The 69,904-nt window shown below is 51.1% G+C and overlaps 3 protein-coding genes across 3 annotated transcripts in view; all 3 read right to left on the bottom strand.

Annotated features, from left to right (window-relative positions):
• Positions 1 to 3,445, bottom strand: part of KRT19 (keratin 19) — a 3,795-nt gene extending 350 nt beyond the window's left edge. The window contains exons 1-6 of the mRNA XM_040245326.1: positions 2,984 to 3,445; positions 1,252 to 1,334; positions 872 to 1,028; positions 404 to 565; positions 167 to 292; positions 1 to 35 (exon numbers count right to left, since the gene is read on the bottom strand). The exon at positions 1 to 35 is cut by the window's left edge and continues 350 nt beyond it. Of these exons, the coding sequence (XP_040101260.1) occupies positions 1 to 35; positions 167 to 292; positions 404 to 565; positions 872 to 1,028; positions 1,252 to 1,334; positions 2,984 to 3,400 (980 nt within the window). The 5' untranslated portion in view covers positions 3,401 to 3,445. The remainder of the gene's footprint in view (positions 36 to 166; positions 293 to 403; positions 566 to 871; positions 1,029 to 1,251; positions 1,335 to 2,983) is intronic.
• A 39,824-nt stretch (positions 3,446 to 43,269) lies between these two features.
• On the bottom strand, positions 43,270 to 49,725 carry LOC120867093 (keratin, type I cytoskeletal 9-like). The gene is made up of 8 exons (XM_040245299.1): positions 49,216 to 49,725; positions 47,498 to 47,580; positions 47,224 to 47,380; positions 46,718 to 46,879; positions 45,898 to 46,023; positions 45,549 to 45,772; positions 44,933 to 45,169; positions 43,270 to 43,571 (listed from the first exon to the last, which is right to left on the bottom strand). The coding sequence occupies exons 1-8, from the start codon at positions 49,723 to 49,725 to the stop codon at positions 43,550 to 43,552; spliced, it is 1,521 nt and encodes a 506-aa protein (XP_040101233.1). The 3' UTR covers positions 43,270 to 43,549.
• A 9,482-nt stretch (positions 49,726 to 59,207) lies between these two features.
• Positions 59,208 to 63,461, bottom strand: LOC120867089 (keratin, type I cytoskeletal 14). Its single transcript, XM_040245296.1, has 8 exons — positions 62,861 to 63,461; positions 61,557 to 61,639; positions 60,880 to 61,036; positions 60,568 to 60,729; positions 60,360 to 60,485; positions 60,041 to 60,261; positions 59,903 to 59,949; positions 59,208 to 59,474 (listed from the first exon to the last, which is right to left on the bottom strand). Exons 1-8 carry the CDS (start codon positions 63,389 to 63,391, stop codon positions 59,380 to 59,382), a joined length of 1,422 nt encoding a protein of 473 aa, XP_040101230.1. The 5' UTR covers positions 63,392 to 63,461; the 3' UTR covers positions 59,208 to 59,379.
• Positions 63,462 to 69,904: the final 6,443 nt, after the last annotated feature.

The raw sequence follows: 69,904 nt of genomic DNA, 5'->3' as shown, positions 1-69,904 counted from the left end.
TCTGTTTCCGCCAGTGTGCCTTCCAGGGCAGCTTTCTGAACACAGAGAGAGGGAAGAAGGCTCAGCAGAGCCTGGTGCCCAGAAAGAGTCCAGGCAGAGCCACCGCCCAGGCTGCCCAAGGCTACAAGGATATAAGTATGAATCCCACAGGGCAGAGGGCACCTACCATGCTGAGCTGAGACTGCAGCTCAATCTCCAGACCCTGGAGGGTGCGCCGCAGGTCAGTGACCTCCGTCTTGCTGATCTGCAGCTGCTCCGTGTGGCCAGCGACCTCCCTGTTCAGCTCCTCGGTCTGCAATGAAAGGAGGCAGAGGGAATAGCACTAAATCAGACTCTCGCCCAGGAGCCTAAAGCCTCCTCTCCTTGCCACCTCTCCAGGGAGCACCTGCCTCCCCCTCCATACCTGGCTGGTGAACCAGGCCTCAGCATCCTTCCGGTTCTTCTCAGCCATGACCTCATATTGGCTTCTCATGTCACTCAGGATCTTGGCTAGGTCGATGCCCGGAGCAGAATCCACCTCCACACTGACCTGGCCCCCCACCTGGCCCTTCAGCACACTGATTTCCTGGAAAGATACAGCAGAGATGGGCATGTCAGGGCCCAGAGCCTGCTGGGCCTGAGCCAGGTCACTCCCCGATACCCCAGGCCATGGGGGGAGAGGCCGGTTTTCAGGTGCAGACCTAGGACCCAGCACTGGGGGACAGACGGAGTCACCACCATCTGCTGTTAGAACTCTTGAGAGCCACAATCCACACTCAGGGTCAGGTCAAGAGGCCCGCAAATGTGGCCACAGTCAGAGGATACATGCTAAAAAATCTCCTTATCTGGGGAACTGGGCTAGGGTGGATGGGATGTCCAGCATGAAACCCACCTCCTCGTGGTTCTTCTTCAGGTAGGCCAGCTCCTCCTTCAGGCCTTCAATCTGCATCTCCAGGTCAGTCCTGGCCAGGGTCAGCTCATCTAGCACCCGGCGCAGGCCATTGATGTCAGCCTCCACGCTCAAGCGCAAAGCTTGCTCCGTCTCAAACCTTTCAAAGGAAATAGTCGTAGTCAGGCCAGCATTTCCTCTGCACCTCTGAAGATTTCCCCACCTCCCCTGGGCTCAAGGCCCCATGGGGGATGGAAAGTGCTTTAGACCAGCTAGGGTAGGTGAGGGAAGCATCCATTTCCCCCCATGGCTCTGAGCCCCTGAAGGGACTGCCTCCCCTCCCCTACTCTGGCTTCTGCAGCCCCCAAAGTAGAGACACTCACTTGGTACGGAAGTCATCTGCAGCCAGACGGGCATTGTCGATCTGCAGGACTATCTTGGAGTTCTCAATGGTGGCACCGAGAATCTGGAGGCAGAATGCAAGAGGTTGGCACCAGTTCAGCATATGGGCAATGCCCACCCACTTTCTTCCCAGAAAAGCAAAGGAGTGCATGTGCCCCCGGGTCCCTGGAGACCAAAGCTCCAGCCACCCCAGGCTGCCTGCTCTCTGGGCGGCCTTGAAATCAGTCCAGGCCTGAGAGCTGGAACAGGACAAAATTACTACCAAGGAGGCTGACCCAGGGGTTAGGAGATGGGCAGGGGCAGGGGAGAGTGGTAAGCCTCAGAGGGAAAAGTCTCCAAGACCTGTACCCAGGGAAACTCTTAATGGTCTTAGGGAGGCAGCCTCTAGTGATCTGCAGACCAGATGCAGCAAAAATAGGGGTTACCCCATTGTCCCACCCCTACTCAAAGCACATTCTGCCTTCAGGGAAGGGAATTTCTCGAGTATCTGTTAAGAGCACTTCGCATCTCCTCTTTCGGGTAAACTGTATTTCCTAGTGTAGGTCACTGTTTTACAAGTGTGAAAGCACTACCCTAGTTGTTTACATCTCTAACTCTCATCTGGGGGACTGGTCAAGGCACCTGGCACCCATCACCAGGCCAGGCACAAGGTGAATCCTGGGCTATGTTGTAGGGGCTGTGTGTTTGGAGATCCAACATGTCTGCCTGCCAATGCAAGAGACACAAGAGACTTGGGTTCCATCCCTGGGTGGGGAAGATCCCCTGCAGAAGGAAATGGCAACCGACTCCAGTAATCTTATCTGGAAAATTCTATTGACAGAGGAGCCTGGGGCTACAGTCCATGAGGTCGCAACGAGTGGGACACGACTGAGCACACTCGCAAGCATGCATGGCATATGAGACTGTTAAATGTCCCACTGGCTCCTGAAACATTTCTTCTGGACGAGCTCCCAGCTCCTGCTCTTTCCCGCAGGGTGGGCGGAGATCAAGCCCCACCCTGAAGGACCCTGAGCACCGCCCAGGAAGAGGCTGGAGCTGGGACCTGTCTCCACCCACAGAGCTTTGGGCCTCCACACACGGGTTGCGTTCTTCACTCTCAATCGGTCGACGGGCCACAGTGAATGTCCCTCCTTGACCAGGGCCCTGAGTCGGCCTCTCCCATTCTTCCCAGAGCTCCTCAGAGTCCCAAGTGGCCCCCTGGGCAGACGAGGCCTTCAGCCTGAGCGTGAGGGAAACCAGAACCCCCCGGCCCCGCCCGGAATAAAGGAATGCAGAGGGCCCCAACCGGGGACTGCAGGAGACGGGGCTGGCCTGGTGTGGACCGAATTTCTCCCTGGCCCAACTCTTGCATATTCCTGTGGTCACGGCGACTCGGGCCTAGACCTCAGGGCAGCCCACACTGTGCCCCAACTCCTTCCGCTACATCCGACCCCCTTTCCCAGGCCTAGCGGAGCGGAGCGCCTTCCTCCTCCAGCCCTGCCTCACTAAGCCGCCCCGCCCTCCAGGCTTCACTTCCTGGCCCACTATCCTGCCCCTCCTCACCTGCCGGCTCCGCTCAGCCCCACCCTGTGGGCCTCCCACATCCTAACGGGCTCGCTCCCGCCCCGCCGGGAGGTGGCTCGGGCACCCGCCGCCCCCGCCTAGGGCCTCGCCCGCCCCGCGGGGCTGGGTTTCCACGGCAGGTGCACTTCCCCCAGCCGGGCCACCGCCCACCTGGTCCCGCAGGTCCTCGATGGTCTTGAAGTAGTGGCTGTAGTCGCGGGCGGGCCCGGGCCCCTGCTTCTGGTACCAGTCGCGGATCTTCATCTCCAGGTCGCCGTTGGCCTCCTCCAGGGCGCGCACCTTCTCCAGGTAGGAGGCCAGGCGGTCGTTGAGGTTCTGCATGGTGAGCTTCTCGTTGCCCGCCAGCAGCCCGTCGGACGTGGCCAGGGCGCCCGCATAGCCGCCGCCGTAGCCCCCAGAGGACGAGGACACGAAGCGGGCGGAGGACACGGACACGCCGCGGCCACCTGAGCCCCCATGGATGCTGGGCGCGCGGAAGGCGCCTCCAGCTCCAAAGCGCACGGAGCCGCCGCCCATACCCCCGAAGGACGAGGTGGACGACGACTGGCGATAGCTGTAGGAAGTCATGGCGAAGGAGGACGAGGAGGCACTGGTCGGAGTGGCTGCGGTCGGCAGGAGTGGCGAGAGGCCCTCACCTGGCGCCTTTTATGCCCGGGGCGGGCGGGGGAGGGGGAGGGGGGACGGTGTCAGGCGGCTATCTGAGCGCCCTGGAATTTGCAGGCTCCTGATTGCAAATAAGGGCGCTCTCCCCATTGGTCAGTTCCTGGCGGCTCAGCTTCCTCCTCTCCCCTCCCAGGGGCCAGAGGCTCCTGCCCTCCCAAGAGCTGCCCCACCCCAGCCCACTCCGAGTCCCAGCTCCACACCCCGCTAGCACACTCACACTTGGACATCCCCGCAGTTCACACGCTGCCCCCCCATTAAGATCACCCTGAGTTTGACACCCCCAGGAATTACAGTCCTTCTGAGAGTACAGATCACTCACTCAGAGTACCCCTCCCCATCATACTCCGAGCCCCTTACTTATGAGCAAAATTAAGCCCCCCAAAAGTACATTCTCCTGATTCCTACATCCCCCTGGGAATTACCACCTCTCTGAAGCTGTCCCTTGGGGCTCACCCACATCCTGGCCCCCCTCAAACACCCCAGATGGAGGTACTCTAAGCTGCAACCTCCCAGGCCTCCTGAGACAAAGCCACCCCACCCTGTTATGGCTGCACAGGGCCCCAGGGTGACAATAGGCTCCGGGAACAGCTGTTGGGAGCGTATCTGCAACTGGACTGTAAAAAGCACAATTACCCTGACCCCCGACCTGAGGGCTGGTGCCCCATTCAGCGCCTCTCACCTCCTACCCACCCCTCTACCAGGACAACCCTCCACCTCCAACTCCAAAGGCATACATTCTGAGCCTAAGCGAGTCAAGTAACACTCATGGGTCTTTTAGCACCTGCTGCCCGGAGACAGGATAGAATCCCTCTGTCCTTGTGAGCATCTCCAAGCAGGGTGTCAAAGGCTGAATCCTCCCAGGTCTATTTGTCCTGTCCTAGTACCCGGATGAATAGATGGATTGCCAGGAAGGGCACTCATGCTCACCGTGGAGAGTTTGGGTAATAGAGGAAGGTGCCCCTCCACTCCACACACTGACCCGAGCCCGCTCTTCACCCAGTTCAGTTGTTCCACCCACCTTTTCGATTGCCTTGGAGGCCCCTGTGCCAGGCATTGCAAGGTCCTGAAGCAACCTCACCCCAATTCCTGTCCCCAGGGACCTCAGTCCTCCTCACAGTTGTCCCCACAGTTCTTTCCCATCCTTATGTCAGAGCAGCCACCCAATCTCAAGACAGAGGCCCCATGCCCTTTTGAAAAGGTGGTAGGGACATGAGCCAGTTACTCTCGTTTTCCAGTGAAATCTTAGCCCTCCTCTCTGCATATGATCTCCTGGGTCACTTGTGAGTAAATGAAGACTTGTCCCCTGCCTCTGAAACCTGTCCCCGATAAACTATCTTCTGGCCACAATTTATTCAAAAGCAGGGGTAGCAACAACACACACATACACATGCACACGCACGTACGTACACACCCTCGCCCACCAGGAGCAGCCCCAGGAAAACCAGTCTGAGGCTGTTTAAACCAGTGAATCAGACCTGCAAAGTGGGTCCTGGGGCTCCCAGGGGGAAAAAAGACTCAAGGCTAGCCCTGAAAGCAGGGTGTGGCTGGGCCTTCACAAAGGTTGTAGCCGCCAGAGCTGGTCTGATGTGAGTCACTATTTGGCCCTGAGGAGGAGGCCTGCTCCTGGTGGGGGAGGGGGAAATTGGCCAGATAGTTGCTAGCATACCAAGCCCTGGCTGAAGTCTCTGTTTCTGAGCCTGATAGGAGGGTTTAGGACCAGCCTTTGCATCAGGAAACAAAGAATGGGACCAAGATTTCTCCAGATATTAAGTTCACTATACTTCAGACGAACTTAGAGTCCCAGCCCCCTACGCTAGGGCCATAAGAACAATTGACTGCAGGGCAGTACCTTTTATAAAGCCTTTTCAGATCTCATTGGATCCCCACAGCCACCCAGTGGAAAAGGTATTCTGATCCCCATTTTACAGATGAGGAAACAGAAGCTTCGAGAGGGACCATGACTTGCAGGAGGTCCGCAGCCAAGAGTGTCAGATTCTGGCTTCTGGCCTCTTAACCCTCCTCTGCCCCACGGCCTGAGTTTCCGGGTACAACTGAGGCTGTGCTCTCCCTTCCAAGGAAGTCCCACCTCCAAAACAACTCCCTCGGATCTCTTTCCCCCAAAATCCTAGGTTAACTCCAAGGATAGTCAGACCCAGTCTGAGCTGAACAGTGGAGTCTGGGAGAATCTCCTGCTCCCACTTTCTAGCCAGAACAGTGCCTAGCACCTTCCACTGTGAGCTGTGTGACTTTTAAACACTTCTCTGGCACATCCAGAACTCAAGAGAACAATCTGTTAAGGCTGTCCTCCCAAGAGATGGAACTGAGGAATCAAGCTGCAGTTCCCACTGGGTAAACAGACTGCCCACGAGCAGAGTCCATGATCTGCCTCTGGCTGTGGGAGGGCAAGAACCTGCAGAACCTGACTGGACGAACTCCCTTCCCAAGCCCTGGTCTAGGGCCCTGGTCTAAGAAAAGACGATCTAGTCCCAGGAAGCTCAGAGAAGTAAAGTGATTCACCTGAGGTCACATGGCTAACTTGTGTCCAAGTCCTGAGGCCAACGGTTCTCTACCTGGACCTACCCTAGACGCTTCTCGCATGCTAAGTTGCTTTCAGTTCAGTTCAATCACTCAGTTGTGTCCAACTCTTTGTGACCCCCACTGGACTGCAGCACTCCAGGCTTCCGTGTCCATCACCAACTCCCGGAGCTTGCTCAAACTCATGTCCAGAAAGTCGGTGATGCCATCCAACCATTTAATTCTCTGTCCACCCCTTCCCCTCCTGCCTTCAATCTTGCCCAGCATCAGGGTCTTTTCCAATGAGTCAGCTCTTTGCATCAGGTGGCCAAAGTATTGGAGTTTCAGCTTCAGCATCAGTCCTTCCAAGGAATATTTGGGACTGATTTCCTTTAGGATTGACTGGTCTGATCTCCTTGCAGTCCAAGGGACTCTCAAGAGTCTTCTCCAACACCACAGTTCAAAAGCATCAATTCTTCGGCACTCAGCTTTCTTTATATAGGTTGCTTTAATCATGTCCAACTCTGTAAGTCCATGGACTGTAGTCTGCCAGGCTCCTCTGTCCATGTCATTCTCCAGGCAAGGAAACTGGAGTGGGTAGCCATTCCCTACTCCATGGGATCTTCCTGACCCAGGAATCAAACCCAGGTCTCCTGCATTCCAGGCAGATTCTTTACCATCTGAGCCACCAGGGAAGCTTCCCAGGTGGCACTAGTGGTAAAGAACCCACCTGCCAATGCAGGAGACAGAAGAGACAAAGGTTCAACCCCTGGGTCGGAAAGATCCCCTGGAGAAGGGAATGGCAACCCACTCCAGCATTCGTACCTGGAGAATTCCATGGACAGAGGAGCCTGGTCGGTTACAGTCCATGGGGTCGCAAAGAGTCGAACACAACTGAGCAACTAACACAGAAGCTTCTAACACTGGAGCAAATGCAGATTTCAGTTCCCAGACGGGAGTAATTATAGGTAGGGGAGTTTTCATCATCCCCGAAGAAATCAACTAGTGTTTAGGACCACTGGAGAGAAGTGAGAGTCTTAGTCCTTGGGTAAAATGAAATGGTGTGACAACAATGACCGTAATGCCAACAGGAATAATGATGATGAAAGTGATAACAATGACAGCTAGTGTCTACTGTGCCAGCCACTAGGTTAAACCCTTTGTATACATTATTTCAACTAGTCCTGTGAATTAAAGTGCTATCATCCCCATTTTACAGACCAAGAAAACTGAGGCTCAAAAAATGTTAGTAACTTGACCAGTCACACGAGTAATGGCCCTAATCTTGGTGAGGCAGCAGTGAGTGGTGGCATAAAACGAGATCTTAATTCCCTGCCCAGGAATTGACCCTGGGTAGCCTGGATAACAATCAGTAATCCTAGCCACCAGACCAGCAAGGGCTAGAGGCTAGAAGTTATTTTTCCCCAGGTCTTTCCCCCCAGTGAAAAATAGATTTATCATGGAGGCAGAAACTGTAAATGCAGGTATTAAGATTTATTATTAGAGATGTAGCATAACAACAAGTGGGAGAGCATATAGAGAAACAGTTTGTTTAGTTAAAACAGAAGCAAGGCAGAGATGCACACCCAGAGAGAAAGGGTGTGAGCCTTGCCCCTGTGAGGAGGAGCACAGTAAAAAGGTAGCTAAGTCATTTATATAGGCAGTTCTTCCGGGTCTTTATCTTCCTTCAGGCCAGTTATCTGTTTTCTTTTCCAGGCCTGACCTACCCTCGGACTTTCCCCTGGGTGCACCTCAGCCTAGATGGATCTGGAAGTAAAGGCTTCTGAGGAGTCACATTATAGCCTGGGGTTATCCCTTAACTTTTGACTCACAAGGAGCCTTTCTTGGCATGTGTAGTTTCTCCCTTGTTCCCAAAGATGGAAGAGTGAGACCCCTTAATCCTTTACTCAAAGAGGGTTTTGCCCCTCTATCCTTGCCATGACTGTTACCTTGACTATTGCTGTGACTATTGCCTTAAAAGTGTTTACTGGCTATTTACCGTTCCTGTTGTTACTTCCATTTCAGAGGGCAAACAGGGAGCTGATTGTAAATGCCTTAACTGGAGCCCACCTATCTATTGTCTCAAGAAATGCTGACAGTTTTAAGTATCCAGCCTGAAGCCCACTTCTTCATACCTCATGAAATGCAAACAGGAGGCCAGTTGTCAATGTCTAACCTGGAGCCCATCTGTCTCTTACATCAGACCCAGGATTTAAGCCCAAGTCTTTAACTCTCTAAAGCTATAGTCCCAACTGCAAACGCTGTACCCCCTCTCATGGGTTGGGGGTCAAGGTGCTTTCTTCCACTTGTCTGGAGAAAGGGTCATCAAGTTGGGAAAGGCAGTCTGTCGGGGGATTATAGAGATATTCGTTCTGATGAAATATGGTAGACTGAATACCCACATTAATTTTTGCTCCTTCTTAAAACCCTGTTAAGCTAACCATAAAGAAATAATTTTAAAAAATAGAAGAGATGGAGAAGGAAATGGCAACCCACTCTGTCCTGGGAAATCCCATGGACAGAGGAGGCTAGCAGGCTACAGTCCATGGGGTTGCAAAGAGTCGGACATGACTGAGTGACTAACACTTTCCATTAAAAAAAAAAAAAAAATCCGCTGCAAGCCTCAGTTCCACTCTTCCATGTATATTCCCAAAGAACCCCTTGTTCATATATTCAGGAAGGTATATAGAAAGATACGTTCTGAAGCATTGCTTATAATAAAGGAAAGCCACTCTGAAGCATTGCTTATAATAAAGGAAAGCCAAAAAAAGAAAAAGGTAGGGGGACATTGAGTAAACTATGTACCATTCACATTGTGTGAGAAGAAATTAAACAAACGAGTCATGTCAATATTTAGTGATATGGAGAATCTCAAAGAACCAGCTGTTGGGTAAAATAAAAGCAGCGGGAGAGCAATGAATATAACATAATTAACGCTGACATACACTTAAAAGAGGACATCTCTACAGGTACATATGTGTATGCACCTAAGCACATAAACAGTTCAGTTCAGTCTCTCAGTCGTATCTGACTCTTTGCAACTCCATGAACCGCAGCACACCAGGCCTCCCTGTCCATCACCAACTCCCGAAGTCCACCGAAACCCACGTCCATTGAATCGGTGATGCCATCCAACCATCTCATCCTCTGTCATCCCCTTCTCCTCCTGCCCTCAATCTTTCCCAGCATCAGGGTCTTTTCCAATGAGTCAGCTCTTTGCATCAGGTGGCCAAAGTATTGGAGTTTCAGCTTCAACATCAGTCCTTCCAATGAACACCCAGCACTGATCTCCTTTAGGATGGACTGGTTGGATCTCCTTGCAGTCCAAGATACTCTCCAGAGTCTTCTCCACACCACAGTTCAAAAGCATCAATTCTTCGGTGCTCAGCTTTCTTTATAGTCCAACTCTCAGGAAACAAACCAGACTGACATCAAGGATTTCCCTGGAGAGAAGCTGATTGAAGGATAGTATTCAGGGGAACACAAGTTTGTGTCTGCTGTTCTAATTTTTACAACAAGAATGCATCTACGTATTATTTGTTAATTTAAAATGATTAATGGCTAATTAAAAATAATTTCTTAGGAAACACTACATGATGGACTTTTACAACTGGGTATTTGTAAGATGGGGTTCCCCAGTGGCTCAGCAGTGAAAAATCCACCTGCAAGGCAGGGGCCACAGGATGCATGGGTTCATCCCTGGCATGGGAAGATCCCCTAGAGGAGGGCATGGCAACCCACTCCAGTATTCTTTCCTGGGAAATCCCATGGACAGAGGAGCCCAGCAGGCTACAGTCCATGGGGTCACAAAGAGTTGGACATGACTGAAGCAACTTAACATATATGTATTATAGTAAATCCCTCTTCCCCTCCCGTACACACACCACCGACCTCTGTGTCCCCACTCATGCATGTTGACACTCTAATCTTGACTTAGGAAAGGAGAGTGAAGTTTTGGAAAGGGTAACAGCATATGTGGGGAAAAGAGATCCCCCCACAGAAGGTTTCTAGGCTCCTGCCCTTACCCCAGCTCCTTGGCTTTGATTTTCCTTCTTTATGAGGCAAGGGGGTGAAAAGGGAAGAGAAGGCATCAGAACTTTTCCTTCTTTCTTTTTTTGGCTACAATGGGAGGCATGTGGGATCTTAGTTCCCTGAGCAGGAATCGAACCCCTGCCCCCTGCAGTGAAAACTGGGTGTCTTATCCACTGGACCATCAGGGAAGTCCTAAGACAGAACTTTTTAAGCGGGATTTGGAAAGAGTGTGGGTGCAGGAAGGCTGCTCCAGTTGGTATGACTTGGACCTGGAAGGAGCTCCTTCTGTTCTGGGTACCCGAGGATGGGAAGCCTTAGGGACACGCTGGTGTCATCCTCTGACAGGGATCTAGAGATTCTCACGATGAGCAGGCAGCCTCCCTGAGTATTGCATGTGATGTGGAAAGTGGGGCTGGACCTGGAGTGACTGCCCTCACCTGAGCCTGCAACCAGCAGCCACCTTGAGAGCACATGGGAGGCATTTTGGGGTGACTTTCTGAAACAACTGGGGGGTTTCTAGGGGTGCTGGAGCGAGCAGACACTATGTGGGCCACCATTCTAGAACTGTTGAGCCAGTAGGCATGTGGATCTCAAACAAATCAGTATAATCGAGTATGTGGGTGCTTAGAATTGTTCTGGAGAAGGGGCAGGTGGGGGCAACGGGAGGGAGCCGTCATGTCTGCCTGGGAGTGAGATGCTTCACAGAGGGCACTGCCCTTGAGCAAGAGGCTGAAACACCTGTTGGTGTTTGTCGGGCATGAGGCCCTGGGAGAGTGGGGTCACTGCTACCGGGCCAGTGGTCGTTTGGTTTGGCTGGGGACATGCGGGGGAGGGGAAGGCCAGGGAAGAGGCCCCAGGTGCTGTAAGTTCAGCCAGGGAGTTGATTTATCCCGAAGACAGTGGAAAGTCATTTTAACCAGGGGTGTGATGTGGTCAAATTCATATTTTAGAAATTGCCAAGGGTTCCACGTGTTGAATGGGTCGGTGGGATGAGCGAGGCATGGCCAAGTGTAGGGAGACCAGGTTAGGGTCTGTTGCAATAGTCCCCGTTAGAGACAAAGAAGATCCATCAATCCTGGAATGATGATGGAGAGTAACGCAGAGACAAGAAATGACTGGCCATACTATGAGCAACTCAAGGCCTTCCTCAGGCCAGGTAGCTGATGTCATGGGGACTGAGGCCAACAGTGGGGGCGGGAGCTCCCCCCCCAGTCCAGGTCCAGCTCCATCTGCAGCAGCTCATCGCTGTCACTTCCCCCAAGTGGGAACCCAGGGAAGGTGGGTCATGGCTGTCTGGGCCAGCATGACCCCCGGTGTTCCTCTTGAAGTCCCCAGGGGAGGAAAAACCAGCCTGACGGGAACCAGGGCCAAGCATAGAGAAAGGCAAGGAGCACTGAGTGTTAGGGAACTGCCTGAGGTCCAGGCCAGTGGGGGAGGGAGAGGGTCAGCCTCGCCCCACGTGCCACATTCCACACTCAGAAAAACAGGAGTGGCCTCTCCCTGCCCTGTCATCCCCCACAGGGCTGAGTGTACGTGACCAGGTTCAGCTCCTCTCCACACAGGGAGGGCCCTGGCTGGTCACTTAGCCAGTGGTGCTTCTCTCTGCCTCTTCCCTGGCCCTGGGCTACCTGGGCCCTATTTGGAGCCCTGTGCCAAACCTCAGCCCGTACCACATAGACTGGGACCTGGGGAGAGCCAGACACAGAGCAGAGAGAAAGAAAAATGTCCCACATCTCCTCTGATTTCCCAGAGCCCACAGTGGTCTCCTGGGTGGGCCATCTGCCCTGGCACCAACATCCTCAAGGGAATCAGCGCTGCCTCCTTAGGGGCAGAAACTCTGGGATGTGGGTTTCTTTCATTTCAGAATCCCTAGGTGAACCCTACAGAGCCCTAGCTGAGCTCCGCATGGCAAGACTCCTGTGCAGGAACTGAAACTGTCTTCCTCAAAATCAGCTGTGGTTCTGGACACCAGCTATCTCGGCATTTTCAGCAAACAGCTGCCGTGCACCAGAGGCTAACACGTGGGGGCCACATCCCTGCCCTCCAGGAGGGGAGCAGGCCCTTCCTCAAGCCTGGAGCATCCTCCTTTCTCACCAGCCTCCTCACTGGCCTCCTCATTTCACCTGGATGCCAGTAACTCTGGTTCCTCTTTCAGCACTCAGCCTGGGCATTATCTCCTCTGGGACATCCACCTGATGCACTCAGGCCAGACCAGTTTTTCTCAGCCACCCCTACCCCTGGCCTCCAGACTCGTCCCCTGGACTCACCCCTGGACTCAACCCCATTACATGTCCCAGCTCTGTCTCCGCAGCTAGACAGAGCCTGCTGGCTGCATCTGGCCCCAGGCTGACGCCAGCACAAGTAAATGCTTAATGATTGTTTGCTGGAAAAGATGAAGAAAAGGGAGACCACTTTTTTTCATTCAACCAATAATTATGGACTACCCTGTAGACTCTGTGCTTCTAGAAGAAAGCAGTCAAAAGCTCCCTGCCCTCCTGAACTTTCATTCTGGGTGAGGCAGACAGTGTGATTCTAGGAGTGAGGGGCTCATGGGAAGAAGCAAAGAAGGGAAGGGGTGAAGGGTGATGGGGGGAGCCGTGGAAGGTGGGGAGAGAAGGTCCCTGAGGAGATGGCATGTGGATAGAGACCTGAGGGAGACAGAGAAGCCTCCAGATCCCTGGGGACCAGGCAGAATGTACAGCAAGGCCAGACCCCCTGAGGAAGAATGCCCAGGGTGGAGAGGTATATGCTGTGTGCCAGGGGCTGGCATGCAGGAGGCAAGGCCTACAAGAGGCCAGGAGGCAAGGCCCGCAAGAGGCCAGCAGACAGGCCTGCAGTCTTATCAGGGAGAGGGCTTAATTCTGAACCTGCAGAAAAAAATGGCAACCCACTGCAATATTCTTGCCTGGAGAATCCCATGGACAGAGGAGGCTGGTGGGCTACAGTCCATGGGGTCTCAAAGATTTGCACACGACTAACACTTTCACTGTTTTCTTTTTTTGTTTGCTAATTAGAATATTGCGGTGGGTTATGCCATACATTCACATGAATCAGCCGTGGGTGTACATGTGTTCCCCATCCTGACCCTTCCTCCCACCTCCCTCCCCATCCCTTCCCTCAGGGTCATCCCAGTGCACCAGCCCTGAGCATCCTGCCTCATGCATGTTTTCTCTTATTCCGACAGTAAAGGGGTTCTGTTGAGAGGAAACCTGGGATCCCTCTGGCTCTCCAGACCAGGAGTCAAGGAAGGGAGCTGGAGATCTGATAAGAGATTCTTAAAAGGCCAGGCAGAGAAGCTGGGGGCTGGTTCCAAGGAGATGTGCAAGGTTGGTGAGAAGAGGTCTGACCTGGGTTGTATCCTGAGGACAGAGGCCAGAGGTGGGGCTAATGGAGTCACACGGAGCTCGAGACAGGGAAGGGAAACCCGGAGGGCGCCTAGCTTAGGGCCTGAGCCTGGGATTTCACCACAGTCGGCAGACTGGTCTGGAGCCTGACTTATCTGATCCCCTCTCCAGAAGGTCAGTAGTCACTCACCACCCCCAGGGTCATCCCTGGAACTGCTTTGGAAGAAGTCCTGGTGGAATTAGTTTCTGATTGGGTTCTACTCACCAACCACCCACTGTGCTCACATCTACCAGCGCTGATGCCCACTATCGGAAGGGGAAAGACAGGCTGTGTCCACACTGGTCCTGGCCCCATAAAGCGCACAGTCAGGGCTGGGAGAAGGGAGGTTCTGGGAAAACCAGAATATGCATTTCCCAAAATTTCAACAGAGCAACAAAGATTGTGTATCAGCTCTATAATTGGGGGTGGAGGTGTTTCTATTTTTTCAATTCTGACTTGCCCCAGGTTCCACCAGTCCTAAGTTGGCAAGTGGGACCCAATAGATTGAGGGAGGGTTGGCCAGGTTAGCCTAGTTCCTGGAAAAATTGCTTCTTCCCTGGAGGAGGGGTGGTGGAAGGGTTTGTGTTGGGGGTGGGGGGTACATTCTTGTGAGCGGCTGAATTGAGAGCCACTCTAGAGACAGAACGTTGATCCTTGACCCCTTCTGCCTCCTCTGGACTCTTCCTGGCTCTTCCTGGCTCCAGCCGGCTACAGGATAAACATTCATTAAACAGAAACCACAAAGAATCCCATAACGAGCTGGACTGCCAGACAGAAGCTGGGAACGAAGGAGTGCTGGGTTAGCTGGGGGAGAGGCCCTTTGCCCAGAGAGAAAACAGCTGAGGCCCCATCCTCTGTCAAGAGCCTAGTATCCAAGGGGCATTTTGATCAACCGACAGTCATTTGGGATGGAAAAGACACCCACACCCACACCCACCACCCCCCCACCCAACACACACACACACATACACAGGCCAGTAACAGAGGACAAAACCTCACTGGCTCCTCTGGGCGCCTCACTGCCATTCTAGGCAGCACTATGGGGTGCCAGCCTCAGACCTCACCAGGGCACCAGAACACCAGCCTGAGGCCTCCCAACCGCCACCAGAAAAGGCTGGGGACCAGCCGTGGAGCCACAGCCTGATCCCCAGCCCCCTCCAGTGGAATGTGCTGGGGTTGGGAAGGGGATGGGGGCTTCCTCGGCAGGCTTGGTCCAGGATTAGGGCAGGGGCCTACAGAGACCAGAACACCCAGGGAAGATATGAGTCCCAGCTCAGTGAACACACAGAGAGGCCCCCCAGCACACAGAAACCAACACCTTCAGGCACACAGATCTGTGCTTGGGGTTTCAGAAGGATCCGAGTCAGGGAGGGGGAAGAGTCAGGAGGCTCCGGAATCCGGAACTTGCCATTCCTGCAAGGCCTGCCTGCCGTTACCTGCTCTTTCCCATAATCTTGACCTCTAAGAAATACAGTCAATCTCTGCTACAGGCCTGGCGAGATCAGTCAGATGAAATCCCTACACCAGTGGTACAGGAGGGCAGAAATCTTCTCGTTTCCAAGTGTGACATGAGAGGTGCCAGCTGAGCAGACCTGCTGCTAACCATACACACTCACACGCTCACAATCACACACATATATACACCATCATTCACTTACTGTCACACAGGTGTGTACACACTGGCTCACTCACACACCCATACATAGGCACACATGTACACACCCAAACATGCTCTCACACACTCTCCACACTCAATCACATGTTCACACATACACTCATATACTCACACTCACACACTCACTATCACACTCATTCACTCACTCACCCACATATGCACACACCTTCACACATGCACACATGTGCATATACTCTCCAACTCATATAATCACATACTCACGTGCTCACACATACAGACACACTTACACACACGCTCCTCCACCCAAAGCAGCTCTGCTTTCACTGGTTTTGCACACTCAGTTTCCCATAAAGTTTGGCTTGAGCCGAGGGTTCACCCTCTTCTAAAGCTCGACGACTGGCGCTTTCCCCCAACTCTGTTTGCAGATCTGGAGACAAGACAGGAGATGGACTCAGCCTGCCTGAGGTCACATAGCTGGTTTCCCGCCAAACTGAGACCAGCAGGCAGTTACCCTGGATCCAGGCTGTCTGCCCCCAGGGAAGAGCTGAGCTCATGGAAAAGACAGGGGTAAACATTGCAGGCTCCTGACAAGAGCAGGTGGCAGGCTGGGGACAGAGGAGGGACGTGTGTGAAGGGCTGATGGAACTCGGGGAAGGAGAGCAGCCTGAGTGAGACCTGGGATGAGCAGACCCCTGGGTAAATAGAGTGAGGACACCAAGGTAGCAGATGGGTGGAAAGTTCCAGAAAGGTGAGCCTACATTTTTTAAAATTTTATTTATTTATTCATCTATCTGGCTGCATCAGGTCTTCATTGTGGCACACAAGATCTTCGCTGCAGGATCTTTCTTTGCAGCACATAGACCGTCAAGTTGTAGCGTGAGAGCTCAGTTGTTGTGGCCAGCAGATTCAGTTGCTCGGGAATGTGGGATCTTAGTTCCCCAGTCAGGGACTGAACCCATGTCCTCCGCATTGCAAGGCAGGTTCTTAACCACTGGACCACCTGGAAAGTCCATACATTTTTTAATAAGTCTCCTTTTTCAGTATGCTCCTCCAGGTAATTCTAAGTCTTGCTGAAGTTTGAGAACCACTAGCCCAAGAATGCAGAGAAGGCAATGGCATCTCATTCCAGTATTCTTGCCTGGAAAATCCCATGGATGGAGGAGCCTGGTAGGCTGCAGTCCATGGGATTGTGAAGAGTAAGAGTCAGACATGACTAAGCGACTTCACTTTCACTTTTCACTTTCATGCTTGGAGAGGGAAATGGCAACCCACTCCAGTGTTCTTGCCTGGAGAATCCCAGGGATGAGGGAGCCTGGTGGGCTGCCTTCTCTGGGGTCACACAGAGTCGGACACGACTGAAGCGACTTAGCAACAGCAGCAGCAGCAGCCCAAGAATGAGATCCCTCAAATTCCTGTTTTGAAACCACCTGGGAGATGCAAGAAACACAAAGATAAATCGGCCCGGAGAAGCCTAGCCATAGGCAACTTATCTGCCAGCAGGGGAAGGCTCTGCTAACATGACCGCAGCTTGGGGTGTGGAGTAAGAGGCCCAGTTCCAGGCCCAGTTTTGCTGCTGTCTAACTGGATGACCTTGGGAGGCTCTGATGATCAAAGCCTCATTTTGCCCAGCTGTCAAACTGTCAAGAACTATAAGAGTCTGAGATTTACTCTTTTTTGCAATCTAACAAGGTAGCCTGCCACAGTTTTGTGAACTCTGGCAGAAGACATGAGATTCCCAGGTCAGAGACAAAGGACCTCATAACTCACAGTACAACAAGCCACTCAAGCTTCATATTTGCATTGATTCCTCTCGCCCCGCCCCCAGTCTCAAGTACCACAGGGACAACACAAAGCTTAATCCAACCAGCTGCTACGTATACAATGGGTTTGCATCACAGCTGAGAAACCCGAAGCTTTGGGAAACCAAGCTTCTCACAACGAACTACAAGCAAACCTATTTGATCTTTCCTCCAGCGGAACTAGAATAATTTATACAGACCAGTTAAATTTTAAAAAAACAAAAAGCAAAAACTTGCCTCTGCTCAAGACGGAAATGCTATCTCTATCTTCCAAGAAAGTTTACTGCTTTTTTAAAAAATTGAAGTAGAGTAGATTTACAATATTGAGTTAGTTTCAGAGGCACAGCAAAAGTGATTCAGTTATACATATTTTGTCAGTTTTTTTCCACTATAAGTTATCACAAGATATTGAATATAGTCCCCTCTATGTGTGTGTGTGGGCGGGGGTGGGGGGGGTGTTGTTCAGTCTATCAGTCATGTCTGATTCTTTGCAACCCCATGGACTGTAGTCCGCCAGCCTCCTCTATCTGTGGATATTCCCGGCAAGAATACTGGAGTGGGTTGCAATTTCCCCCTCCAGAGGATCTTCCAGGCCCAGGGGTTGAACCCACATCTCCTGCGTTGGCAGGCAGATTCTTTGATCACTGAGCCACCTGGGAAACCCAATAGTTCCCTGTGCTATTTAGTAAATCCTTACTATTGATCTATTTTATATATAGTGGTATGTATCTGTTAATCCCACCCTCCTAATTTATCTCTCCCTACTCCTGCCCTTTGATAAACATGTTTGTTTTCTGTGTGTCTGTTTCTGCTTTGTAAAGGAATTCGTTTATGTTTTTCACTTTTGATATATAAGTGATATCATATAATATTCATCTTTGTATGACTTATTTCACTCAGTATGGTATTTTCTAGGTCCATCCATGTTGCCACAAATGGCAATATTTCACTCTTTTTTCTACCAATATATATTCATATATATTATCTACTCATCTTCTTTATCCATTCATCCATTGATAGATACTTAGGTTGCTTCCATGTTTTGACTATGATAAACAGTGCTGCTATGAACATTGGGGTGCGTGTATCTTTTCAAATTAGAGTTTTTGTCTTTCCAGATATATACCCAAGAGTGGAATTGCAGGATCATATGGCAATTTTAATTTTAGTTTTCTAGGGAACCTCCATACTGTTTTCCACAGTGACTGCATCAATTTACATTCCCACCAATGGTGTAGGAGGGTTCCCTTTTCTCTACACCCTCTCCAGCATTTATTGTTTATAGACTTTTTGATGACGGCCATTCTAACAGATGTGAGATGTAGTTTTGATTTGCATTTTTCTAGTAACTAGCAATATTGAGCATCTTCTCATTAAAAGAAGCTTGGTTTCCCAAAGCTTGGGGTTTCACAGCTGTGTGCCTGTTGGCCACCTGTCTGTCTTCTTTGGAGAAATGTCTATATAGGCCTTCTGCCCATTTTTTGATTGGGCTGTTGGTTTCTTTGATATTGAGTTGTATGAGCTTAATTTGGAAATTAAGCCTTTGTTGGCCACAGGGCAAATATTTTCTCCCAGTCCATAAGCTGTCTCTCTGTTCTGTTTATGGCTTCCTTTGCTGTGCAAAAGCCTTTAAGTTTGATTAGGTCCCATTTGTTTCTTTTTGTTTTCATCTCTTTTGCCTTGGGAGCCTGACCTAAGAAAGCATTGCTACAATTTATGTCAGAGAACATTTTGCCCATGTCTTCTTCTAAAGGTTTTATGTATTTTGTCTTATATTTAGGCCTTTAAACCATCCTGAGTTTATTTTTGTTTGTGGTGTGAGGGGGTGTTCTAACTTCATTGATTCAAATGTGGCTATCCAGCTATGGTTTTTCCAGTGGTCAGGTATGGATGTGAGAGTTGGACTGTGAAGAAAGCTGAGCGCTGAAGAATTGATGCTTTTGAACTGTGGTATTGGGGAAGACTCTTGAGAGTCCCTTGGACTGCAAGGAGATCCAACCAGTCCATTCTAAAGGAGATCAGTCCTGGGTGTTTCTTTGGAAGGACTGATGCTAAAGCTGAAACTCCAGTACTTTGGCCACCTCATGCGAAGAGTTGACTCATTGGAAAAGACTCTGATGCTGGGAGGGATTGGGGGCAGGAGAGAAGGGGATGACAGAGAATGAGATGGCTGGATGGCATCACCAACGCGATGGACCTGAGTGTGAGTGAACTCCAGGAGTTGGTGATGGACAGGGAGGCCTGGTGTGCTATGATTCATGGGGTCACAAAGAGTCGGACACGACTGAGCGACTGAACTGAACTGATCCAGCTTTCCAAGCACCACTGGCTGAAGAGAGTGTCTTTTCTGTACAGTATATTCTTGCTTCCTTTGTCAAAGATTAATTGACCATAAGTGTGTGGATGAAAGTTCATGACTAAAATACCCTTGAAAAAACAGACCAGAACAAAAACTGTCAGTGCCTCCCCGTTGCAGATGAGCGTAAATACAAGAGATCCGTGGAGAACTGTCTCTCAATACTAATGAGAAAATCAAACTTCATTTTGCATGGAAATTATAAACTTTAAATCTGGTTATATGAGTGAAAGTTTCTTGGAAGATGAGGAATAATTATGGAGGAGATAAAATAAGGAGGCTATAACTGGAGCCAAAGGTATAAACTGATAAGCAGGAAGCCTTTCACTACAGAACTTGTGGGAACAACCAAGGGGAAGTATTTGCGAGCTGTAGCGTGAACCCATGCCAACAGCCTGAAGACATTGAAAGAGTTCATACAAATAAGCAGCTAAGAGATCAGCAATCCAGGAAGAAAAATGGAGCCAAGTAAGTGAGCAAACAGTTCCCAGAAAAGGATACACAAATTGCATTTAGACATATGAAAATATTCAACCTCACTCCAATAAGACAAATACAAATTTAGACTACCATGATTTCTCATTTTTTACATGTCAGATTGGTAAAGATGAAAAGGATGGATAACTTCCTGTCTGTTAGGCATATGTGTCTCTGTGTGTGTGTGTGTGTTTTCACGCACACGTGCTAGTCGCTCAGGTCCTACTCTTTGCAACGCCATGGACTGTAGCCCACCAGGCTCCTCTGTCTACAGGATTCTTCAGGCGAGAATACTAGAGTGAGTTGGCAGTTCTTTCTTCAGGAGATCTTCCCAACCCAGGAACTGAACCCGAGTCTCCCACATTGCAGGCAGATTCTTTACTGTCTGAGCCACCGGGGAAGCCCTGTTAGGCATATGGGGAACTGAAAAATCCACCCATTGTTAGTAGGAGGAAAATCAGTATAAACTCTCTAAACAGTGATTTCCAACTTCCATCAAAATTTTAAATATAATCCTTTGACCTGTCAACTTCTCTTATAGGTACTTACCTTTTGAGTATATTTTTGCACACATGCAAAACGACATGACATCCTAGCATATTCATTGCAGTGTTATTTATAATAGTAAAAGGTGGAAACATCTAAATACCCATTATATGATACCTTGATACAATAGAAACCTGTGCAACCATCAGTAAGAGTGAGGTAGCTCTATATGGTACTGATAGAAAGATCTTCCAAATACTTTGTTAGATCAAGAATTAAGATAGCAGAGCAAAGAAAATTATTTGCTACCCTTGATATATGTGCTCCAGGGAAGAACTTGGACACACGTATATCTGTGTATGCACAGGACAGTTCCAGAAAAATACCCATGAAAGTGACAGCAAGGGAAGCTTCCTGGGAGGGGATCTGGGAGGCTGAAGTCAAAGAATGCAGGAAGACTAACATTTTTGTTGTCTATCCTTCATACTTTTAAGTTTTGTACTGCAAGGGATTTCCCTGGATAAGACTCTCTGCTCCCAATGCAGGAGGCCCAGATTCTATCCCTGGTTAGGAAACTAGATCCCACATGCTGCAACTAAGACCTGATACTGGGCCAAATAAATAAATATCTTAAAAATTAAAAATAAATTGTGTACTATATTTTGCATGTAGTACTATAGGGTTGCTAAGTTGAACACAACTTAGTGACTGAACATGTACACACCTCTTCCAAAAACTGCATGTAAAGTACATTTGTTAAAAAAAAAAAAATTAGGCTTTCAGATCTGCTAAGAAATTTGGATGACCTGAGACCCAAGCCTGGGCCCCGTAGGGCTCAAGACTGCAGTGCCTCTGGACCTCGGTGGCTGCAGGTGGCCACCCTGACCCGGGTCCAGAGCCATGCCCAGAAAGCATCATTCATTGCCTTATTCATCTGCTGCGTGTGTGCTCTGAGCCAGGCCCTGCACCAGCTGCAGAATACAGAGATGAAAGAGATCCAGGCCCATTCCCTGGCCCGCTCCCCGTATAGTGGGCGAGGTAGAGGTGGGGGAAGGGAAGCTCTGTACAAATACTCCAGGGCAGAGGCTAAGCAGTGCAGTGCAGCAGTTAAGATTACTCAGTGACTGTCTGGCAGGACAGTGACAAGCTGGCCTTTGAAACGAGCCACACCTTGATTTAAGTACTACTTATTAGCCCGGTCCAGTTGTTCCACCTCCCCAAGCTTCAGTTTCCTCTCCCATAAAATGTGGCCTGGGTTTGATTCACGGATCCACTATTTAAGGCCACATCATCCAAGGCCAGTTACTTGACCTTTCAGAACCTCAGTTTCCTCATCTCTGAAATGGGGTTAATAGCACCCAACTCAGAGTTTGTGGGAGATAAATAAAAATCATATGTAATATAATGAACAGTGCCTGGCACATGAAGAGTCTTCTATAGTTGATGGGTGTAACACCAGTAAGAGGATGGAATGGGATATGACCCCCAGCCCTGCATGGGAGGCCACTCAGCCGACGCAGATTTTTGTCAATGAATGCAGGGCGTTCTGGAGCTGGGAGCAGTTAGGTGCAGCTGGCGAGTACAGCTGGAGGAAAGAAGGAGGAAATCAGCGGTGTGGAGGCTGGGAAGGCCACGGAGGGGAGACAAGCCCAGACCTGCACTTCTGCAGGGGAAAGAGTAGTGCTGATTCTAAAGCTCTCAGCCCTGGGGCTGAGAACAGCCACTGAGGGACAATTATACAGGCCAAATTGGCCATGACTAGTCCCTCAATTGAAGAAGGCAATGGCACCCAACTCCAGTACTCTTGCCTGGAAAATCCCATGGATGGAGGAGCCTGGTAGGCTGCAGTCCATGGCGTTGCTAGGAGTCGGACATGACTAAGCGACTTCCCTTTCACTTTTCACTTTCATGCATTGGAGAAGGAAATGGCAACCCACTCCAGTGTTCTTGCCTGGAGAATCCTAGGGACGGGGAAGCCTGGTGGGCTGCCGTCTCTGGGGTCGCACAGAGTCGGACACGACTGAAGCGACTTAGCAGCAGCAGCAGCCCCTCAGTGAAGCGGTGGTGCGTGTGTGTGTACTGTGTCCCTTCAGTTGTGTCCAACACCGTTTGACCCTGTGGGCCATAGCCCGACAGCCTCCTCTGTCTGTGGGATTCTCCAGGCAAGAATACTGGAGTGGGTTGCCATGCCCTCCTCCAGGGGATCTTCCCGACCCAGGGACTGAACCTGCATCTCCTACGTTACAGACGGATTCTTTACTGTCTGAGCCACTAGGGAAGCAGTGGAATGAACAGTTAACAGTGATACTAACCAGCACCCAAAGGGCCCACCCCAGCCCCTCCGTCCCTCTGAGGCAATCTTTGCCCCTTCAAATCAGAGGTCATCTATGTTTGTTTGGAAATGGAGCAGGCACTTTCGGCTTTTCAGGCCTGTTCTCCCTGTTTCTGCAATCAGGCCCAAGGCACTGGCAGCAGCTGCTTTTGTCCTCATGCCCCTGCCCCTGCCGGGCCGTCTCTCCACTTGCAGTGTCCTCACCCTCTACCATCAGAGATCTAACCCTACCCCTGCTCCAGTGCCCACTGGGACCCTCCACAGATGTGCAAGTCCTAATCCCCAGGAGCTATGAATATGCATCTCCCATTGCAAAAGGGGGGCACGCAGATGTGATTAAGTTAAAGATCTGGAGATGGACAGGGTATCCCGAACCATCTAAATGGGCTCAGTGCAATCGCAAGGGTTCTTATAAGAGGGAAGCAAGGTGGTCAAAATCAGAGACAGGAGAGGTAACCATGGAAACAGAGGTTGGAGAGATGCACCCTGAAGGAGAAAGGGGCCATGAGCCAAGGAACACAGCCTCTAAGCTAGAAAAGACAAGGAAACCCATCCTCCCCTAAAACCTCCAGAATGAACACAGTTCTGATAACACCTTGATTTTGGCCCATAGGACCCATTTCAGACTTCCCTCCTTTAGAACTATAAGATATTGAGTTTGTATTAAGATACTAAGTTTGAGGTAACTTTTTCAATCGGAAACCAAAATACCACTTCTTTCAAGCCTCTGGGACCTCTGGCATCCTCCCCACCCCAACTCCTTCCCTCCTCTGAGCCTGTCTGGTGCTTTATCTGACCCTCCCCTGGGCTGTCTTCTCCCCATCTGGTGAGCGGTTGTTGTTGTTCAGTCACTCAGTCATATCCAACTCTTTCTGACCCCGTGGACTGCTCCATGCCAGGCTTCCCTGTCCACCATCTCCAAGAGTTTGCTCAAACTCATGTCCGTCAAGTCGGTGATCCATCCAACCATCTCACCCTCTGTCATCCCCTTCTCCTCCTGCCTTCAGTCTTCCTCAGCATCAGGGTCTTTTCCAGTGAGTCAGCTCTTCACATCAGTTGGCCAAAGTATTGGAGCTTCAGCTTCAGCACCAGTCCTTCTAATGATTTTTCAGGGTTGATTTCCTTTAGGACTGACTGGTTTCATCTCCTTGCAGTCCAAGGGACTCTCAAGAGTCTTCTCTAGCACCACAACTCAAAGGCATAAATTCTTTGGTGCTCAGCCTTTTTTATTGTCCAGCTCTCATATCTGTACATGACTATTGGAAAAACCATATCTTTGACTAGATGGACCTTTGTAGGCAAAGTAATGTCTCTGCTTTTTAATATGTTGTCTAGGTTGGTCATAGCTTTTCTTTCAAGGAGCAAGTGTCTTTTAGTTTCATGGCTGCAGGCACTGTCCACAGTGATTCTGGAGCCCAAAAAATAAAGTCTGTCACTGTTTCCAGTTTTTTCCCATCTATTTTCCATGAAGTGATGGGACCAGATGCCATGATCTTCGTTTTTCGAATGCTGAGTTTTAAGCCAGCTTTTTCAATTCTCTTTCACCTTCATCAAGAGGCTCTTCAATTCTTCTTGACTTTCTCCCATAATGGTGGTGTCATCTGCATATCTGAGGTTATTGATATTTCTCCTGGCAATTTTGATTCCAGCTTGTACGTCGTCCAGCCCAGCATTTCATATAATGTACTCTGCATATAAGTTAAATAAGCAGGGTGACAATACACAGCCTTGACGTACTCCTTTCCCAATTTGGAACCAGCCCATTATTCCAAGAAGCAATAAAAAACTGTTACTTCTTGACCTGCATACAGGTTTCCCTATTCCCATCTCCCTGAGAATTTTCCACAATTTTTTGTGATCTACACAATCAAGGGCTTTAGCAGAGTCAAGGAAGTAGATGTAGATGTTTTTCTGAAATTCACTAGCTTTTTCTATGATCCAGTGGATGTTGGCAATTTGATCTCTGGTTCCTGTGCCTTTTCAAAATCCAGCTTGTACATACTGTTGAAGCCTAGCTTGAAGGATTTTGAGCATTACTTGGCTAGCATGTGAAATGAGTGCAATTGTGTGGTAGTTTGAACATTCTTTGGCATTGCCTTTCTTTGGGATTGCCTTTCTTTGGGATTGGAATGAAAACTGACCTTTTCCAGACCTGTGGCCACTGCTGAGTTTTCCAAATTTGCTGGCATATTGAGTGCAGCACTTTCATAGCATCATCTTTTAGGATTTGAAAGAGCTCAGCTGGAATTCCATCACTTCCACTAGCTTAGTTTGTAGTGATGTTTCCTAAGGCCCACTTGACTTCACATTCCAGGACGTCTGGCTCTAAGTGAGTGATCACACCATCTTGATTATCTGGGTCATTAAGATCTTTTTGTATAGTTCTTCTGTTGAGAGGTAGTTGGGCTCTTATCCCCTCTACTAGATGATGAGCTCCTTGAGGGCAGGGCCTGGCTATTAATATTTGTGTCCCCATCGGCCTGATGATTCTGCATCCTTCCAGATCTATTCTCCACGCTGTTTGGCCCTGCTTGTGCTCCAAAGGCTGATGTCTGGCTGCCAGGTTGAATCAGCCAATGGGAGACATCTGCAGGAGGTGGACAGGAGGGAAGAGAGTGGCCAGGCATGTACTCCCCCACCGGGCAGCTGTGGTCACTGTCTCTGAAGAGCAGTCCCCACCAGCTCCCATCACACTGCCCCCTCCTCCACTTTTCCCTCCAGCTCCCATGCTGCCCTCTGGTTGCTACTCCATCCCTGTTCCTGTCCAGACCTCTGAAAATAGTTCTTTCTGGAAAATCCATTCAGCTGACCTCAAGAGCCATAGTATCCTGTGGGCACCCTGACCTGTACAGGCGTGGCTGAAGCCCAAGAGGAAAGTCAGTTGCAAGGGGCCTGGTGCTCTTGTGGACACTGACTCTGTCTGTCTGTCTTAGATGGTGACCCCACCTGGGAGGAGAGGCCCACAGAGCATTCTCCTCCACTCCTAGCCATACAGGCAGGAAGAAAAGCTTTAGCAAGGGGGGCTAGCACAAGGGGGTGGGCAGCAGGGAAAGGAAAGCAGACTGACCCTCACCCCCGTCAGGTTTCCAGACCCCACTCCCCCCATTCTCCCACACTTCGAGAGGTCCCAGGGCACATTTCTCCTTGGGCTCCACCCCTGCTCCTGGGAAGCTGGTGGGGTGGGGCTGGCGCAGTGCCATGGCCCAGCCTCCTTCCGCAGGGTGGCCTTGTGCCTGGTGCTGCCAGGCCTGGCTGGCCCAGCACTCCTGCCCCTTCACTCCCCGGCATCTGGGCTAAGTGACTCACCCTGCATCCCTCACACCCTCCCCTACCCCTGACCCCTCCAGCCCTGGCCTTTCTCAGCTCCATCTCTGCACTGGCTCCAGCAGCCAGGGTGACATTGGACCACACTCTGCACCCCAGAGTCCAGGGAAGGTTGCTCCTGCTTCGAAACACAGTGGGGCTCTGATGTGCCAGCTTGGACCCGGCAGCACCCGCATCTCCAACATCCCAGGGAGGTCATTACACGCATTTCACAGATAATACTGAGGCACAGAGAGGGAAGAGACTTGCTGAGGGCCACAGAGGCAGGTGGCAGTGGAGCTGACTCCAAAACCCCATGCCTGGTGCCACAACATCCTTCATATATCTACCATGAGCCAAACTCAGGGGAAGTCACAAATATGTAGGAAAGGGTGCTGGATGGAACATCCAAAGCACTGGATGGAGTCCCAGCACTGTCTTTCTGCAGCCAGCTGGTCCTGGGCAATCCCTCAGCCCCTCTGTTTCCCAGTCTGTCTACCAGAGCCATCGATCCTACCTACTACGCCCCCACCCCTCCCCACCTACCCCAGGCTATGGAGAGGTTCAAAGCGAAGAGGGGATTGCAAGGCAGAGCAGAAGCTGGCATCTGAGCAGCAAAAGGAGGAGGTGTCCACCCTGGAGCCAGCCACTGGCTTCCTACAAAATAGGCTGCCTGCCACCGGGCTAACTTAACAAACTCCTGGGGCCGGCAGCTCTCTTTGTCCTCAGGAGGCTGAGCCGGCTCCGCCTGCGCCGACTCCCAGGACCAGGCCAACTCGGTGTCACAGCGCCCCCTGGAGGCCGCATGGGGACTCGCCGCTCTGTCACCAGATAGGGCCCTCCCCTTTCTGCATCCCTGCACTTAGTTCGGAGAGGGAAGGAAAGGTCTGCCTGTGAAAGGGCAGGCCAGACTCTCCAGGCTACTCCCTGGCCTCCCTATGGAGAGCAAACGGGCACTGAGCTGAGAATAGTACAGGAAGAAGAGCCGCAGAAGAGCTGGAAATCCAAAGACCACGGTTTTAGCTGTGGGACCCTGGGCGTGTGTCTATCCCTCTCTGGACAACAAAGGAGTCGGGGAGGCCATCTAAGAAAAGGTACCTCTCCTCCCAGTCCTGAAACTGTAATTTGTCTGACACTCCGTTTCCTCGGCTTCCCTGGTGGCTCAGACGGTAGTCTTCCTGCAATGCCGTAGACTCGGGTTCGATCCCTGGGTCGGGAAGATCCCATGGAGAAGGAAATGGCAACCCACTCCAGTATTCTTGCCTGGAAAATCACATGGATGGAGAAGCCTAGCAGGCTACGGTCCATGGAGTCGCTAAGAGTTGGACACGACTGAACAACTTAATGGCACCCCACTCCAGTACTCTTGCCTGGAAAATCCCATGGATGGAGGAGCCTGGTAGGCTGCAGTCCATGGGGTCGCTAAGAGTCAGACACGACCGAGCGCCTTCACTTTCACTTTTCACTTTCATGCATTGGAGAAGGAAATGGCAACCCACTCCAGTGTTCTTGTCTGGAGAATCCCAGGGACGGGGGAGCCTGGTGGGCTGCCGTCTATGGGGTCGCACAGAGTCGGACACGACTGAAGCGACTTAGCAGCAGCAGCAGCAGAACGACTTCGATTTCCTTTCCTTCCGGTTGCCTCAAGAGCAAAATGGCCACAAGGGGCCGCTACAGCCTCGGCTGTAAAGGAAGTTGGCGCTGATGGACACTGCCTGCGCTTTCGCAAGTGAACTACACGCCCCCACCACGCCCCGGTGGGCGGTCAGCCCAGCCATCCTCCTCCCAGTACCATCCCTGATGGAATCACGTGTGTGTACTCAGTCGTGTCTGACTGTTTGCAGCCCCATGGGCTGTAGCCGGCCACGCTCCTCTATCCATGAAATTTTCCAGGCAAGAACACTGGAGAAGATTTCCTACTGCAGGGAACCTACTCAACCCAGGGATCGAACCCGCGGTCTCTTGCGTCTGCTACGTCTCCTGCATTGCAGGCGGATTCTTTTACAGCCGAGCCACCTAGAAAACCCAGCTGAAATCACAGTGTAACCCAAATATGTACAACCTTACCAGAATACGACCGTCCCGTCGATTCCTAGTTCTATTGGGTGTGGAGCTTAGTAGGACTCTTAGGAGATGAAACTACAGAAAGCTGGGCAAACTTGAAGCATATGTTCAGTGGGATTGGATTCCTTGCAAAGGGCTGAGACAAATTCCCAAAAGGAAATCCTATCAGCGATAGAATCCCATGTATGTGGGCTCAAATCCAGGAGGGTAGAGAGTCCCCAAGTAGCTGCTGGTCCTTAGACTAGCCACTAAACCTCTCTAAACTTTGATCCCCTCCCAGAACCATCTGATAGGAGGAAACACTGTAGGTGTGGGGGTCAGTATTTGAAGGGGGGGCACCACCAAGCTCCCCTCACCCCCAGCGTTGCCCTGCAAAAATAGAAAATGTGGACATAGGCAAGGGGTTCCAGAGCAGCCTCAGAGCAGTCACTGAGATCACTCTAGAAATCTAACATCAGAACATTGCTCAGCCTAAACCTCCTACACTGTCGGTGGGCATGTAAATTGATGCAGCCACTATGGAGATCATAGTATGGAAACCACTCAAAAATCTTAAAGTAGAGTTGCCATATGAGCTAGTAACCCTACTCCTGGGCATATATCTAGACAAAATTGTAACCCCGGTTTTCTCTTCAGCACTATTTACAATAGCCAAGACATGGGAACCAGCTGAATGCCCATTGACAGAGGGATGGATAAAGAAGACGTGGTGCGTGTATACACTGGAATACTACTCGGCCATAAAAATGAATGAAATAATGCCATTTGCAGCAACATGAGTGGATCTAGACATTATTATACTAAGCGAAGTCGGACAAAGACAAATGTCATATGATATCACATATATGGAATCTAAAATATGGCAAAATGAACTATGAAATAGAAACAAACTCACAGACATAGAGAACAGGCTTGTGCTTACCAAGGAGAAAGGGGCAGGGGAGGGCTGAAATGGGAGTTTTGGATTAGCCAATGCCAATGGTTATATATAGAATGGATACTCAACAATGTATATATGGATATATTGTGTAGCTCAGGAAACTGTATTCAATATCCCATAATAAACCATAATAGAAAAGAATTTTTGAAGAAATGTTTCTGCAGCCTAAACCCAGGAGTCTCCATGGATCACCCCTCCCTAGCATGGCTTTCAAAATCCTCTGTGATCCAGCCCAGACTACTTCTCCACCTTCAACCTTTATCACTCTCTCCCGCCTACCATTTCAGTCCTACTCTGGCTCCTTGAATGTGCCAGGCTGGCCCTTCCCTCCAGGCCTCTTTATAATGCCCTCGCCTCCACGCATTCTGCCACCACCAGCACTTCCACTCTGCCCTCTTCCACCTGTGTCTCCCTCAGCCTCTCCCTGATCATTCCCTACATCTGCACTGGGAGCCCCTGCTCTGAGTTCCCCAGTCTGTATTCTTCCCCCGTCACAGGTGTCTGTTTACCTGTGTGTCCCCGGTGGATAGTGAGGTCCATGGGATTGGGGGCTCAGTGCTCGTGGAAATTTGCTAACTGCAGGGGTGTCCTGGGGAGGGGATTGAGGGCCCAGTGTGGACTTACCAGTGGGAGCAGCTTTGGACACAGCCTATCATGTTTTCCTTTACCCTTAGTCCCAAAAGCTTCACTCCACTTCACTGGGTTTTGGAGGCTCTGAATACTCCTTGTTCATTCCCATAAAGTCTTTCCTGGGCCTCTCAACCTTTCCTCTGAAAATTCCATAGCATCTCACACATAACCAAGAGGAGAAGGGAAAAGGAAGAAAGCCAAGAGAAGAGAAAAGATGTTTTTTTGTTGTTCATGTTTGGACCTAGGAGAAAACTTAAAACAAGTTTCCCCTGCAGCTGACCAGGAGCCTTGACATTGGAGAGAGAGAGAGGAATGAGAGGCCCCCACAGGGAGGCAAAAGCTTGAAGAATGCAGATTTTCTTTGAGACTGATGAGTTTCAGAATCGTAAATCAGTGGAGCCAGAGGGCCCCCTGCCCTGGCCCCCATTTTTCCATCAGTCACACTTCCACATGTGTTCAGCAAGCACAGACCTCCGCCTCTCCACCGAGAGGGGGCTGGCTTAGAAGCCAGCACAGCTGACTCACCTGTATGAGCCACTCTCATATGAGAATTGGTAGGAGGTCTTCCCTGCCACTTTGGAGCCAGGCCAGACCTTGTTACTTATATGCTAAGTGACCATGGGCAAGTTGGTGAACCTCAAAAACTCAGGATCTTGAGACAGCAAAACCTTCCTCAAATCGTGGTGGAAATTCATGAAATAACATACTTAACCTGCCTGGGAGAGTGCTGGGACCTAGCAGAAGCTCGACCAATGAGTGTCACGTAGTTTTGTCTGTTTTTAGTAGTAATATGGTCCTTGTAGCACATGTTGCAAGAGAGAAGGTCCCCAGCTCAGGGGCTTACTTTGTGTGATGGTGAACACATCAGTGAAAACAAGGAAAACATCTTGTGATGAAATGACACAGACATCTGTTGGAACAACGACAAGGCTCTGCCTTGATAGTTGCTGGAAGGAGAGAGATTCCAGGAGGTGGTGGTGGAGACAGGGAGTCTTCCAACCGTTCCCCATGCTCCTCGTCTGCAGACTGAAGTGGAGATACAACTGTTTTCCCTCATCCTGTCTGCCATAGGGCTGGAGTTTCTCAGAAACTCTGAGATGACTTGTGTCCCTCTTCAGTGGGGGCCCCTCCTAGAAGCTCTCTGCCCAGCTGAGGAAGGTGGCTTGGAGGACCCCAACCACCCCATCAGCATTCTTTAGAGATCATCTGCTCGTCCCACCCTGGACTCAGCAAATTGATCAGGGATTTCTGGGCACTGTCACCTCCTCTTGGGAACTTACAAAGCACTCTAAGAAAGCAAAGACTTTAAAAAGTCCTGCAAATACAGAAAACCATTTGACTGTTTACTTCCTTGTTTCCCACTGGATTTGATCTCAAGAGTTTTGGTTGGGGTGGGGCATATTTTATATTTGTTAACACCCCAGGGGAAAAATACATTAGACAATAGAGCGGCTCAAAGAATTTAGGAAGGGACTCCTATTAGGAATCATTATGAAGCAGATGCTTTGAGCAAGCTCACCCCAACACACATACATACTTTTGGCACTTCAGACAATGCTATCTGTAATGGACTTTGAATTGTCTTTGTTTCCTTTGTATTTATCTAAGATCTGCCAGGGCTGACAGAAGTTCTCTTGGAAAACCCCAGCATGTCATGTCAACGGGAACCAAAGGAAGGGATTTGGTTTGGTTCATGTTTAGACCTGAAAGAAAGAAGATGGTATGGCCCTGAGGCTGACAGAGCAGCAGCAATGCAGATAGCTAGAAGACCCCAGGAGCATAGAAACTTCAGAGAGATTATGAATCATGGGTTTCCCTGGTTCAGAAAGGCCGTGGAGACCACTCACTCCAGTGCCCCCATTCCTTCATTGTTACTCTCTTACTGAAATGCAAGTCCACGTGACCAACACACACTGAGGCCAAACAACGCCAAACACGCCAGCGTGTGGAACAGAGAAAGGTTTATTACAGATCCTTGCAAGGAGATGAGTGGCTAATGCCTTAAAAACCCCAAAATCCCCGAAAGTTTTCAGAAAAGCCCTTTTATAGGAAAGACGAGGGAGGGGTGTGGTTAGTTGCAGACTTCTTGGTGTCAGATCCTTTGTTGTGGAAGTCAGGTCACAGGTAACAGTGTCCCTGTAAATCTCTGCCAAGCAAATGTTTTTCTCTGTTCTCATAAGAAAGCGCAAGGTCCCAAGGCACAGCTTTTTCTCTCTGAGGTCAAGGTTCTGGCTAAGAGGAAGTAGATCTCAGTAGGCAAATCCCTCGGGGCCAGGCCCCCAGACCCTGCCCAGCTGTCCTCACTGAGGAAGCCAGGCACCCAACCCACCCGACCCTCAGGCTCCTCGGGCCGCCCAAACAAGGGTAGAGCAGGTCCAACGGACTGGGACCCAGAGAAACAGCCACTGCTGTTAGGTCAGAGACACGGAAGGGGAAGAGGTTCACCGCTGCCCAAAGCCTGAGCTAAGGCCAGTGGGTGGCCTTGGTGAGGATTCTGGAGCCTGCAGGACAGAGCCCTCAGCTTATTCCCTCCAGCTCACCCTCTGGCCCAGGACTGAGTGAGCTGGAGGGCCCCAGGGAGAAGGCTGGGATCTGCCTCTCACCTCACTCTCCCCCTGATGACCTTTGGCTGAATCCCCAGCTAAGGTGGTCCTTCATTAATAGTTGCTCACTTGGGGGCGGGACCTACTGCAGGCCCAGCCAATAGCTGAGCAGGACCACTAATGGTCCAATGGGAACCGTTGCCTGGAAGGGGCACTGGGAGATCATTGCCTGGTAGTGGGAGGCGGTAACGGAACACAGCAACGGCCGTGTGCTAAAGGCTGCGCCCAGCTGCACTCTATCACAGCTCCATTTGTGCCGCACCCTGAGGCCTATAGTGGAAACAGAGGCCCAGAGACAAGAAATAGCTGAGACAAGGACTCGTTGTTCATTTGTGGCTGCTTGCTTCCTAAGAGGAGAATTTCCAAAGATTTCCTGCTCATGGGAGGTGTCCCTCTCTGCACTTAGTAGGTGCCCTGGTGGCTCAGAGGGTTAAAGTGTCTGCCTGCAATGCGGGAGACCTGGGTTCGATCCCTGGGTGGGAAAGATCCCCTGGAGAAGGAAATGGCAACCCACTCCAGTATTCTTGCCTGGAGAATCCCATGGACAGAGGAGCCTGGTGGGCTACAGTCCATGGGGTCGCAAAGAGTCGGACACGACTGAGCGACTTCACTTTCACTTTCTTGAGATCATTTCAGGCAGCATGAGACTGTAACAGAGCACAGCTGTGGGCAACTGTTAGCACACAACCTTTGCTGACTGCTGTAAGCACTCCCACCCCATGACCAACCCGGATCCTATGTTATCTCTCTGCACCTCAGTTTCCCATCTGTGAAGTTGACCGGTTGTGGGAAATAAAGTAGACGACTTACATAAAGGCCTGCCACAGAAGAGGGCCAGCTGCCATCATGATGAGGAGATGAGGATGGGGCGGAGGAAGAAGACAGTGACCAGGAGAATTATAGTTGTTACCAATGGCACACAACCTTGGAGAGAGAGGAAGGGACCCAGCTCAGGCACAGCTGCAAGCTGGGAGTGGGTCCTCGCCAACAACGGGCGCAATGGGTGCACATATGGAGCAGTCGAGGCCGTGCCACAACACGGCTGCGGTGCTCACTCAGAGAGAGCCGATGTTGAGAGACTGGAGGGTGATGCTCCCCAACTCTAGCGCAGCTTTTGAGCAGATTGGAGAGTACTTATCTTCTTGCTAGATTCATTCTCTCCTGCTGCTGCTGCCGCTGCTGAGTTGCTTCAGTCGTGTCCGACTCTGTGCGACCCCATAGACAGCAGCCCACCAGGCTCCCCCGTCCCTGGGATTCTCCAGGCAAGAATACTGGAGTGGGTTGCCATTTCCTTCTCCAATGCATGCATGCATGCTAAGTCACTTCAGTCGTGTCTGACTCTGTGAGACCCCATGGACAGCAGCCCAACAGGCTCCCCAGTCCAAGGGATTCTCTACTAGGAGGACTTTATTTGGAACAAATATGATGGGCAGCATCAAAGATGGCAGCAGTTCTTAGCCAGTAGGGCCTCAACCCACCCTTCCCTCTCTCTAGCCCCAGAAAGTAGATTCCATTTCCTCTATCGAACCACATCCAGTGCCACCTCTGGGCCTTGACAGATACAGTTGCTCCTACTCAAAAAACCAGCCTCCCCTCACTACACACACACACACACGCATGCACACACACACCCACACACCGCCCCCATCAGCTTTCATCTGGATAAATCCAACCAGTCCTGCAGGTCTTGGCCCAGCAGTTGCTCCATGGAGTGTTCTCTGACTCCTGAGACTGGGTTAGGACTCCTACTGTGTGCCCCAAAGCCCCCAGGCTTTCCAGAGTGGGGTTCAGCTCCCCGGGTTGTACTTCCCTGCAGGACTCTGGGGCAGAGCCTGTGTCTGCCTCGGTCCCTGTTGCAGCCCCAGCAACTGACACATGCCTGGCACAGCCCTGGCCGTGTGCATGTTGCTAATGAAGGGGTCAATGACTTGGTAAAGGTAGACAGAGGTTCCGCATGAGCAGGAGGCTTGGAGGAGCCAGCTTCCTCTACACCTCTACCCCACCTTTGAATCTCAGACTTGGCTCTTTCTTACGGGGTTTGTGTTTTCTTGATTCACCTTCCTGCGGTTCCTCTCTCTTGACAAAAGTTCCTCTGGCAATAGTCCATGTGTGTCTTTCATGCTAAAGGAACAGATGAGAGGGGTCATGGTTGACTAGGTCTGGCCTGAGTTAAGGTGAGAAGGGCAGGTCCCTGGGACTGGGTGTGCGTGAGAGCAAAGATGAATGGATTGAGAGACTCCTGGATGAGAGATTCCCCAAAGCTCAGGAAGATCAAAGCCTCCTGAAGATGTATGAGTATCAGAACCAGACAGCACTGGGACAGAGGGGTCCTTAGGAGCTATCTGGTCCAAAGCCTTCATCTTCCTTTAGTGCTGTTCACACATTCATTCCTTCAACCAGCTCAGACAAAGTGCCTTCTGGGTGAAATTGAGGCCAGACATCACTTAACTTGCTTAACTATTTGCACAATCATCTCAACATAGCTCTTTTCCGCTCTTCAAAAGCCATCTCTGACCTTAGAAAGTGCTAGAATAAACCATAATGGAAAAGAATACCATAAAGAATATATGTATGTATAACTGAATCACTTTGCTGTACAGAAAAAATGAACCTTGTAAATCAACTATACTTCAATAAAATAAAAATTTTAAGTACTGGAAAGTGTCAGAGGCCACATAGGCTAGGAGGGCAGCATCTGGAGCCAGGCCAGCATTGGTGTGTGTGACTCAGGCTACTTACTTCCCTCTCTGATCCTCAGTTTTGAGACTTCCCTGCTGGTCCAATGGTTAAGATGCCATGCTCCCAACGTAGCAGGCACTGGTTCAATCCCTGGCCTGGGAACTAAACTCCTGTGTGCCACACAATGCATCCAAAATAAACAAATAAAATAGATATTATGAACCTCAGTTTCCTCATCTGTACTTGGAAGCAACAATATCTACCTCTCACAGCTGTCGTGAGGAATGATGAGGTGAGACGGACCTTCTCTGTCCCACGCTTGCCAAAGGAAGCCTCCCTGTCTGCCATTGTCGGATCAGGGGGCCTGCCTGCTTTCCCAACCCCTGTCCCCACCCCGTCACAGACTGCACTCACCACATTGTTCAGCAATGACCAATCTGCTTATCTGCCCCAGCACTAGACTGCGAGCCCCAGGGGGAAACAGACCTCATCTGTTTTGTTCACAATTTTATTGACTTCCAATCCCTGACACAGAAGAGGCACCAATAAATATCTGTTGAATGAACAGGTGAATGAATGATCTGAAGAAGGGATTAAAACAGATGGAGGCTCCAGCTAGAGATTTTCAGAGGTGGACCCTCCCCATTCACATACCTTTCCTCGTTGTCTTTTAACCTCACACTGTACTGCTTTTGCTGGGTTTTATTTATTGCTGATGGCTCATTCCCTTGAAATTGTTTTTGGCCATGCCATGCAGCTTGCGAGATCTTAGTTCCCCCACCAGGGATCAAATCCAGACCCTCAGCCTTGACAGTGCAGAGTCCTAGCCACTGGACCACCAGGGAATTTCCTGAACTCTGTTTTTGGTTTCAAGAGAATCCCCTCAGATAGTCCCAGTGGTTCTCGGTCTAGTAAGAGTTACAGAGAAGGGAACTGATTTTGCTCCTGTTGGGGCCTGAGATAGAGAGAGAGCCTCAGGGCCTGGAGGCCAAGAGGGCCAGCAGCAGCCCTGACATGTTGGAGAGACCCAAAAGGGAGGGAAACTCAGGAAGATCAAAGCACTCAGTGTTTATGAGTGTTGGGTAATAGATGTTGGAGCCAAAAGGATTCTCAGAGACCATCCAGCTGTCACTCTCATTCCTCCACTATCAGCTCAGTTACCCACACCTCCCATTAGCCAGCACAGAGCCAGGGCCTTCTAGGGGTTAGGGGGAAAACTGAGGTCCCAGGAAAGAATTCACATGTGTGAAGTGACCCGTCTTCTTCCCAGCTCTTTGTAGAGTCACTGATTCCTACACAGGGCGGCTCTTTTTTATTGGTTGAACTGGATCTTTATTGCTGCGCATGGGCTTTCTCTAGTCAAGGTGAGCGGGAGCTATTCTTTGTTGCGGTGCACAGGCTTGACACTCACGGGCTTCACTAGTTGCCACTCGTGGTGCGGCCTGTGGGATCCTCCCAGACCAGGGATCAAACTCATGTCCCCTGCATTGGCATACAGATTCTTATCCACTGCACCACCAGGGAAGTTGATACACAGGGCACTTCTGACAAGCCTCTGCCTAGGTAGTTGTCTCTGTATTCAGTGCAAGCTCAGTCCCTCAGTCATGTCCGACTCTTTGTAACCCCATGGGCAGGCTCCTCTGTTCATGGGAGTTTCCAGACAAGAATACCAGAGTGAGTTTCATTTCTTCCTCCAGGGGATCTTCCCAACCCAGGGGTCAAGCCCGTGTCTCCTGCATTGGCAGGTGGATTCTTTATCACTGAGCCACGAGGGAAGCTTTTTTTTTTTTTTTTGAAGTAATTGTTTGAGGACAGAGAAGGTAGGGAAAAGAGCACCTGTTTTGAAGCCAGGCCAAACTGAATTCCAGTCTATACTGGGTCACTGATAAGCTGTGTCACCTCAGACATGTTACTTAACCTCTCTGAGCTAGAGTCTCTTCATCTGTAAAATGGACATGATAATCTCCACTCTGTTGGATCACATCACAGCTCCATCATTTAGAAGCTGTGTTATCTTTCAGGCACATCATTTAATCCCTCTCAGCAAGTCTGTGGAATAAAATGTGAGCAGCAGTGTGAGGATTGAATACGGTAGTATATATAAGTGGTTTACCACAGTGCCTAGCAATAGGAAGTTCTCAGTGAATGTTTGCCCCTGCCCCTTCCTCTTGTGGACAATCGTTCTTACTCTCGGTCACTCAGCTCCTCTGCAAGGGCATTCTCCATCTGGTGGCTGAGCTCCTCATTGTGCCTGTGTGCTAAGTCACTTCAGTCGTGTCCGACTCTTCTCAACCTCAGGGACGGTAGCCCCTCAGGCTCCTCTGTTCATGGAATTCTCCAGGCAAGAATACTGGAGTGGGTTACCATGCCCTCCTCCAAGGGATTTTCCCAACCCAGGGATCGAACTCAGGTCTCTCACATTGCAGCAGATTCTTTACCATCTGAGCCACCAGGGAAGGCCAAGAATACTGGAGGGGGTAGCCTATCCCTTCTCCGGGGGATCTTCCCGACCCAGGAATCAAACCAGGGTCTCCTGCATTGCAGATGAATTCTTTACCAGCTGAGCTACCAGGGAAGCCCCTAGCCCCTGATAGAGGGCAGGGAATGAGGAAGCAGAGAACTCTGGGCCCTGGTTGGACTGGGCTCAGGAGAGGATTGAGGGGAGAGGGGCAGGGGAGGGAGAACCGGTTTCTTTGTCCTGCTGGGAAGGTCACATGGGAGGTGCTGCTGTTCTCCCGAGAATCAGATCATTTGTGGGGAGGGCCAGGCCTTCTGAGAGGCACCCCGTGGGTCTCACTGGGTGAAACTCCTCTTCCAGCAACTCTAGCTGGAAAGAAGGTGGCATCCGTTCTTTCTGAGAGTGATTTAATCTAGAATGTGTCTCCCAAATGCACACTTCAAGGCCAGATTTCCCTGGGGCTGGTGGGGAGAAAAGGGATTTTATCAGTGTCTGCACCTTGCCACGGCAAAGAATCCACTCAAAATGCAGGAGACCCTGGTTGGATCCCTGGGTCAGGAAGATCCCCTGGAGAAGAGAATGGCTACCCACTCCAGTATTCTTGCTGAATTCTGTGGACAGAGGAGCCTGGTGGGCTACAGTCCATGCGGTGTGGCAAAGAGTTGGACACGACTGAGCGACTAACACCCAGGGATCGAAACTGCATCTCTTATGCCTCCTGCATTGGCAGGTGGGTTCTTTACCACTAGCACCACCTGGGAAGCCCTGCTCCTCATTGTGGAAGAAATTAGCCTACCACCCTCCCTCGCTGATGGAGCACAGAGGTGACATGACCGGGATCTCCCAACCAAACATATCACAAAAGCCTGCCGCTGGGAGCTCACGTTCTAAGGCAGCGGTGCTCCATGGAATCCGTCTGGCAGGAGTGGCTACAGAAGCATCTGGCTTCCAGAAGCAGCAACACCAGGGATGTAGCAGTAGCATCGAGTGGGACGTACCACCATGTCTGTGCCTGAAATTGGTGGCAGGAGTGGGATTCCTCCAGCTGTGCAGCCTTCAAGACTTGTTCTCTGGGAGTTCTTCCTGAAGATGCTATGACTTACCTAACATCCCTTAACCAACTGGCTTCAACAGGAGCATTTCAATCTTTGCAGGTAAAAGCACTGACTGATACAGAATTTAGTAAAAGGGATGACTGTGGGCCAAAGACACCTAAGAAATCTCTACTTGGGGGCCTGTCTTAGCCTGCTTGGGCTGCCACAAAATACCACAGAATGGCTGCTGTAAACAACAGAAATTTATTTTCTCACGGTTCTGGAAAATAGAAGAAGCGCAGATTTGGTGTTGCAAGGGGCAACACCAATGGTGTCGCCGGTTTGGTTTCTCTTGAGTCCTCTCTCCTTGGCTTGAAGATAGCTGCCTTCTTGCTGTATCCACACACAGTCTTTCTCTGAGGAAGCACAACCCTGGTGTCTCTCTGTGTGTTCAAATGTCCTCTTCTTATAAGGACACCAATCCTTATAAGACTGATTGGATTAGGGCCATCCTAATGGTCCCACCTTAACCTACTCGTGTCTTCAGAAGTCCTATCTCCAAATACGCTCATGTTCTGAAGTACTAGGGATTAAGGCTTCAACATATGAACTTGTTTAGTTGCTCAGTCGTGTCCGACTCTTTGTGGCTCTATGGACTGTAGCCCACCAGGCTCCTCTGTCCATGGGATTTCCCAAGCAAGAACACTGGAGTGGGTTGCCAGTTCATACTCTAGGGGATCTTCCTGACCCAGGGATCGAACCCGTGTCTCCCACACTGTAGGCAGATTCTTTATTGCTGAGCTACCTGGGAAGCCCGCGTATGAACTTGAGGGGACGTAATTCAGCTGATAACATTGTCTAAGAGACCTTGTAAATCCAGCGTGTCCAAAACTAACTCATCTTTCACCCCAGTGGCCTCCACTCACAGCCTTCCCATCTCAGTGGGTGACAATCCCTCTCCTCCAGCTCTTTGGACAACAGACTCAGAAACTTCCTTGATGCCTCTCTTTCTACAAGAATCCTGATGGTATTACCTTCAATGACCCCCAGAGCCAACTGCCTCTGACCATCTCCACTCTGAGTACCTTGGTCTCTCACTAGGATTACCTCCCTCCAAACCAGTCTCTCTGTTTCTACACCGGGTCCCTCAGCCTCTTACTAAACAATAACCAAAGGGATCCTTTTAAAATTTAACTTAGATGGGGCTGTTTCTCTGGTGAAAGTCCTGTGTGCTAGACATCCACGTCAATGCTAGCTGCTGTAACAACCTTAAAAATCTCCCTCGCTTGGGACTCCCCTGGTGGTCCCGTGGTTAAGACTCCAAGTTTCCACCATAGGCAGCACAGGTTCAGTCCCTGATTGGGGAACAAAGATCCCACCAATAAAAATTTTTTTAATAAAAAATTAAATTAAAAAATCTCCCTGGCTTAACATAATAAAAATGTTTAATATGCTTATATAAGGACTGGTGTGATGGTTCCTGGTTGGGGATGGGAAGGATCCCCCTCCAGGCAGTGAACTCAGGCATGCAGGCTCCCTCCATCCTCTGTCACCTGCCACCTGGGAGTCCTTCCCTCTCAGCTGTGCCTTCAGTGGCTCCCTATGTCACTGGGCATAAAAGCCAGGTTCCTTAGAGGGCCCCACAGAGTTCTAAGTGATGCAGCCACTTCTTACTTACCTCTCTGTCCTCATCTTCTACCACTTATTTCCTCACTCACTCTGCTCTAACTGCATTGGCTTCCTTCCTCATCTTTGAACATATGAAGCACATTCCCAACCTTAGGGCCTTTACACGCCCAAGCCCTGTGCCTAGATTGGTCTCCCACCACATACCCACCTGACTGCCTCCCTCACTCTGCCAAGGCATTGCTTACATTCCCCCTGCTCACTGACTTCTCTTTGCATTTATCATCTTAAAATATATTATGAAAATTTATTTATGACAGAATTTTCCCTCCCTCATCTCTATTGTAAGCTCCAGGTTGGAAGGAATATTTGTCTCTTTTTTCGTTGAATAGTGTCTCACATGTAAGGAATTTAATATCTATTTACCCAATAAACGTGGTTGCGTGAATGATATGAGAATCAGAATGGTTATATGGCTTAGGCAGGCCTGAAAGCATTGAAAATCCAACTACTGTTAAAACACAGGACTCTAGAAGCCCATGTGTTCAATGATAAAGTGGGGGTTGTCTAGTTTCTTCTAACTGTACTGGAGAACTTATAGAAAGAGTAATATACCCAGACTCCTAAGATCTGAACTCTATGGATCGTCAGAAACTGGAGATTTCCATGAATATACTGAAAAGATCTCTTATTTCTTGTACTTACAAGGCTGAAGTAGCTAATAGTTCACCTTAAAGTTGATTTCTCCAAGTTGCCAAACCACAGCATCAACTGAAAATCTCAGTCTTGTCAAGACTCTTATGTAAACTTTAGACCATTGATCAGTAAAGACAGGCACCCACAGACTTGGAAATCTGGAGATTCAAAATCATTAGAAGCCTGGAGGCGCAGACTCTAAACTGAGCCTCTAGGTATGGCTCCCACATTAACACCACAGAATCAGCCCCCAAAGGAACTCTTGGTCTGCTACAATAAGTGCCCTAGAACCATATCGTAACAGGTAGATCTATGCCAACAAAAAAATACTTCCTCCAGATCTCTCTCCACTCAACTCATGTCCTACAGAATAGCATCTGATCATAAAAACTCAAACTATATCTAGATTCATACCTATAAGGGATTCTGGGAAAGGCAGGTTAAAGATTGTTGTGGTGCTCGGGCTTCTCATTGTGGTGTCTTCTCTTATTTCAGAGCGCAGGCTCTAGGTGTGTGGGCTTCAATAGTTCAGCACATGGGCTATAGAGCACAGGCTCAGTAGTTGTGACGCATGGACTTAGTTGCTCGGCGGCATGTAGAATCTTCCCAGACCAGGAATCAAATCTGTCCCCTGCATCGGCAGGCAGATTCTCATCTACTGTGCCACCAGCGGATAAGAATTCCAAACTCTCTGCTTTTTTAAGAGCTTATGTGATTACATCTGGGGCTTCCCCGCTTGCTCAGCAGGTAAAGAATCTACCTGCAATGCAGGAGATGTGGATTTGACCCCTGGATAGGGAAGATCCCCTGGAGGAGAGCATGGCAACCCACTCCAGTATTCTTACCTAGAGAATCCCATGGACAGAGGGTTCTGGTCGGCTACAGCCCACAGGGTCGCCAATAGTTGGACACAACTGAATCAACTTAGCTCACATGCATGCAGGTGACTATATCCAGCTCAGTGTCTGATCTCTCTATCTTAAGGCCAAAGCAGTGGAGACTTCTCCAAAATCCCTTCACAGCAGCCCTTAGGTTTGACTTGTTGGTTGAATAACTGGGATCATCTTTGAACTCGGCCACCTGTAAGGTCTGTGCTTCCTCCTCTTGAATCCAGGCAAGACTGTGAGTACAGCAGAAAGAACACTGCATGACTTTCTGTGCGGTGTCCCATCACTCAGTCATGTCTGACTCTTTGCGACCCTGTGGACTCTAGCCCGCCAGGCTCCTCTGCCCATGGAATTTTCCAGGCAAGATACTGGAGAGGGCAGCCATTTCCTACTCCAGAGGATCTTCCCAAGCCAGTTTCGAACCCTCATCTCTTGCATCTCCTGCATTGGCAGGTGGATTCTTTTTTTTTTTTTTTTTTAATTTATTTATTTATTTTTAATTTTTACTTTACAACTAGCGCCACCTGGGAAGCCCAGTCTAGGCAATGAAGCAAAACAGCTTCTTCCTGGTTCTTTCTTGCTTAGGACATATATCTTGGGAGCCCCGAGACAGTGTGTAAGAAGTCTGTCTCCTCTGAGGACGCTCTGCTCCAGGGATCACACTAGGAGTCTCCATACAGAGATGTCGAGGAGCCTCTGCAGGGCCAGCCCCAGGTTTGAGTCTTTCCAGCTCAGGGGCCAAACATGAGTGAGCAAGACTTCACATGCTTCTAGCCCAAACCTGTGAGCCAGGATAACACCCAGCAAAGCAGAAGTGCGCTGTTCCCACCAAGTCCCAAATCAACATTGTTCTTTTAAGCCTCTAAGCTTCAGGGAGGTTTGATACACAGCTGTAGCATCTGGAACACAGGCTGAGGGCTGTCTGTCCCTAGTCAGAACCCTTGGAAAACATTGCCCGCTGCTGTCTAATGGAATAGTCCTCACCTTGCCTTGGAGTGCTTGATCTGTGCCTTTATGTTTCACCATCTGTGAAATCTTCTGAAGCAAAACCCACCTCATTTTTGTCTTGTTTCCCTCTGTAACTAACTTATGATCTGCTGAGAGACTATGGCAGATGGTTTGCAAAAACTTGCCCCAGGGACTTCCTTGGTAGTCCAGTGGGTAAGACTCTGCATTCCCAAAGCAGGTTTGATCCCTGGTCAGAGAGCTAGACCCCACCTAAAGATCCTGCATGCCACAGCAAAGATTGAAAATCCTGCATGCCACCATTAAGACCTGGTGCGGCCAAAAAAATTAATTAATAAACATTTTAAAAAACTGGCCCACTATTGCCCTCCCTCTACCCATACTCTTGCCACGTGACTTTCCAGCTTCTCTCATCAAGAGGAGTCTATTTCCCCTGCTTTTGAATCTGTGACTTGCTTTGGCCAACAGCCTACGTGACCACTCAGAGCCTAAGCCTCAAGAGGCCTTGCACATCTCTGTGCATTCCCTTGGAACACTTGCTTGAGCCAGCTGGCTGGAAGAAGAGAGTCATGTGACCCTTTCACTCCCAACCAGCATGCAGCCAAGCCCCAGAGGCAGAGCTACCTAGCTGACTTGGGGCTGACCACAGATGCTTAAAGGAAAACAAAATTCCCCAGTCCAAACTGTCAACTGTGAAAGCACGGGCTGAGTAAATGATCGTGATTTTAAGCCACCAAATTATGGATTGCTTTGTTGCAAGTAGAAGTTAGCTGATAGAAAAGCTAACCAATACTCTACAGGTGGATTCCTTTGATTCTCCCTTCACCTCCTTTCTGCCCCTTATCAATCCCAAGGAACAAGTGAGTCAAAGTCCAGGTTTGATTTGCAACAGGAAAGCTTTATTGGGAAATTGAGATAAGGCAGGGAATGGGGTCATCCCCAAACCAGACAGAGGGAGAGAGGTCTCCCCAACCCTCCCAGAGGAGGGAGCCAATGGACAGCCAAAGGCACACATGCCCAGTGAGCCCCGTCCCAAATGGGTCTTGGGGCTTGTTGCCAGCTGATCCCAGTGTCGCAATGCAGTGAGCAGACTTTATCCAGAGTCTGGGGGATGTCCGGCTGGGGTGGGGCCGGAAAAGTCTGCAGGGGCTCTAGTATCGTGTCTGGTAGCCTGTGGAGAGACAGGAGAGCGGTGAGTGAGAAGAGAGGATTTAGAACAAGAGACGGAGAGACTGGGACTTGGAGGAAAATGGGCAAATGGGGAGCAAGGAGACCAGAGCTCAAAGAGCTGGAGAATCCTGAGATGGAAGGATCCTCCAGTCCTAGCGGCCCCCACCCAATTCCCAAAGCTCTGCTGTAACAGCTGGCAGCTGCTCTCCCATTTCTGAGGATGGTGGCTCAGGAGGCAGCCCCGTCCTCCGTGCAGCAGCTTTTGTTGGTAAATCTCTTGCATGTTGAGGGGAAGACAGCCCCAGCCTCTGCCCATAGATGCACATCCATGGCCCTGCAGTGCCACCCAACACACAAAACCACCCTCCAGAGAAGGGCGGCTCCCAGGTACCTCTGAGCTGAGCACTGCCAGTCATGTTACCCAGCCTTTTGTTACAATTTCATACGAGATTTTTGTTTTACAAGATTCAACATGTACAAGGGGAATCTCTCAGACCTAGAGACCACTTCATCTGTTTGACTCCTTCTTGCACTTAGACTGTTATCTTTGCTATATGCTCCTTTGGACAGTTTCATCATATAACTGGCTTGTACAACCCGACCACTGACCACAACACTTGAGACTCTTTTCTGCCTGAACTGTTGCTGACCCAGGTGTCCCCATCCTCATGATGATGAAAAGTAACTGGCTGTGGAGCCCCACGGAGCTGATCTCTCATTTATGAGTCGTCTGACCTTGAGCAAGAGATAAGGAACCTCATTTTCCTTATCTCTAAAATGGGGATAATAACAATACCCACCTCATAGGGTATGGAGAGAAATAGACAAAATAATACTCCACTTCCAACTCATCTCTTAGGCTGTTGAGACTTAAGTCTCATGTAGATGTGATCCCAGCCTCACTTAAGACTCTGTCCAAAATAGTGATCAGATCAGAAACAAGGGCGAGTCTGTGGCACTCACTGGAGATCTCCCTAAAGTCTCACCCTGTTTATGTATAATGGCAACCAGGAGAAGGCGATGGCACCCCACTCCAGTACTCTTGCCTGGAAAATCCCATGGGTGGAGGAGCCTGGTGGGCTGCCGTCCACGGGGTCGCTAAGAATCGGGCACAACTGAGCGACTTCCCTTTCACTTTTCACTTTCATGCGTTGGAGAAGGAAATGGCAACCCACTCCAGTGTTCTTGCCTGGAGAATCCCAGGGACGGAGGAGCCTAGTGGGCTGCTATCTATGGGGTTGCACAGAGTCGGATACGACTGAAGCGACTTAGCAGAGAGGCTCAAAGATGTTTAAAAGGGGTGGTGCCTTGACAGCTGACAGCGACGCCTCCCCCACCCCACAACCTTAGAGTTGTCCCTTACCTGTATGTCACAGCCACCAGATTCTGAGGGATAGGGCTGGGGCTGGGATGTCCTTCCGCTTCCTCCTCCACAGCTGCCCCCACTTCCTCCTCCAGAGCTACTTCCTCCAGCAGAGCTGCCCCCACTTCCTCCTCCACAACTGCCTCCACTTCCTCCCCTGGATCCTCTTCCATAACTGCTTCCACTTCCACTTCTTTTGCTGTTTCCAAAGCCAGTCTGTCCACCTCCATGAGATTCACTGAGAAGCAAAGAAAGCACAGAGATAAAACAGGTGACCCCACATATATATACAAGGATGATCCTGGAGAGAAGACCTAAATGTGAGTCTTCCTAAGTCTTCCTCCAGCAAGGCAGAGGACAGAGGCTGGGCTGGCACCACAGCTGGGAGGGGAGGGACTTCCTCTCTCTGGAGCAGGGAGCGGTCCCTTCTCTCATTGTTACCATCCTCCTTTCTCAAAGCCGAAAGGCCCTGAGTTTCCCGCCTCGGGATGAAGAAATCCTCAGCCCATCAGACCCTTGTGTACAGGAACTTTCCCAACTGCTGTATCCAGCAGAACAGAGGGAGCATCAGGGGTTTAGAACTTCTGAGGCATGCCACAAAAGCCAGGAACACATACAAATCCTCCTGGCCACCCTCAAGGAGGCTGCAGTAGGTCTTGATTTCCTGCTCCAGCCGCATCTTGGTGCTGAGTAGAAGGCTGTACTCCTGATTCTGGCACTCAATCTCTGCCCGAATGTCAGCGAGCTGGCCCTCCAGGATACTGATCTGACCCTGGATCTGCTGCAATTGGCCAGAGTAGCGGTTCTCCGTGTCTTCCAAGGATTTCTCCAGGGCCGATTTCTAGGGGCAGAGGAGGCACTGAGAAGGATGCTGCCTCATAGCTGGACTCCCCTTCCTGTCCCTGGGGGTCTTGTGCAGCTTCCTGTGCCCCACCCAGGCAGAGGATCCAGAGCCTGGCTACCAACCATGCTGAACTGAGACTGCAGCTCGATCTCCAACTCTTGGACAGTGCGCCGAAGCTTGGTCACCTCCTTGTTGCTGGACTCCACCTCCTGGCTACAGGTCGTCACTTCTTGCTCGATCTGTCTCATCTGAAACACAAAAGCTCATTGAGCAGCTCACCGAATGGGGAAGGTTCTTCCCCACTGGTCAGCACCTTCACCTCCAGGACCAAGCCTGAGCCAAAGCCAAAAACAAGTCATCTTGAGTTCTGGGTCCCTCCAGCCAGCCACGTTGTCAGTTTCTCTCAACTCTCTGCGTCTCGGTTTCTCTGTCAGTATGGCTCAGCAGGCTTTAAAACTCTTCACATTTTGCCTTTAAATCATCTTTTAACTTCATTTCAAAGTGCCACCCAGACACATGCATACACATGTACACACCACAAATCCTGTCCTCATGTGTCACCCTCTACACTAGGGGCTGGAGACCCAGGAGGAAGGGAGTCATCAGGAGCTCAGAGCAGTGCTAGGGGCACACTGGGTACTTCCACTAGAGCCTGAAAGCACACAGCCTTATGTAAGCTCTTCATGCTCTGCCTTTGTTGACACACGTAATAAGCTCTGAGCTTCTCCAGGGCAGTGATCCTGTGTGGCTCATCTCTGCGACATCAGCACTTCACCTGAAACCTGGCCCTGGGAAATTTCTTGATAATTACACTTGTGGGCAGTGAATGCATGGGAAGGAGGATGACTGAGAAGCGCGAGTAGACTCAGAGATGGAGGGGTGGGTGGAAAGGACATGTAGACGGAGGGAGAGAAGGTTGAATCAGTGTCCTGCACTGCTCACCTGAGTCTCGTATTGCTGCTCAATGTCACTTCGGTTCTTAGCACTGAGCTTCTCATAGTCCTCGCGCATTTCATTGAGGATCTTAGTAAGATCCACGCCAGGAGTAGCATTCATCTCCACACTGACATCCCCGGTGCTCTGCCCACACAACTGGTTCATCTCCTACCGGGAAGAAGGGGATATGAGGTCAGGGTGGGATGGGATCCTCTCCACCACCTTTCAGCCCTCTCCTGCTCCTCCTAGGATACAAAAATGGGATGGGACACAGTGGAGAAGTCAAAGCCTAACCACCACCATAGGTTGGGCGTGCATGTCCTCTTCAAGAGTAACGGAGGGGGTGTCTTCTATGCAATGGCCCAAAGCTCCTATCCGCGTGCATGTCCTCTTCGAGAGTAACGGAGGGGGTGTCTTCCATGCAATGGCCCAAACCTCCTATCCATCCCCGATTATCCCTGAACTTCTATTCCCCCCTCTCCCCAACAAGCCCCAAGTAGCCAAGACCCTACTTCCTCATGATTCTTCTTGAGGGCCACCAGCTCCTCCTGCAGAGATTCACACTGCATCTCCAGGTCAGACTTCTGCATGGTTAGATCATCCAGCACCTTTCGCAGACCATTGATATCAGCCTCCACTGCCTGTCGCAGGCTCTGCTCCACCTCAAACCTGCAGACCAGTCAGGGGTAGGGCATGAGCCAGAGGTCACCAGCCCCCAAAGGAACCTCCAGAGCACTAGAGGCTGGAGGGAGGATGGATGACAGGAGAAGGAGGACTAGGACTCACTTTATCCTGAAGTCATCCATGGTCATGCGACTGTTGTCAATGTCCACTAAGATCTTGTTGTTTTCCACCGTGACCTGCACAATCTGAAAAAGAGGAGATGGCACAGAACCCAGGCACCCCGGCTATGACCCTCTCCTGGGAGGCAAAAGCCTAGGCAAAGCCATAGGAGGTGAGGCGCCCATCCAGGAAGATGCCCAAGAGGCAGGAGGGGCTTCCAAAGCTGGTATGTGTCACAGACCCCTCACAGACTTCAGCAAGGATGTTCAGTGTGGCCTTCATTCATTCAACAAATATTTTAATATCTACTAGAAAGGGCACTGTGAGAGTGAGAGATCAATGAGATACAGCTCCTCGAGGAGCTTGGTTGACTGCCAAGACCAGAATATCCTAGAAGAGTTCAAGGAAAAGACAGTGGATTTATGGTTACAGGAGATTAAGAAAGGCTTCAGGGAGGAGCTGGCAATTGAAGTGATCTCTGAAAGATGACTAAGGAAGAGGTTTGGGATAGAATAAACAAGATATCCAGAGGCTGTTCATGAGAAGGTGTGAAGGCAAGGGAATCAGGTGGGAAGAGCAAATTAGCTAGATTATGAGCTCCTCAAGGGCAGAGACCACGCCTGAGATGTTACTATGCTTGCCCAGTACTCAACCTCTAAGTTGAGTGGATAGATGGACATGTAGATGGATGGATGGACAGATGGGTGGATAGATGGATCAACGGATGGATAGATGATGTCTACTCCCAGAGTTCTAGATCCTCTCCATGCTTTGACCAGCTAGAATGCATATCTGGGTCCAACCAAACTGGAAAAATCAAGACAGATCCCTAGAAGAGCCCAGAAAAAACTAGGAAGGGAGAGATAAGATGTCTAGTTTTCTTTACCAGAAAGCTTTGAACTCTCAGGGGCTAAGAGAAGAGACAGGCACAGATGGCCCTCTCTCATGCGCCATACGGCCCACTTGTTTTGGACAGCAGCACTCTTATCTCTTTTGTTTCCCCCAAGATTACAGAAATTTTAAACCAACAGGTGCCTGAGAGCTAGTCTGCCCACTCTCTTTATTAAATGGATAGGAGAATGAGAATAGGCCTGGAGAGGGCACCAGGCTTCCCAAGGTCACACAGTGAATTGGCGGCAGACCCAGGAACAAGTTGCCCCGTTGCTATGCTCCCTCCACACTACCTCTGCATGCCCCCACATGAGCCAGGCCAAGAACTGTTCCTGATAAAAGTTCAAGTTTCCATGGAATCTAAAATACAATACTATGAAGCAGAAACAAGATTACAGACATAGAAAACAGACCCAGTGGTTGCCAAGGGGGAGGGGGATGAGGGAGGGAAGGAGGCTGGGGTTAGCAGATGTAAGCTTTTATATATAGAAAGGATAAACAAAAAGGTCTTACTTGGTAGCACAAACTATATTCAATAGCCTATAATAAACCATGAAGGAAAAGAATATTTCAAAAAGAAATGTACATATGTATATATAACTGAATCCTTTTGCCATAGAGCAGTAATTAACACAACATTGTAAATCAGCTATATCTCAATTAAAAAATTCTTTTTGAAGTTAAAGTTTGCAAAAGATTCTCTGGCTATTATCTAAGTTAGAGTCCAGCATCTTGCCTTCGCACGGGAAATAAAGCATGTGAGTGAGTGAGTGAGCGTACATATAGGTGTGAGAGACAGACAGACAGAGTTTTGAGTTTCCCCGGCCTACCTGGTTCTTCAGATCTTTGATGGTGTCATAATAGCAAGAGTAATCCTTCTTGACATTCTTGGGCTCCTGCCTGTCATACCAGTCCCGGATCTTAGTCTCCAGGTCAGCATTTTCCTTTTCTAGTTTCTGCACCTTATCCAAGTAGGAGGCCAGCCGGCTGTTAAGATCCTGCATGGTGGTCTTCTCATCAGCAGGCAGGATGCCAGCGTCTCCGCCTCCAACAGTACCCCCAAAGCCTCCAACAGCACCACCAATGCCACCGCCAAAGCCCCAAAGCCCCCCAAAGCCTCCAACAGCACCACCGATGCAACCCCCAAGGCCTCCAGTAAAACTCCCAACACTAAAACCACCACCAGACCCTCTGCCATAACTGGAGCTGAAGCTACCACCGCCTCCCCTCCCACAGGAGTTGAAGCGGCTTGAGGAGGACCTCGTGCTGCCCCCACAACCCCCGCCGCCTCCGCCACTCCTGCGGCTCCGGCTGGACGAAGAGAACTGTCTGCAACTCATGGCGCTGCCCAAGGATGAAAGCAGTCGTAGGAGTGCTGTGGGCTCTGGAGCCAGGATGCAGAGCTGCCACAGAGGCTGCTTACTTATACCTCCAGTGGATGGTGGCACGCCTGGGTGTGCCCACTGTCTGCCCCAGTCGCCCCCAGACAGACTCCAAAGGAGGTCTGGGATTTGGGAGGTGGCCGGACTGCCCCAAGCCACCCCAGACTCGGCGTCCTTTGGTGACTGCCTGAAGGCAGCCCAGCCTCTCTCCATTGTGTGGGGTAATTTGATGATGTTAGGCTATCCAGGGCACCAATAAATCAGTTCTGCTGCCAAGGGGGTGACCTATATCCTAGAGTTTGGTCTCCACTGGCCTAACAGCAGTTCTGAGACTTAGTTCCTCTGCGATAGAAATCCCCAGAACGGTGATCATCACGGTCTGCACCTCTCCCTGCTCCCACTTGGTGCCCACTGTGTGTGAGCTGGGGCCAGGGTACCAAGGAGTTATCATAGAGGATGGGGGAGCTACCTGTGTGGGTAGAAAGTCCCAGGCCTCAAGGAGCCCCAAGTTGATGGGGAGCCCTGTCCCTGCTCTCAGGGTCTCCAGTCTGATGGAAGAGATGAGTGGCATGGCAGAAACCCTGAGACAGTGACAAGCAGTGTGCCCCCCAGCACTTGGAAGTGGCGAGCAGAGCTCATACAAAGGACTCGGGAAAACAGACTAAATTAACTAAGCAGTACTGATACAACCTGACCTTCGAGCAAGAAGGCAAGTGGCTTGAAGTGTCCTAGTGCTTCAGCAGGGTCAGCAATGGATAGGCAATTGACCAGTACAGGTGTCTAGCTTGTACTGAGCCCTGGGAAGGATACTGAGATGTGGGACTTATCCTGCCCTCCTGGGATGTACAAAGCCCTGCCCCTGGCAGAAAGTCAGAGCATATTCTGGTCAGCAAGGCCAGGAGAGAGTAGGAGAGAAGGCGGCAGGCTGTGGGACCAGACTACCTGAGCTCAACCCCAGCTCCACGCTCACTAGCTGTGTGACTCTGGAAAGTTACTTGACTGCTCTGTGTCTCCATTCCATCTTCTACAGAATGATGACATTAATAGTCAGCCCATCTCCTAATAGGAGACACAGGCCTAACAATGATAGACTGCCTCTTCTCATTCAGCCCCTCCAAGTCCCTATCCACTCCGACCCCACCTGGACCTTTGCCACCAACTCCTGGCTCTTCTCAAGCCTTCTGACTCCTTCTCCACACAAGAAGCAGAGTGGACTTTCCAACCCCCATCTGACCATCACTGACCTCCCTTCACCCCCAAGATAGTGTTTACATTCCTGGTTTTCAAGGCTCGTCCTGATCTTTCCTGCCCCGTCTCTCCTGCTTCCCCAGGACCCCTAACTAAACTATACAATGTTCCCACACACCCTGCATGCTTTGGAGAATGCTCAGCTTGCAGACCCCTCCAGCTGAGGTGTTCCTCCCTGTCTTTTCCACCCAGAAAACTCCTGCTCGTCTTTGGGGACCCATCTGTGTGCCCTCTCCTCTGTGAAGCCTTTCTAGGTTCTCTCCCTCTGGATTGCATTTTGCTCCATTACAGTTTCCACAATGTATCTCTGTGCTCCCCCCATCCCCACCCCACGTGGATAATATAAACTCCTCTATGCCTCTGCTGCTCATCTGGAACTTGATCCTGTGCCTAGCACCGGGTCTGGCCCAAGTAGGATCCCAACAAACTGAATGAAGGGAAGATAACCAGCTCCAGGTAGGAGCCGCTGAGAGCCTAAAGAAGAGCTAAAGGTAAGAAGAGAGAGGCTAGTGTCATCAACAATGACCTCTAGAAGAGACAATGACCTCTGCGCTGCAGCTAAAAAGGCTTTCATAAACAACCAGTGTTCCCTGAGATGCTTTTAGGTAATGTACGGAGGCTGTGTTGAATAAGAGTAAATCATTTGCTGAAAAAAAAAAAAATTTCCTTTCTTCATTTTCCACACTTTTGCTCAGTCAAGGAGAAAACCTCAGACCCTAAGCCCTCTTCAATATCCTTCCCCTCTTGACAAGCACGCTGTTTAACAAAACCAAAGCCAGTCTTAGATCCAGAACTTTTAGGAAGCAACAGTATCTAGCTAGACATTAAGTATTTATTTGTATCATTTCCTTGATAAGTGATTCTGATTTTCATTTTTTGGTAGTAATAGAGACTTTTCTTCATAATATGCATGCAGGCTGAGTCGCTTCAGTCATGTCTGACTCTTTGCAACCCTAGGGACCACAGCCCGCCAGGCTCCTCTATCCATGTAATTCTCGAGTCAAGAATACTGGAGTGGGTAGCCATGCCCTTCTCCAGGGGATCTTCCTGACCAGGGATCAAGCCCAGGTCTCCTGCAGGCAGATCCCTTACCATCTGAGCCACCAGGGAAGCCCATTCCTTCATAATATATCTTTGTTGAAATGAAAGTTGAGCTTTGATGCACCAAAATGCACTAAATAAATGACTAGGACTAAATATGTTAAATTTTAAACAGATAATACAAAAAGTATTGAAGGCATTTTGTGAATGCCTGACACCTGGGAAACTCTTAGACTAAGCTTGGTGGTGAGAATGTTAGCTGTCAACCTTTCCCCAGGCTCCCACCAAGCTCTGCCAGTGAGCCCACCATCTACCTGCAAGGTGACTGGAGACCTGGGAAGGCTGTATCCCAGGCCTGGGCCTGCTTCTCTTGTCCTTTCTTCCTCCTCTCGCCCCATCCCCATGCTGATACTGCCAACCCGTGATGGAAGCTTCAGGTTCCAGGTGACCTAGCTGGATGGAGCAGAGTTTGGGCAGAACCAGGGGGAGCAGGGGAGGGGACAGCTGACAGCATAGTGCCTCTGGGGCCCTGCATGTCCATTCTCTGCAAATCCAGTCATGTTGGGGGATCCTAAGGACCCAGGCCTATCTCTATCAGGGTAGCTGAGACCAGCCTGGCTGACCAGACACTCCCAGCTGGGGCACCCCTGTTCAGCTGACTCAATGAGAAATAACCTCTTTTCAGCCCTGGTCTCAAGCCCACCAATCCCTACCTTCAGCCACCTCCTCAATTTTCTGCCCTCCAGACTTGCCTCGACTCTCGTTCAGCTCAGAGTAGCAGGCCCCCATCCATAGACTCTCACTGCAGCAGCCCAGGGAGACTGGCCCTGGGGACCACTGCACAGCCGGCCCTCTCCCCACAGCCCCTTCCCAGGGCCAGCAAGATGAGGACTTGATGGTTTATTTGCTCCAGATTGCCTGTCTAACCTGAGTCTCCCCTAACTTTTGGACTTACCTGGCGGGTTCTCTGCCCGCATGGAGGGAACCCTGGCCACTGCCTGCTCTCCTCTCTTCTTTGAGAGCTAAGAGGACTGGGGCCTTCCTCCCACATCTGGCCATCCCCGCACGTCGGCTCCAGCACGTACTTCTGTCCCCCAGCATCCCTATCCCTGGGAACTTGACCTCAGTTTCCCCATGAGAAGCTGCTCTGAGCAGAGTTGTCAGGGGCCAGAAAGACGTTATGTGTGAGGCCTTTACTTGGAGGGGCCTCTCCATGAATGCCCAGCACTCCCCATGTGCAACCCTGCTCCCCACATCTGCCAAACCTCTCCACATCTGGCCCTGCCTCCAGTAAGCAAAGAGGAGCTAGCAATGCTGGACAGCTCCTATGGCCCAGAAGTGAAGTCCTACTCCTCGGCACCTGGGGGCCATCCTTTGCCCTCTCCCGAGCTCTCTGAATGGCCCAGGGAACCAGACCGGGCCAGGTGGGGTCAGGGACGAAGAAGACTGGCAGAGCTCTGGCTTGAGCGAGCCATTTCTTTGAGGCCATATGACATGGCTCACTCCTCTACGCTCTCAGGGCTCAGGGGCTGCCCTCTGGTTCACGTCCAACACCCACCTTGAGAAACCTCCAAAGCGTGAACACGGAGCAGCGCACAGGCAGCTCAGGACACCCTGGCGCCTGAGACCCAAGCAGAGTCAGCAGCCTCTGCAGCCCCATGGGCAAGGCTGCAGCCAGCACCACAGTGCAGCCAGCAGCCACGGCACCACCTGTACCCTCGGTGCTCTAAGCAGAGCGTGGAGAGGAGGGGCTTCGAGGACTCGGGCAGACAAAGGCACAGAGGAGGACCACACAGTTCCACCTACGAGGTGTCCCCAAAGGGCAGAGGAGATGGCGACTTAGGGGACAAAGGCAGCCTTCCTCTGACCACAGGGACCCCACTGCTTGCCTGCGAACCACTACTCGCACCTCCCACTTGCTCCCCCCAACTTGCTGTCTGTCACTGGGCCCAGGTGCAGCCCCAGGAGGGCCCTGAGTCAACAAGTATCTGGCTGCGGGGGGAAGGAGGGCAGGTGTGGTGCGTGGGTCCGCCCCTCCATTAGCCACTAAGCAGGGCCAGGGCGCCTGCACCTCTGTCAACGCTCAGCCTTTACTCACATGTTAGGCGCCTGCCACCACTCCACCCAGCCAGACTTCCCCTTCTCCAAGACCAGCGGGCATGGACGAGAACAGAGGTTGGGATAGGCTCCTCCCCAGAGCCTGGACACCCCAGGCTTGTGTCTGCAAGGACACACCCAGCAGAAGAATTTTAAGGACACTGGCTTTGGAGCCGGACCGTTCTGAGTCCAAAGCCAGGTTCTTCCACTTACTTGGGGAAGCAGTCTCCCTTCTCCGGACCTCAACTTCCTCTCTGTAAGTTTGGATTCACCCTTTACTGAGCACCTACCATGTGTCAGGTGTCCTACTGAGTGCTGGGGATGAGGTGATGAAGTCAGACAGAGCCCCTACCTCCTTAGGCAGCTATGGGCTAAAACAGCCTCTCAAGAATAAATGTGCCATTCAAAACTAGGCTGAGCCCTGTCAGTAGGGAAATGGGGTGCACGTAATGAGAGTGTGGCCCAGTTGGGGAGATTGGGGAGCATCTCCCTGAGGAAGAAGCCCTTGAGTGAAGGGTGAGTGCAAGCCAGCCAGCAGAAGAGTGTCCTGGGGGTGGGGATGGCCTGCGAGGGGCCAGAGCATGTGCTAATGTCCTGAGGTGGGAAGGAGCCATGCGACTGCAAGAGACAAAAAGTGGTGAGTTGTCAAGCAAAGGATTTGGATGGTAAAAATACTTCTGACTTCCCCAGGCTGCTGTGAGGCTCAAAAGCTAATAGGTGTGGATCTAACCCCCAGAGGGACATTTCCTGACTGTCAGTGGCAACGTGTCCACCCCCAACTTCCCCTTGGACTATGTGGCTAACTTGAGTTCTCAGTCTTCTGACTCATAAGTCCATCCTCCCAGTCTGTTGAGTCCCCTTTCCTCTGTGCTAAGTGGGCCTGGGAAAAGGGCACACAAAGGTTGGAGGAGTGCGGTTTCTTCTATGAAAGCACCTCTAGGCCTCCAGGTAAGACTCCCGTTGCTTTGCTTGCCCTGTTCGTATTTAACCATCAGAGTCATTTTATAAGGTAGGTACTAATTTTACAGTCATTTTACAAGTGAGCAAACTAAGGCTCAGAGAGGGTATGTAACATGGCCACGGTCACAGAGCTAAACCCGGAGGGGGAGCAAGTTTGTCCTGCAGTAAGTGGGAGCTAAGATGAGCTAAGATGAGCCCAGGGCTCCCTCTCTCCACCCCCAGACTCCTCACTTTGTCTCTCTCCTTGTTCAGTCTGTCTCCGTCCATCCTTTGGTTTCCCCACACCTAGAACAGGAAGCTTCAGTAAACACGTGTGACTGAGTAAATGAACAAGTGAGCCTCTCTACCTATTCCTAGCCTGGGGCCTTCACTATCTTGTCTTTTTCTGTCTTCCTTTTCCCCTGACTCTTCTCACTCTCTCTTCCCACACCCCATGCTTTCTCTCTGTCTATGCACATGTCTGTTTCTCCATCTCTCTGTGTCTCTTTTCACCCCGTCTCCATCAGAATACCTCAAAAGAAGAAAGCTTTCTTTCCCAGCCCTGCCCCACAGCTGCCAGCACGGCGCTGGGAAGTCCGTCAGGAAAGTGCTGGCCCAGCAAAGGGCAGCTCTCAGATTGGCGCTTGCCCCGTGTCTGTCTGAATCTGGGCATTGCCCTGGAAATCCCGAGTAGCCCCTTTTTTCTTTGTGGCAGCATCCAATCTCAGTGAGGATCAGGTCAGAACATCGGAAGCCTCCTGGGCTATAGGCTTCCTTAGGGCTGCCTCCTCCAATACCAGCCTGGAGGACTAGTTAGCTACCAAACCAGATTGTCTGTGGGTGTGAGGGTGAGCCCTTCACATGATCAAAGAACCACAAGGAGGTACGCCTCTTGTTGCCTGTAGTGGCTCCTGGACATGTCTGAGGTCTTTTCACAACAAAAAGAGCCCCCCAGGGACTTCCTTGGTGGTCCAGTGGTTGACGATCTGCCTTCCAATGGAGGGCACACAGGTTTGATCCCTGTCGGGGAACTGTTAATAGAATCACGCATGCTGAGGAGAAACTGGATCCATGTGCCACAATTAGAGAAAAGCACACGTGCCAAAACTAAGACCCGATGCAGCCAAATAAGTAAATAAATATTTAGTGGAAAAGAGCCCACTCCAGTACTCTTGCCTGGAAAGTCCCATGGATGGAGGAGCCTGGTGGGCTGCAGTCCATGGGGTCTCGGAGAGTCGGACACAACTGAGGGACTTCCCTTTCACTTTTCACGTTCATGCATTGGAGAAGGAAATGGCAACCCACTCCAGTGTTCTTGCCTGGAGAATCCCAGGGATGAGGGAGCCTGGTGGGCTGCCGTCTATGGGGTCGCACAGAGTTGGACACGACTGAAGTGACTTAGCAGCAGCAGCAGCCCTCCATACTAAAGCAGCCCCAGAATTTCAAAATGGACCTTTTCCAATTAAAAAAAAAAAACTTATTAAAAAAAATCCTGGAGTCAGCGAGGAGAAATTAATATTGGTGCCATTGGGCTCTCAGCCTCATCCTGAGAGACAGAAAACAGAATAGGAATGAGCCCAAGCCTGACGAGGCAGCAGGGCTGGGCTCGGCCACTCTACATCCTGTGACCTAGAGCAAGCTGCTGTGCCCCAAAGAGGAGGAGGTTGGAGGAGCCGGCTTTGCAGCCCTTCCCACATCGCCCTTGTGTTCTGAGGACAGAGAGAGGTCCACTCCTTCCTAATTGCTCTGGGGAAAGTGGAGCCAAAGAGGCCGCCTGGTGGCTCCAGGACTCTAAGAGGCAGTTCCTGCTGCCTCCACTAGACAGCGCTATGGAGTCGCTCTGCAAGTTCCCCATCATCTAGACCTAGGGTGGCAGTGGGGGGAGGCGGTCTTGCCATCGTCAGAGTAAATGCCCCAGGTTTTCAGCTGGGTACCTGTGGTGCCAGGGCCTGTGGACAAGCGCAGAGGTCAGCAGCTGGATCCAAAGTATTGGTTCCACTTTTCCCAGTGGGGTATGGTGGGGCTGGAGGGTGCACATCAGAGAAAAGTGGGCTCCATGTGGGACTCTGGGATGGCTACAGAGGTTGGGGCCACCTCAAAGCCCACTGCTTGACGTCCTCCCCTTCCACTTCGGAGCCTGCTCTCTGTCAAGCAAGCCCACTCTCTCCCGATTCCCTCCAAAGAGTAATGCAGCCCCTCTGGAGAAGAAGTTAGCCCCACCACAGCCAGGTCTAAGAGATCTCACATTTCTATATTCCTTGAAAGCAGACCACCCTCGGGGGTGTAAACTAATCCGGCACCACTTCCGAGGCAGCAATGTCCCAAGAATCTTCACACAGTCCTCGCCCATGACTGCAGATATGTTTTGCTCTCTGTCCTCCCGATGTGGACCACTCCCCCGACTCCATGCGAATTGAGCCTGTTGCCCAGCTGGGAACACAAGTCTTCATGGTCCAGCCTTCCCAGGGGTGTCATCCAGCCCCTCCCCACCATGGCCCTATCACTTTTAGGGCCATAAAACCATCTCTTCTCGGTCTCCAAGGAAGAGCCTTGAAACCCTCCTCCCTGAATCGTTCCCTCATACCTCCAAAACTCTGTCGCTCACCTCCAGAATGGCCCATCGTCACCCAGAGATCACCCCAGATCAACCCTTTTAGAGCAACACTCAGGTAAAAAGACATCCTGGAGTTTATGGCCTCTCTTTCCTGAGGTGAAGATAAGGTCAAAGAAACCAACATTACTTCATTCCTTTTCCTAATAATTCACACTCTTACGCTTCCATTTTATAGAGCCCCAACTATGTGCCAACCACGATGCTAAACTCGTTTTTGCATGAGATCATTTAATCCTACATGGACTTAACACAGTGAGGGTTTTCATTTCCCATTTTGCAAGAGGATCTTGCCCAGATTCTAGTCAGTGTTGGAGCTGCGACTCCAACTCAAGATGTCTGATTTTAGCCAAGGATTTTAGCCCTCTTGCCTTCAAAGACTGCCTTTTCTTTAACCCAGGTCCCACCCTGACTCCCCCTGGAAGCTTCATTCATGCGGCCAAATGAATGAGTTGCTGAAACTGATACAGTGACTAGTTAACTTTTTCCTACCTTGGGGCAATGAGCCCTACCCACCTCTGGAATCTCCACTACTCACTCAGGCAAGGTCCTCCCCTTCCTCCTTCTTTTCCAGACCTCCAAAAAGAGAGGAAAAGACACTCCCCTTCAGAGGAGGCTCCTGCAACCCTGCCTCTTGATGCACATTCAATCACTGGATTCCCATAAAAACTCCAAGAAGCAGAGTTCACCGTGCTTCTTGGAGCATGGAGCTGATTCAGAACAGACCCAGGGTTCGAAATCAGTCCATCTGTTCCCAAAGCCTCTAAAAACACCCTCATTGTGGAAAAGAGTCACCATGCACCGGAAGAAGTTCACACAGCCATGCTCTGAGCTGGCAATGTGCCAGGCACTGTGGTAGAGGTCTGACACGTGAATTTTCACAAAGTCCTGGGGTAGGTACTGTCATTGTGTCCAATTTACTGATGTGAAAACTGAGGCTTGGAGACACTAATCTACTTGCTGTTTGTCAACTAAAGGCAGGCAGGATGAAGACCCAGCTCTGGAGGCAAGAGCAGGTGGAATGGAGGGAGACAAAACTCTCAGTAAAACATGAGTTCTTACTGGGTTCATGGACCTCCACTGATGAGCTTTAGGGGAACTGTGAATCTCATAAATTATATGCAATGTATGTATGCTTACTGGGGGTGGGAAGAGATCTATACTTTTCAATATACACTCAAATCCCTAAAGACCAAGCTGTTAAGAATCCTTAACCTAGCATAGTGCCTGGCACGCAAAAGGCACTCAATAATATCTGTTGAATGAATGAATAAATAAATGGAGGGGTGAGTAAATGAATGAATGTCCCAGGAGACATATGAGCTGGTACACACATTATCTTCTGCGGTGGTGAAAGCAATCCTGGGACCTGAGCCCAATCTGCCTCCAGGTTCTTTCTCCCAGTCCCAGGGGGCACAGCCAGGTGCTCTGAGAGCTCCCAAGAGATGCCTCCCCCGCATTCTCCCCACCTCCACTCCTCACAATGACCAGGCAGAGACAGGAGTTGTGCAACTCAGATAATGAAGCTTTATTGCTTGCTGGAAGGGGCGAGGGTGAAACAGGGCTCACGAGTCAAGTGTTTGGGGGAGGCGGGGACAGGAGAAGGGATCCCCCAGGGAAATCTGTGTCCACTTGCAGGGGAGGGGCTTTCTAGGCATGAGCAGTGCAGAGAAGCCTTAGTTCTTGGTGCGAACGATCTGCTCGTGTGTGGACACCACCTTGCCGTCGTGCACGTCCACGACTTTGGTGCGAACCTGGCGACTGGAGGATACTAGGGAAGAGAGAAGAGAGGGCGTTACTAGTTGTGGGTGGCAATAGAGAAATCAGGAGCACAGAGGCCAAGGAGCCCAGGGCACTTAAATGAACCATCTCCCTACTGCCCTGTCCCCTGATTACCACCTCACCCACTGCTCTTGCCCCAGCACTGATATTATCAACACATTTCTTTCAGACTAGAGCTCCCTAAGGTCAGGGAGTCTGTGTCCTCAGACTGGAGTATCCTAATAACTGAGATCAAAATGGTTCTGTACAGATCCGCCCAAATGGACCGGGCTTGGTGGGAAGACCCATGTGGGGCTCTGTCCATGGTGCTAACTATGGGACCCTAGCTCAACTCCTCCAGAAGCCCCTAACATCCTAAAGCTGCTGGAAGACAGGCGGTGGTCCTGAGTTCAGGCTGGATGAGGAGGAAGGCCTTACCATCTCTGGATGACTGAGAGCCAGAGGAGAACTGGGAAGAGGAGAGGCTGTGGAGACAGAAAGGGGCAAAGGTCATTAGACACCGCAGTGGAGCAGTGAGTGAACACTGGGGGCAGGACAGGGGTTCCAGGCACTCACTGGGCATCCTCGCCCTCCAGCAGGCGGCGGTAGGTGGCGATCTCCTGCTCCAGCCGCGTCTTCACGTCCAGCAGGATCTTGTACTCCTGGTTCTGCTGCTCCATCTCGCAGCGCAGCTGGGCCAGCTGCTCCTCCACGCTGCTGATCAGCTCCTGGATCTGGGCCAGCTGCATGCAGTAGCGACCTTTGGTCTCTTCCAGGCTGTTCTCCAGAGATGCTTTCTGTGAGGGAAGGAAAGAAGATCAGGAATCAGGGAGGGTGGTCATTCCCTCCCAGCGAGACCCTGCGCGCATACCCCCAGGCCTGGCCACGCCCCTACCATGCTGAGCTGGGACTGCAGCTCGATCTCCAGGTTTTGCATGGTGCGCCGGAGCTCTGAGATCTCGCTCTTGCCGCTCTGCACCAGCTCGCTGTTGGTAGCCACCTCGCGGTTCAGTTCCTCTGTCTGCAGAAAGGAAAGCACTGTTTGCACGGGAAGTTCCAGAAAAAGGGGTTCCTGGGTCCCTTCCACTCCAAACGCCACCCACCTTGCTGAAGAACCAGTCCTCGGCATCCTTGCGGTTCTTCTCCGCCATCTTCTCGTACTGGTCGCGCATCTCGTTCAGGATTCGGCTCAGGTCCACACCGGGGGCGGCGTCCATCTCCACATTGACGTCTCCGCCCACCTGGCCTCTCAGGGAGTTCATTTCCTACACAACCAATGAACAATCCATTATGGTGGCCGATTAAAATTTCCCAGTCGGAGGTGTTCCTGGACTGAACGTTGCCTTCAGCCATCTGAATTGCATCTCTTCCCTCCCAGCTAACCCTCTAAGCGGGCTTTTCCATTTAGCTCTCACCTCCTCGTGGTTCTTCCGGAGGTAGGCCAGCTCCTCCTTGAGGCTCTCGATCTGCATCTCCAGGTCGGCTCTGGCCAGGGTCAGCTCGTCCAGCACCCTGCGCAGGCCGTTGATGTCGGCCTCCACACTCAAGCGCAGGTTCAGCTCCGTCTCATACCTGGAATGACCCAAGAGAAATGAGACACCCACCCCAGGCACACTGGTGGTTCTGTTCTCTTCCCCCTTCTGTCCATAGCTGGCCTTCTTGGGTGGTTTATGGAGCCAGTCTTGATTGGCATGGATAGACATAATGCTCATTATTCCTCAGATAGGAACATCTGGGGAGGGGGACAATGGCAGGAATAAGTAGTTCCTTGTGCTGTAGAATTCATGGAGGGGAGATGCCAACCAAGATGTACCTCTTGCACTTCAGGGGCAAGTTGGGAAGTGGGGAGTGCCTCTCCCTGAAGCAGTGGCTCCCTAATCTGACTGTGGATCAAAATCACCCAAGTAGCCTCTTAAAAGTAACTGAATCAGAATCCCAAGGGTGGGGCCCAAGAGTCTTGTATTTTTACAAGCGCCCCAAGGGGGTTGCACACAGCCATCCCAACAGTGGCACACTCTGTTCAGGGAACACTGCCCCCAAAACGCCCCACCCAGGGAAGACCGGGTGCTCTGAACCACCACTGCAAACTCACTTGGTACGGAAGTCATCGGCAGCCAGACGGGCATTGTCAATCTGCAGCACAACATTAGCGTTGTCCACAGTGGCTGTGAGGATCTGCAGATGCAAAGGGTATAGGTCATTGGTGGAGAGGACAGTGCTAGCCAGACCTGACTTCAGCCTGCATCAGGCCTTTACCTTCATGCTCTTCTTGAATCCCCATTACTCCCCACAAGCCTTTGCCATGGCAGCCTAAAGGATAATCCCCGTTGGTCCAGCCTTGACCCAGGACTTTGCTGGCTCAGGGTCATCAGAATGGGTAGAAAGAGCCTTGGCTTTAAAATAAATAGCCCTTGAGTTTCGGCCCTGCTTCTACCACTGACTTGTTGCAAAACCTGAGGTGGGTCTCAGAGCCTCAAGTTCCCTGCCACTGAGGAAAATGACCAGGCTCTCCAGACCCCCTTCCTGACCTGAATTCTCCTCTCTCTGCACAAGCCAGGCCTGCCAGGACTCTGTAGGCACATGCACTCCTTCTCAAGCCCTCAGAGCACAGGATCTTAAGTGGGGCTTTCCCACAAACTGAGGTCCAGCTGGCACAGAGGATTCAAACCAGAAGAAGTAAATGGGGGTGGGGGGATAGATTGAACTCTGGATTGGCTAGAGTTCCATCCCTCATCATCTGATTTCCCTAATCCCCTCAAAGCATCAGAGCCAGATACCAAGATCAGCAGACTCCTGGTGTATGGGAGCAAGGAACAAGAGTCAGATGACACAAGTCCCCCCAGCTCCCCTCCTGTGCTGGGCACGTGAGGTGGGCCACCACTGATTGTCTCTGCAGGTTTTCCATGCCCTGTTGGCTGTGGGGAGGGGCTGCCTGTGCCAAGACTCATGGAGGCAGCCGCCACAGCCCAGACTAATGAGCTAATGAGCGGTTTGGATGTCTAGCCTGGTCCCGTTACAGCCTCGCTCCTCCCCTGGGCTGGAGAACAGGTTGCTGCCTCCCAAGCTGGCAGGTGGGGCACAAGGGCTGTAGCTTTGGCTCTGCCATTAACTTACTATGTGACCTTGGGCAGACAGCCCAAAGCTTCAACTTCTTCTGTAACTTGTAAGTGTAGGAACCCCTGGTATCTCATGGGTCTCTAGTCCAGAGAGGTATGAGCCAGGTGGGGAAAAGGAGACCATCTTCTCATAGACTAGCTCTGTTGGGGACATCTAAAGCCAGAAGAAGGGGCTGGAGGCTAGCCTGTCTAAGAATTCAAAGCAATCAATGCTCTGAGGCCTCCATTGCTCCCGAGTGAGGTGGCTAGAAGGGCACCTCCAGCCGCCTGGCCCACGCACCTTGTTCCTCAGGTCCTCGATGGTCTTGAAGTAGGGGCTGTAGTCCTTGGTCTCAGCAGGCCGCTGCCTCTGGTACCAGTCACGGATCTTCACCTCCAGGTCAGCGTTGGCCTCTTCCAGGGCACGCACTTTGTCCAGGTAGGAGGCCAGGCGGTCATTCAGGTTCTGCATGGTCACCTTCTCACTGCCTACCAGGAGCCCATCACCAACACCAAAACCACCACCCACGCCACCACCGAAGCCACCGCCAAAGCCGGCACCAAGGCCACCGCCATATCCTCCACCGAAGCTGCTGCCCAGGGCCCCGCCAAAGCTGCTGCTGCTGCTGAAACCACCGCCATAGCCGCCCCCCAGCCCGCAGGCACCCCCGGAGGAGTAGCGGGTGGAGGAGACAGACAGGCCTCCATAGGCACTGGGGGCCCGGCAGGAGCCTCCAGCCAGGACGGAAGATATGCGGCTAGAGCCACCACCGATGCCCCCGGAGCTCTTGATGGAGCTGGAGGAGGTGTACTGGCGGCTGCAGGTGGTCATGGTGCCAAGGAGAGAGGTGAATGAGCAAGTGAGCGAGTCGGCAGGGAAGAGAAAGGTGCTGAGGTGAGTTAGAAGGATGCCTGGTTTTATACTCCTGGGTGGGGGCGGGCCTGGCATTTTCCATTCCCCTTGGCTTTCATCACCCAGAGGCCAGTGCCAACTCCCAGGCAGATCCCTCCTCTCATCCACCTCATCACGTCTGTCATATTTTACTGGAAACTCATTGTTCAGGGTGTTTGGGGTTTCTTGTCCCGCCAGATGTGATTCACAGGAGGAGGTGTGGGCCTGCAGGCTACACTTTCCCTTCAGACCCTGGGAGCACGCGGGCTGGGCTCAGCAAGATGGTGGGAGTAGGGCCTGTGTGCACCATAAACCTGGTGACTTGTTAGTTTCTCATTAATTCAGTGGGCCTCTGCCATCCACTTGGGGGAAGCCCACCACTCCAGGTGGCACCTGGCTGGAGGAACAATAGCATGGCAAGGTCACATGGGGCACAGAGATGCCGCTCAGCATTACCATCTATAAAATGAGATGAGGCTTTGAGACCCTCCCAGGTCTGACCTTCTGGGCTGTGCCAAGGGGCCTGTCACACTCCTGAAACATGCCCTGCCGGTAGTCAAGTGGCTCAGGTTTCCACCCCAATGCCCCAGGTAAAGAGAAATCCAGGCAGCTCTCCTCAGCCCTTAGCACCGACCCGAAGGTCCTCCACACACCTGTGGATATGCCCGTGGCACTGGCTGCTCACTCTGGCCAAGGGCAGGTGGGAGTCCAGAAGACATCGGGAAAGAGCATGCAGTCAGGAAGAGTCCTGACTCTGCTGTTGACTCCTGTGTGACCTAGGCCCTGACGCTCCCCCGAGTCTCGGTTTGCTCATCTGTTAAGTGGGCGTAAATACCACCTGCTCAGTCTGGCCATGGACTCTCGGTGGCCACTCTGCCTGCTGCAGTCAGCTCGAGAAGACAGCATGGCAATTGATGTGAGGGGGTTTTGTGAGTCGAGTGGGGCAGAGTCTGGGTAGCGTTGGTGTAGCCCAGTCTGGGCCCAGAGGGGGTGGAGCAACACCCTGGCACAGCAATGGGGGGCACCAGGGCACTCAGAGCACCAGAGCAGCCCCATGGGAGGGTCTGGTTCAGGCACCGTTGTCCGAGCCCCTTGTAGGGTTTTAGTGGGTGGAGGAGTGCAGGCATCAGAAAGTGGAGTCAAGCGTCCCCAACCCCTGAGGCCCCGAGGGTCAGGGGACATTTCCAGGGGTCCTTCAAGCTCTGCCTCATATGTCTGTATATCAGGACCTCAGCCATCTCAGGTCTCCCAGACAACCTCCAAAGGCACCCCTGAGGCCTCACCCCGCCCTCCCACCGCCCCTCAGCCCCACAGACCCCGGCAGGCATGTTGAGAGGAATGCAGTCGTGTCTGGGGCTGCCTGACACGTCCCATCTCCCCAGACAGGCCCCAACAGCCCCTGCTGGAGGCTCCAGGACTCCTCCTGGATCAACTGCTCCTGGAATGGAAGCAGAGCCTCCCTCTGCCCCCTCCCCAACTGCCACCAAAGCAGAAGTCGGGGAGCCGCCCTCCCCACCCCTACCCGCCGCCACTGGGGCTTAGAAGACAATGCTGAGACAAACACTTGAGGCTGTGGGCTCCCCAAATCTGCCATGCTGAGGACGCTCGAGGATGTGAGTAAGCGAGGGCCCTGCCCCACCCCAACCTCCCCTGACAGACACTCCTAATCTCCTTCCAGAGAATGGTCCGCCACCCCGGCCCAGCCCTACAATTTCCTCAGTGAGAGGCAGCAGGGATTTGGGCTGAAGGAGGAGATGCCTTTGTTAGAAGACTTTGCTGTTGGCTGTGCAGTGGAGGGGTTGGGGTGCTCTCCAGAGAAACATGCAGCATTCGGAGGGACCCAGCGAGCACCAGTGAGTGCAGAGCCCAGCACCCACTTCCTCTGTGGTGCCCACCACCCCGTCTCTTTCCACTGCCAGGAACCACGGACAGAATCCCTGGAGCATGGGACACAGGAAGACTCTTCTTCCCTCTCACTTGATTCAGTGGAAACCACAAGAGGCTCCCTCCTTGCCCCTGGCCAAAGGGGAATCCAAAAGACAAAGAGGGTGGGGACCCATGATGCATACATTCATGCACGCAATCCAGGAAGAGATCTCTGCCAGCCCACTCCCAACCTCCAGGGACCCTGGAATCCCAGCATCAGAAACAGTTCTGACTGTCTCCCCCACTCAGGACTAGACCCTGGCTCAGATTCTAAGGCCAGCCCTCTTCCCCCTGTAGACAGGGATCTAGGTGCAAATAGCCTGGCCTGGTGTTCCTGACATTTTGAAGAGGGGCAGCTTTCTGGAGCAGCAGGGGTTAATGTGGTGGGTTAGGGGGCAGCATCATCTGTTGGAACTGGAGTACCCCCCACCTCTGGACTCCCAGGCTGGTTTTGTGTGGCGTGTGGCCATTATCTGACCCTCCTCCAGCCTCCCCCTGGGGAAGAGTAGGTTGCGGTAAAGGAGGGTGGTGCCTCTTGTGGTTGGTGAGTCTCCCAGCACCAGCCGGTTGAGGGGAGACCGATGCCAATCCAAACTGGTGAAGGGGCAGGGCCAGGCAGCCCCCCACAGAACCAGCATTGTGTGCTGAGGACCCGGCTGCTCCTAAGGAAGGAGGAGCTCTCGGGACAGCCCAGTCTGAGGAAGGAGACGCAACCCTTGTCCTCAGAGCCCCAGTCTCATTGAAGAAACAGTCTCTGCTCTTTGGAAACCCCCAGCCTGAGAGGGAAGAGAGGACACACCCCCGAATTACTGAAGCTACGAATAAATATCAGAAAAGTGCAGTTCATGTGCATTCGTTTCCTGGGGCTGCAGTAACACATTATCACAAACCTCGTGGTTAAAAACAACCAACAGTCTTCTCTCACAGTTCTGGAGTATGGAAGTCTAAAATTAAGGTGCCACACTCCGTGTGGAAGTGCTGAGGGGGATCCTGCCTTGCCTCTTCCAGTTTCTGTCCACTTCTTGCACTCCTTGCTTTAAGGCAACGCAACTCCAATCTCTGCCCTGTCTTCACGTAGCCATCATCTCTCTGTGTCTGTGTGCCCTTTTCTATCTTAGGACACTCATTGGATTTAGTGCCCACCCTAGGCTTCCCTGGTGGCTCAGAAGGTTAAGAGGCTGCCTGCAATGCAGGAGACCCGAGTTGGATCCCTGGGTCGGGAAGATCCTCTGGAGAAGAAAATAGTAACCTGCTCCAGTATTCTGGCCTGGAGAATTCCATGGGCAGAAGAGCCTGGTAGGCTGTAGTCCCTGGGGTCCCAAAACAGTTGGACATGACTGAGCAACTAATACTGTCACTAGTCCAGTATGATCTTCTCTCAGTTCTTACATCTGCAAAGAGCTTATTTCCAAATCAGCTCACATTCTGAGGTTCCAGGTGCACACAAAGTTCAGGGGGACACTATTCCACCCACTATCTATGTAACAGACCCAGAACTATCCATGTTGCAGAGGCAGTGGTGAAAACTTTTGGAGAGATGGTTATGATAAGATGTCGGACAGGGCCAATCTGGAAGGCTTCTGGGAGCAGCTTTAACAACATATAAAGGTGCCAGGCAGTGAGCATCAGGAAAGTACCGAATTCTCAGGTCTCTGATCCACACTTCCCATCACCCAGTTTCTCTGACTCCTTCACAAATAGACAATTCCTCTGGGACAGAGATCTTTTATGACTTTTTATTTTGAGATTATCTTGAATTTTTCATTAAAAGTTGCAAAAATTTTACAGAATCTATGTGTCCCCTTCACCCAGCTTCCCCTAATATGAACAGATGACATAAACATTATTTATACAGTGATCAAAACCAGTACATTAACATTGACCCAATAATGTTAATTAACCATGGACTTTTCTTGCATTTCACCAGTTTCTCCAGCAATGACCCTTTTTCGTTGCAGGATCCAGTCCAGGATTCCACTCACTAGTTGTCACGTGTCCTGCAGTTTGTGACAGCCCCTTCTGTTGTTCTTTGTCTTTTAAGACCATAACGCTTTTAAAGAGTACCGGTCAGTTATTTTTATAAAACACCCCTCAGTTTGGGTTCTTCTGATAATTTCTCAACATCAGATTGAGGCTATGCATTTTGACAAGACCACAGATGTGTCATTATGACCTTCTCGGTGCATGATCTCCGGCATCCAAGACATGTGTTGATGTGTCTTAGGGCTGATGACATTAACCTTGCTCACTGGCTGAAGTGGGTTTGTTAGGCTTCTCCACTGTAGTATTGTTTTTCTCACTGAAACTAATAAATACTTGGAGGAAGATACTTTGAGACTATGCAATTTATCCTGTTTCTTTTTAAACTTTCACCCACTGGTTTTTGAATCCATCAACAGAGGGAAAGAGCTTTTGACACCCACTGGCTCAAGAGCCTCATTTATCCAGACTTGAGGGACTGTGGCTTTCAGGAGACACTTGGAGGGTTGTCCAGGCCCAAGAAAAAACTCTTTCCTCCTCTCTTGTCTAGCCCCATAGCTAACCTGGGCCCTTCAAACCCTCTGTGCCCTAAGGTATTCCCATACCTCTTCCTTGGAAGAGATACCAAGTCTTTCTCTAATCATTGATGTCGGGAGCCGCGTTAGGCATTACTGACAGTCTAGAGTCTTTTCTTAGCCGCCGCCCCCTTCCACCAGCCATGGGGGAAAGAAAGGGACAGGCAGGGTCCTCCTCATGTCCCAGGTAGGAAGTCTGAGGTCCAGAGAAGCTCACAGTCAAGTGACCAGTTGGAGCCCTCCTTGTGATGCTCAGATCACCTCCCACCCGGAGGGTCTGCCCAGAGCTGGGCTTCTCTCCTCCTGGCAGAGTCCAGGTCCCCTGCCTTTCCTTCCCCATCCTCCACACCATCCCCTGCCCAGGCTCCTTCACTTTGCCTACTTCCTCTCCTCACCAATTCCCAGCTACCTGTGTACAGCAAGGGTTATATCTACTAGAGCTGAAGGCTGTCACTTCTAGGAATGACAAGCTGGAACCTGAACTGATCTAGACCTCAGCATCTGTCACCAGAAAGGCAGGGCTGGCACAGGGGCCAGAAGCAGGCAGGCTGGCAGGCAGGATTGCAGGCGCAGGAGGCAATCAGGAGCCTGGAGCACCTGGCTCCCCTTTCCCCTTGAAAGCTCTGCCACCCGCTGGTTTCCCAGGCTAGCCTGCCCATCTAGGCCAAGAGTCCTGGGAGAAGCTGGATTGACACTACCAATGGGCTGATTCAAGTGTCTCTGTGTCTGCAGGCCTGCCTGAGCCTGCCAGCTGCAAGAGTTGATAAATCTGAGACTGACCATCCCACGTTATAGATGCAGAAGTTTCAGAGGTTGAGGAAATTCTCAAGGATTCACAGCAAGGAAGCTGCTCAGCCAAGATTCAATCCCAGCTTGCCTGGACTGTAAGTTTCACTTTTCAAAGACAAGTCCCCTCCTGCCAGAGAGTCTGAGATGGAAAGGGCCTCAGGTGTCATCTAGTCGCTTAACTTTACAGATGGCGAAACTGAAGTCCAGAGAGGGGAAAGGTTGGGTCCAAAGTCACACAGCAGAACCTGCTTTGAAAGTGCCAAGTGTTTAACAACTGTTACCCAGGAATCTAAGCTAAGCAGGGTGAGAATGTGTGGGGTGAAAAGAGCTGTGTCCGCACCCCAGAATCACATTCGGGTTGTTAAGAACATGAATGTTTAGGTGGTCAAAGGACAACAACAGAAGGATTCACTAACCTTCTATTAGCTCCTTGTTCAAAAAAAACAAGGCTTACATTCTCTAGTCAATTACCTGTGATGCCCAGTGCAAACAGAGCTCCACCCCAACAGCCCAGTTGCCTCCCAGACCCTTACATTCACACCCATCTCCCAGGCTCTGCCTGAATTTCTGCTTCTGTCTTCTTTCTGCCCAAAGCCCTCATGCCTTTTTAAGGCCAAGCCTCAATCCAACAGGCAAACTTAAGATATGATTTCTATAAACTGCGGACCATAAAGCAAATGTTCAGTGAAAGGAAGGTAAAAGAGAGAGGAGAACAAGGAAGGAAGGAAGAGAGGAAAGGGAAGATGGTAAGGAAATGTGGAAGGAAGAATAGATGGATGGATGGATGGATTGGCAGGTGAGTGGGTAGATGGATATACAGAAAATAATGGATGGATAAATAGAGTAAGGTGGATGAAATGGTGAGTGGGTAGGTCACGGGGATGAAGGATTGATGGAACACAAGAAAGGGAAGTCATCCCACCCATCCCAGGATGGGTAAGCATCCTAGAGGAATTCTTAACTTAGCTGTACCTTGACAATGAATAGATGCTAAAGAAGCCTGTTTGCTCAGGGAAGCCCCTGAGCAAAGACATAGAGGCATGGGACAGGGTTCTGATGGAGAATGCAAGCTCTTAAGCACTGCTGGGGCCCACCACTGAAGGCTGGATCTGCCTGAGGGAACTAAGAACAGAGGCTGAGACACAAAGGCTGTGCTGAGGTGCTCTGACCACTCTGGGGGCAC

Source organism: Oryx dammah, unplaced genomic scaffold (assembly GCF_014754425.2).
Source record: "Oryx dammah isolate SB20612 unplaced genomic scaffold, SCBI_Odam_1.1 HiC_scaffold_8, whole genome shotgun sequence".
Lineage (NCBI taxonomy): Eukaryota > Metazoa > Chordata > Mammalia > Artiodactyla > Bovidae > Oryx > Oryx dammah.
This window is presented reverse-complemented; position numbering and strand designations above follow the sequence as displayed.

Coding starts and splice junctions, on each gene's coding strand:
- LOC120867093 (XM_040245299.1), bottom strand. CDS start 49,725: ATGAGTTGCAGACAGTTCTCTTCGTCCAGCCGGAGCCGCAGGAGTGGC. Junction 47,381..47,497: donor ATGGATGACTTCAGGATAAA/GTGAGTCCTAGT, acceptor ACTGGTCTGCAG/GTTTGAGGTGGAGCAGAGCC. Junction 46,024..46,717: donor AGCAGCAATACGAGACTCAG/GTGAGCAGTGCA, acceptor TTTGTGTTTCAG/ATGAGACAGATCGAGCAAGA.
- LOC120867089 (XM_040245296.1), bottom strand. CDS start 63,391: ATGACCACCTGCAGCCGCCAGTACACCTCCTCCAGCTCCATCAAGAGC. Junction 61,037..61,556: donor GCCGATGACTTCCGTACCAA/GTGAGTTTGCAG, acceptor GGGTCATTCCAG/GTATGAGACGGAGCTGAACC. Junction 60,730..60,879: donor TCCGGAAGAACCACGAGGAG/GTGAGAGCTAAA, acceptor TTGGTTGTGTAG/GAAATGAACTCCCTGAGAGG.